Source organism: Cryptomeria japonica, chromosome 7, assembly GCF_030272615.1.
Source record: "Cryptomeria japonica chromosome 7, Sugi_1.0, whole genome shotgun sequence".
Taxonomy (NCBI): Eukaryota; Viridiplantae; Streptophyta; class Pinopsida; order Cupressales; family Cupressaceae; genus Cryptomeria; species Cryptomeria japonica.
This window is the reverse complement of record NC_081411.1, coordinates 565,083,410-565,155,498: the sequence shown is the minus strand read 5'-3', so window position 1 is coordinate 565,155,498 and position 72,089 is coordinate 565,083,410. Positions and strand designations below refer to the sequence as shown.

Here is a 72,089-nt window from a genome sequence, read left to right as displayed (position 1 = left end):
TTTGTAGAATGCATGTGGAGACAATGAATTTTGACATGACCTATGTTAATTTCAATATGCATGATGAAGTTACATTTCCTATTCGAACAAGGATGATTGCATTTGTTTAGCTTTTTGTAGTACACCAATTGAGTTGGAGGTACAAAACATTTCATAGATAAGTGGTCAATCCATCCTTAAGGTCCCTTGGAACATCCAAATTAACACACTTAGTGACTAGTATTTGCAAATGGAGATGCGGAAAACTTCCCGATTGGTTCTTAAAACTTTGATCATCTTTTGCCCATGTGTGTGCAAATGAGCTAATTCTCACTCTTGTGTTCACTAAAGATCATTAGCATCCTATATGACTAGCTACGTGGATTATTCTAACTTCAAAAGCATCCTGAATAGAGCCTCACTGCCAACAAGCTTTTAGAGCTCCAACAAGGTTATAGATTGTAATCTCTCAAATATTGCTCCATTGCCAATAGGCATTCATAGCCCTGATGGAGTTACTTGCATGTTCCCATAGTAAAGTTTTTTCACATCAGGTTCACCAAAATGTGTATGCTAAAATTCATCATTAAATTCAACTAGAATCAAAGGGAAATCATGAATCCCTAGCTAACCAAAGAATTCTAAACAAAACCAATGAAATGATACAATCAAGAAAATAGGAATGTAAAATAAATCAATTAATTCTCCCTATTCCATGACTACATGTAGCTTCCATTGTTCTTCTCTTCATTGTGGTATGGTGGCTCTTAGATATTGCGTTGGCAACCTACAATTGACACAAAGATTCAAAGTTCGTGATTGTTGAAAATGGAGATGGAATGCTCAATTTATAGATTTTTGGAGAGGATTGATTGAAAGGTGGAACATAGTGATTAAGAGGTGGAACTTAGGTGAGCTCATATGCTGATTGATAGTTGAACTACTGATTTGGAGGTGGAACTCAATAGCTTGAATATATTAAATGAGTTAACTGATTGAGAAAAAAGTTGATTGAAAGATGAAAAAAGAGTGATTGGAGGATAATTCATTGATGACAAAGAAAGCTAACCAAAAGATAGAAAAATAATGATTGGAGAGAATTAAAGAAATGATGTAATTAACTTATTGAAAGCTGATTGGAAAAAAAACAAAGTGGAAGATGGAAATAGAGATTGAAAAGATAATGATTTAATTAATTAATTAATTTAGCATGTGCTTGCACTTTGACTTTGATTTTCAATTTAATCTTTGCATGAGGTTTAATTCAAATATTGAATTTATTTTAAATTCAATTTGTTATTTGAATATATTTAGAACTTGACTTCGGAATTCAATTTGATTGTTTAAATCATGCACATGTATTTGAAATTAGAAGAATTTGAAAGAATATGAAATTATAATTTCGGGAATTAATGTAATTAAAAGAATATGAATTTAGAATTTGGGGATTTGGAATTTAAAATTAGAAGAATAAATTAGTTAATTAAATAATTTAAAGAAATTATTTAATTATTTAGAAATTGAATTTAATTAAATAATAAATATTATTCAATTAAAGAATTAAAATCATAATTAATTAAATAATAAATATTTAATTAATATTTAGAAGAAGGTTAATGATTAATTGATTGGAAATGGAGATAGAGAATGAATTTATTTAAATATTAAAGATTATTTAAATTGAAGGATTAATCATAATTAATTAAATAATAAATATTTAATTAACGTTAGAAAATAGTTTGAATGATTAAATGATGACATAATTAAAATAGAATAATTAGTAAGATGATGAGAAAATTTGAATTTAGAAGAATAAGATTAATTAACTTAATTAAATAATTAAAAAAATATTTAACTAATTGGAGGAATAATTAGTACATGATCAATGCGACATTTTTAGGTGTCTACAATAGTAGTTGAGTATGCATTTTTGCATTAAACAATTAGCAAATAGAAGAGATTAATAATTTTGTAACAGTAGCTTTAATTTAATCCTAGCCCTAGAATTAAGTTGTAATCTTATTTGAACCATAAATATAATACTAATTGAATGTTATTTATAAATTTAGTTGGATTCTAATTTTAACACATAATAATCCCTAACCTAAATTGAACACTAATCTTAACCTTTACCCTAACCCTATTTTAACTCTAGTAAAAGTCATATCTCTAATTCCAATTATAATGCTAATCTTAATTGAATTGTATTCCTAACCTCTTTGAATCCTATCCATAATTTAACCCTAACCCTAAATCAAAACTTTTACCTATAAGCCTAATTGATCCTTAACCCTAACTCAAACTTAACTAATATATACAAATGTTTACATAAGTGAGGACAAATTTTATTTATATTACATTGTATTAATATTCATTATATTATATTTTCACTATATTCAGTGTATTATTTTTTTAAACATTTTATTTCGTATTATCTTACATTAATATTTATTCAATGAAATGATCTTCAATATTAAAAATTTAATCTTATATTTTATTTGTATTATAAAATTATTAATTTTATATGATTAATGTTAAAATTATTAGATTAATATTTAATATTATTCTAATTACTAATATATTATATTGTTGACTAATTTAATTATTATTAATATTAATACTTTAATTATTAGAATATTTTTTATTTTAAACATTATATTATTATTTTATATTTTTTATGATTATATTAATAATTTTTTATATTATATTATGTTATATTCTACTATTGTTTTAATCTTGTTATGTTGGCCTATTGCTTTATGTAATGTTGTCTACAAGATAATCACTAAATTGATTGTTGAACGACTCAAACCTCTCCTCTGCACTTTGGTTTCTAAGGAGCAAGGTGGTTTCATTGATGGAAGACATATCCTTGATGGAGATGTGATAGCAATGGAGGCTATTCATTTGATGGCTTCCTTTAAGGAGAAGGCTATGTTTATTAGACTTGACATGGCCAAAGCTTATGATAGGGTGAGTTAGAAATTCTTATAGAAGATCCTTTTGGCTTTTGGTTTTGGAGAAGAGTGGGTGAATTGGGTTCTTAGTTGTGTGACTTCTACCTCTTTCTTAGTTTTTATTAATGGGGAACCCTCAGAATTGTTTAGCGCTTCATGGGGGCTTCGGCAAGGGGACCCTTTATCTCCATATTTATTTATTCTCATGGCTGAAGGTCTTGGTAGATTTCTCACTTCCAAGGTAAGACATGGTCTTATTCAGGGCTGGAGTTGGATTAATGTTCTACCTCCCTAATCTCATCTTCAGTTTGTGAATGACACGGGTTTGATGGGCAGGGCCAAAATCAATGAGGTAGTGAATTTCAGGAGAGCTTTGGATATCTATTGCAAAGCCTCAGGTCAGAAAATTAATGAAGATCAATCATTCATATATTTATTTAATACCCCTCGGCTTATTCAGAATAGGATTGCCAGGATCCTCATATTTCAGACGGGGGCCCTTCCTTTTTTGTACCTTGGGATTCCTTTAGATTTGGGGGTTCAGCGCGAAGATTTTTGGCAAGGAATTTTGGATAAATTTCGTTGTAAGGTTAATCATTGGACTTACAGGTGGTTATCGTTTGTTGGAAGAGTGATTCTTTTGAAGACTGTGGTGTAAGCGTTTCCCATTTATAAGTGTTTTGTGCAGGCTCCCCCCTCCAGCTTTGTGAGAGAGTTCAATGCTCTTTCTCGTCAATTTCTTTGGTCTGGTAGTTTTCTTTCTTCTAAGTGGAGTTTAGTTAAATGGGAATTTATTTGTAGACCGAGACATGCTGGGGGTCTTGGCCTCAGATCTATTTCTTTGGTTAGCAAGGCCTTGGCGGCTAATCTGTATTGGAGGTGGTGTAACAGTTAGGATCAGGACTGGGCCAAGATTTTAACCCACAAGTATCTCCCTGGTGCTAATGATCATGAGGTGCCTCATCTTAGTTTAGTAGGCAGGGGCTCTTGTATCTGGGATACTCTTAAAAAAGGTTCCCAACTTATTAAAGATGGCCTTTTTTGGATTTATAATAGAGGCTCTGAAGCTCTTTTTTGGAAGGACTCTTGGGATGGTCACCCTCCTATTCTGTCTAGTTATCCATAGCTTCAACCTCTTTGAAACATTTTCACTGATGTTGGATGGGTTAAGGTTGAGAATTTTAAAACAGTTAGGTGCATTGGACAGGTTAAGGTGACTTGTTGGAAGGATCCTCTTGAATGGCCCTTGGGTGGTTCGGATGAGGGTCTTGTGGTGTTGGTTAATATTTGGAGGGTAGGTTATGTAGTTCCCTCAAGGAGAGAGATATTTTGGCTTGGGGTCCTAATCCAAAAGGCAAGTTTTCTATTGCTAAAGGTTATGCTCAGCTTGATAGGCAATTGCATGGCCTAACGGATGTTCCCTGGTGGAAGAAGGTTTGGAATATCTTCTCTTGGCCAAAATTTAATTTCTTCTTATCGTTGGTTTCTCAGAGGAAATGCCTCACATGGGAGAATCTTTGTAACAGAGGATTCCAGGGACCATCTATCTATTATCTTTGTATGCATAATGAGGAAGACTGCTCCCACTTGTTTTTTCTATGTCCTTTCTCTAGGGATATTTGGCACAAGTGGTGGGAGGCTTGGCAACACGATTATTGTCATGCTACCTCCTTAATTGAATTTTGGGATAGCTTGGGTAGAGCCCCAACAAAGACCTCTTTTCTTCAAGTGACTTGGGCTATTGGGCCAGCCCTTATTATCTGAAATTTGTGGTTGGAAAGGAATCAGAGGGTCTTTTGTGATTCACATATAGGGAGTCCTCAGCTATGGCAATAGATAGTTAATAGAGTTCAGGAGACAATCTTGGCTAAGTGCAATTTGTCTCAAAATGTTGATCTGGGTGACTATGCTATTGTAAGGAATCTGCAATTAGAAAACACTAAAATGGATTGTGCTGCTGGAAATAGATCTCGACATGCAAAGCAGCGGATGAGTAGAGATGGAAGGTGGATTACCCCTCCTGTGGGAATCTTAAAAATTAATACAGATGGCTCATCCCATGGGAATTTTGGACATGCAGGTATTGGAGGTATAGGTAGAGGTGATGATGGTTGTGCAATTTTTTTCTTCTCTATTTATATTGGGCAACACTCTAACAATCTTATGGAGACCCTATCTATTAAGATTGTTGTTGAGCGAGGTTGTTATTTAGGATAGACGAAGATTATTTGTGAGTCATATTATCAGATTGTTGTGGACATGTTGAACAAACAAAATTTGAATGATGTGAGTTGACAATTAGCTTCAGTGGTCAGACAAATTTTACAACTGTGTAATACATTGGAATTTGTCTCCTTTTGTCATATTCCCAGGGAGTGGAATAGAGTGGTTGATTGTTTGGCCAATTGGGTTTCAAAGCATGTTGATGGTTGTGATTTTAGTGGAAGGGATGGTCTACCTCCTGATTATCTTGAAACTTTAGACAGGTTAATGTTAGAAGACAGGATGATGCAAGAGCACCTAGTGGTGTAGGATCAATTTCCCTTTTATATTTGTTTCTTTTTCATTGTCATTTTTGAGGCCCTTCGAGGCTTTGGATGAGCCTAGTTTTTGGTGTAATTACAAAGTTGTTGGCCTTCGACCCTACTTTGTTCAATGTCATCTTTTTGAGGGCTTTCCGAAAAGGTATTATCATTGGAAATCTGACAGTCGAATCTATTGCTATGGTCCCTAGACTTTGTAGTGGTGGTGCTAGTGGTTCTTTTAGGTTCCTTTTAGTTTTTGTTGTTGTCTTGGTGGGCCTAAGGCCCGTTCTTTGTAATTCTGTGATTTCTGAATAAATCTTTACCCCTTTTTCAAAAAAATAAAAAATAAAAAAATCTTGTTATGTTATCAAAGTTTAATAGTATTAAATTAGGTGATCATAATGCTAATCTCACCAACCAAGAGCTATTTTTAAATTACTTAAAGAGTAAAATATTTTTTGCCTTGTAATGGTAACTACCAAGATTTTTATAATTAGTTAATAATCAATTAATTAGCATCAAAATATTTTCACTTAGTCTCAATAATAATGAAAAAAAATATTTTTCATAGTTACCTTGTAACATATATCAAATAAAAAAAAATTATATTTATTATCAAATTGCATGAGGATAATTTAGATACAGATTATAAATAATTAAAAAATTAAAATATACTAAATATTATTTTAATGTACCTAAAAACATGTCTAAAAAAATTCATGTAAAAAGTGGATCCGGAAAATCCGGTAATAAGATGCAAATTATTTGAGCCAATTAGATTGAAGAAAAACAATTTCTCTAAATTGAAAACTTAAAAATGATGCATCTTAACTATTTAAAAAATGAACAAAAACATCAAAATAAATAATTCATAGATATAATTGGTGGAAAAACAATTGAATAATAACGAGTTAATGAAAATTGGTGTTGGCATTGTATTGTCATTGATGTCAATCGGTATAGGCAACTGGTATGCAGATAGGTAAGCAAGGTGTATTACCCGTAAACATGAGAAGGGGCATCTATTGGTAAGGAAGCAAAGGACAACAGAGAAGAACATGACCACTGATATGGTATGCAAAGAGTGACTGGTATGTATGTCAGACAGTTGAAGAACCATACATTGTTATCATGCTCATTACCGGTTTGTAGTCAGGTGCAGTGTCAACTAGTAGGTATGTTATTGGTATGCAAGAAGATGCAAAAGTGAAGAGCTCTCATCCGATGGAGATGTGCATAATGACTCACTCTAGTCATATGCCTTGGATTGATGATCGATCAATATGATCCATCGAAAAAATAGTAAAGTGCAGGTATGAAGGTTAACTAGGTAATGCATAACTGGTAGTGTAAGGGATATACCGGTTGTATGTTTTGTCGGTGACTGAGTCTAAATCAACAAAGTGGACTACGATGAGGTGGATGTCAACAAAGAAGACACATGGACTCCAGGTGGCAAACATACAAATAGTCAGTGAGGTGTATTTTGGCGAGGTTGGTGAAGATTAGGTCGACATTAAATGTTGACTGCTGAAATCATGGGAGGAGTACAGAGGAATGCAGCTTGATGCAGACCAAAAGGAAGAGATTTGATCCTTTGTCTTCATGATCGATGCAAGATATTTGATCGACTAGGTGATCTGCAGAAGGAAAATATTGTTTTCATTTATTATGGATAGAAAGTTGAGCCGTGTTTTGTCAAATTTAGAAAACGTGTATTTGAAGGAAGGATTTGGTAGTGCAGTGAGTTATTATTGTAGCTGATCATCTTGGAGAGGATATCCAATGTGATCTGATACAATTCAAGGTAGGTAGAAGAAACCCTAACCACAAATAGTTTGAACCTCATTCTGAAAGGAAAGTTCATGTATAAATATGCAGATTGAAGATCAAAGATGATGATGCTGAAGAAGAGAGAGTGATCAGAGAAAATATAAAAAAGTATCTAAGTGTTGGATTAGAACTGACAGGAAAGGTTGAACCCGTAAGAGGGTTCAACATAGGTTTAACCGGTATGGCTAAAGCAACCGGTAAGCTACAAAGAGTATAATAGTTGTGTGAATCAAAAAAGGAAGATCGATCAAGACAACAATAGAGAGTGAATGAGAGTTGAGTGAGAACAGAGGAATCCAGACAAGGTAAAGACAGGGAAACTGGTGAACTTTTATAGAGTTAACAGTCAAGGGTACCGGCAATGATTGAACCAGTAGGAAGGCATCACAGGGTGAAAGAGTGCAGGTTGAGAATTTGGGGAAGATAAGAAAGGCAAAAGGTAACATGTAAGGGATCAGAGAGAGTGAATTGATAACCAATAGTGAAAGAACTGGTGAAACAAAGAAGAGTTGTAACTGACAGAGAGAAGTTGAATAGGTGTTACAAAACTCATTTGTAATAAGGTGCTATTATTGTAATAAGTTATTATTTAATTATACATCACTGAGTTGGAGCTCATTGTAGGGGTTGGTGCCCATAAACAAGGAGGGATTGGTGCTCCTTGGATTGGTGCCCTAAATCAATAGGGCTTGGTGCTCCTTGGGTTGGTTCCCCAAATCTTTGTAATAGAGTTGGTTTCATTGTGAGGCTGGATTGGAGCAATAGACTCCAACAACTTTTATCACCGAGGTTTTTACCATATTGGATTTTCCTTGTATAACCAATGTTATGTGTGATGCATTCTTGTGTGTTATTGATGATTAGCTCACCCCCCCTTTCAGTGATATATTGTATTCTACAATTGGGTGCAACCGATTGCAATAGTACTAACCTAATGAAAAGTACTAATAAGCAAGTATAGGAATCCAATGTAGGAATAAGTAAGTTATTTTAAACAAGATTAGTTAATTTGATCTAAAATGGGTAAAATTCTACAACAAATATTTTTCAACCAACAAAGGTAATAAGCTGCAACAGAGTAATATTTTTCAAGAGTGAAATACATTCATGGGAATGAGGCAGAATGGAAATAAGAATTATTCCAAATGCAAACAAAAAGAAGATTAGAAGGGAGTGTTGGGGCTATATTTGATTGTCGGATGTCAAAGGTAGAATAAGACATAAACATATTTCAGTTGCAAGTGAATTTGAAGATGCAGATCAAAGGGCAGAGATGCAAAGAGAAGAAAGAGAAGAAGATTTAGTTTTCAACTGCAGATGAAGTGAAGATGAAAAATTTCAGGTGTTAAATTTCCAAATTTTAGTTCTAGTGTTTCTTCTTTTTCTATTAATTCTCTTTCTTATTCATTGTAAAGGTTCTATTCCCCATTTTCAGAGGTGTAATTGCTTGTATAGGGTAGCTATTTAGGGTCTGATTTCTTGTAAATTCAATTATAGAGAATTGTAATTAGACTTTTGATAATAGTAAATAAACAAATTTGTAGTCTAGGAATCACAACATGATTTAATGTCTCTTAAATGTATATGGTTCTCTTTTGAAATAGAATAATCAAGGGTTACTATGATTCTTTTGGCTAAAGGCTCATGTTCAAGGAATATGTTAAATTTTGCTTTCAATCATTTTTTGGAGATTATTGTGTTGCATTTCAAAATTAAAAAAAATGTTATCAACATGTTCAAGAGAGGTCTTATTATTGTAAGACAATAATGGTCTAAAGACCACTTGTTATGTTTTAGTACTATTATCAGAACTAGTTATTTCATTTTGACTCTACCTAATAGACAAGGCACAAATCTGGTAGGTTTTCTTGTGCATGTCCTGGAAGGATCCAAAATTTAACAAAATCCTTTTAAATTCTATTGTAGGATGGATTTAGAGTATATTTTTTGTTCCCAATTGTTGAATTAATATTGAGTATCCAAGATTATAGCCAAATTTAAGGTTAATTACACTTTCTTTGATATATATTCAATGGGATTTATTTGCTATAAAACACAATGTTTGTGCATAATTTGAAGTAGGTCTTTATGCATTGTAAAGGGAGACCAACCTTGGTCCTGTAGATCCAAAGTAATAGGAGACATCAATCTTTGATTGATTCTCGTTCATTGGCTAAACACAATTCTAAACCTAAGTATAAGAAAGTGGCTAATCTTTAGGGTTTGGTGGATCTCCTTGGCTCTCTTCCATGTGAGCTATCCCTTCTACCTTCCATAATTATTTGATGTTCCCTCATAATGGGCATATTATCACAATCAATCATAGTCTTTTCCAACCAACTACAAGATGGGGAAGTTTCATCCTTGATTACTTTTGGCCTTAGCAACCCGAACCTTTGAAACTTCATAATGATACAATTTTCCTATTTTATCAAAAATGAAAAAATGAGATGATATTTTCCTTGAGTAAACCTAAAGATCCTTCACCTATATGGATATTCCCCTCATCCTGGACCTAAACTTATTCATACTCTTTCTATTCCTCCTTTATATGTTGTATTCCTACCCCCCACATTATATAAAGGCTTGTATCTCTCAACCTAGTGGGGATTCTTATTTTCTTTCTCTTACAAGAGAAGAAAAGAAGCCTATGTTGATTGATCCTTAGCCTTCACAAGTTTCAAGTTGAACTAAGAGAAATCGTAGTGTAAGAGAACACTAATGAAGATGTCATGCCAAGGGTTGTGAACTTTCTTCCCAAACTAATTCCTCCCTGAAGATGCCAAATGTGGACTTGGTCCGATTTGTACAACATTTGTCTAACCCTAGGGAGGAAGTTCAACTCAATCCACTATGTCAAAAGTTAAAAATGTCTATGCAAAATGAGGGTTCATTTCCTTTACATGTCAAAGATCCTATTGTGATTAACTTAGATGTTGATGTTGATGTTGATGTTGATGTTAATGCTATAACAATGATTATTCTAATGATTTTGATGATATGTATGAGGTTATTGAGATTAATCATGACATTTCTTCACAATTTTCAAAAGAATTAACTCTAGCTCCTAGTGACAAAAAAAACATCTCATCATTAGAGCATGGTCCTTATCTGGAACTTGCAGTAGATCCATCTACCATGCTCATTATTTCTCCTCTTGCATCTTTTCCATCATCCCTAAGTGATGTTAAGCAGTATTGGGGGGCATACAATTTGCTTGACTAGCTTCACTTGTGCAATGCACTCTTATATGTGTTTGCTTGTATGCAATGCGCTTCCCTCATGATGTGCAACTTGATATATATTTGTGTTATGTTAGGCTATCTTTGAATGACCCTTGTTGTTTCATTGGCATAAGATAATAAAGAAGTGTAATCTATCATGACATTCTTATATTTGTATCTCAATTATCCTATATATCGTATCACTGTCATGTCGTACATGTTCTATTGTTTGCAAATGTGTGCTTGTGTTGTCTACTTGGGGAAGATGCAAAAAATTGAGATCTCTCTTTTTGGTCTCTACCATGTTGAGCCAAAAAGACTCATTTTTGTTCAACTTATGTACTCTTCTTCTATTGTACTTGTAGTTCCACTACCTTTGGGGATGAGATCAATTCAATGCAATCATACTTGATATACATGATTTATCAAAAGAACATACTCACCCTAGTTAGTGGATCCTTTATATGATTTCTCAATATGTTTTGAGACCATTGCCCTTGATTTATCCTTCCTTGGGGGCATATTATTGTGGAAATGTTCTTGCCTTTTATATGCATGTATGCTACCTTAAAACTATTGCTCTCGACAAGGCATACATAATCGATTTATTGTGGGGGGATGCACTCTACTCATTGTTATAATTTATGAACACACCACAAGACTTGGTTTGTACACTTTATATCACACAACATCACATCTTTGGGTAAGTACACCAAGATGGTGAACAAAAAAGTGGCCACATGCGAAAAAAAACCAAATTTTTCATAACCCGTGTGGGTTCTGAAAATTCAAAAACGTGCACCAAGCCTAGCCAAAAATGAGTTAAAAAATAAAAAGTTCCTCAAAACCCGTGGAACAACAGCAAAAGGAAGCCAAATAACCACAGAACCCGCACGGGTTTGTAATCATTTTGGATTTTTCCAGCATTAAGAGCGATTTTCAACAATGGCACCCCGTCGAACAGGTAAGATTTGATTGGTTTGATTATTTTTGTTTGCATTTTAATTGAAGTAGGGTTTTTTAATTGATTTAATTTTTGTTTTTATTAATTTGATGTCAGATTCTTCAAGCAATCCCCCAAGACAAAATAGACAACAAAGACCTCCTCCTGCACAAGCAACACAAGCGAACCCTATAAACATTGCACATGAGCAACAAGAAAACCCTCAAGATGTTTCTCCACAACCACAAAATCATCAAAATGCTGCTCCTCAACAACCATTGCCACCCCAAAACCCTCCACGTCATCCATTAGATCATGTAGATTCCACACAAGAGGATCTCATCAATCGCCTTACATAAAATAGTGCCCAAATTTCTATATTGGTGAATAGGTTGAGGTCCTCTAGGTTTGAGCACCACTCAACCCTCGCCAGAATGCTAGAAAAAATGGTTAATAGTGCAAATGAGGTATCGAGGGAGGATACAAATTAGGGTTCATGGAGGGATAGATGTCAAACATTTTATGTGGATGGGTTGTCATATAATCAAGTGAAGAAAAAGGGCATACTTAAAGATGACATGTGTGCTCTTTTCACCGATCTTGTTACTAGTAACAACCTAGAAGTAAATACGACTCAGTTTCCTATACATTGGTGTGTTCATGCTAGGCTAAAAAAATATTTTTGGGATAGGTGGTATATGGTCTTTGACCAACCACCTTGTAATAATTGGGAGGTGCCTCTATATTTTTTGAGAAATTTGTATTATGAGTTAATCCTTGGCGAGAAGCCGAATTATTTTGACATTTGACAATTTTAGGGTAGAGGGAGACACTCTGCACAGGATAGACCTGGGGCCCATAGGGTGGTATAACCACAACATAGTAGGCATACAGATCCTAAACCCATGGTTCATGTCACTCTCTCTATATCCTTGAAGGAGTCTATGGAATTACAAACTCTTCAGGCAACTGCATTATTGACTGATGTCATTGTTTATCATGGCACACAGTTGGTCAGAGCAGAGGATGTACTAGCACCTGCAGCACCTCCTTCATCAATGAAACCTCCTTCATTAGTGACACCTCCTTCATCAGCAACACCTCCTTCATCAGTGTCACCTCATGCGTCATTTGGCATGGGCCAGCCCATTCAACATATGTGCGCCACCTACCAGGGTGTACATGTTCTGGTATAGATACTAATGCGGATGAGGATGGTTCAACATCTCATTTGTGTACATGTTGCGGGACTAGATGCATGCTTCCACTGTAGAGGATGTGGCCCTCACTGATGACCTGATCAGTATGTTGTTCCCTCGCTATCAGACACATAATCGTTTAATTTTGTTTATGACATCTTATCAATTAAGTGACTAAATCTTATAAAAAGAAATGAATTTTTATTTTTAGAACAATTTAAAGTGACATATAAATAAAAAGCATTGCAGGGTACAGTAGGTGGTGGGAGTACACCACATACTTTTCAGTCGACTCCACGGTCACGAGTAGTTTCGCCACCAGAGGTAAAGATTTGTAAATTTGTTAAAAATATAATAATACATTGGTTTCAAAATATCTTTTGTTAATTATATGTATCATTAATTGGCGTATTATAGGGCTTATCAAGGGCTGAGTTGTCCCAACTTGATGATATCACGCTTTCGGCCATTGACTTTGGCCAAGATAGCTATGCAGTACCATTTAGATTTATATATTTTTGACTTAAGTGATATATTAAATACATGCTCTTTTCCCTTATGTTATTTTTTTTTGTTAGTTTACCCCACTTGCCTCGAGAACATCTCGTGTGAGAAAGCCATCCTCTAGCACTCCGAGGCAGAAAAAGATATCCTCTCGGACACCCAAATGACAAAAGGTAATTCAGTATAATTTAAATTCATTTGTTGAAATGTATTATGATTAAACATGTATATGCAGATATTCATAAATGCACTTAATTTATTTGTTCTATATACAGAAACACATGGGGTTTACGTAATTAATGAATGCACCTGATGTCAATGAGGTTCGATAGAGGGAAGAGGTGATATCTTCATATTCACTTTGGATTGCATTCTTGCTTGTTTGAAATAACTAAATCCTTTTATGTCTATATCATCATTTTTCATACAGGAAATGGTAATAGCTACATCAGATTCGACTAGGCCTCCTAAGGTTACAGGAGAACTATACGAGGCTTCAGTGTGCATTTGTTCTATCTAGTTTGTCAACAACTCTGGGTTAGTAACTTGTATAAATGTCTTTAACCTATTACAACCCCCTTCCAAACTTCCTACTGATGTTCTACCATTCTATTTCATTAGAAGTCCTACACGTATAATATGGGATCCAACACGACAAAGGGAAAATCTATGTCTATCTTAGATCAACTCAATTTTCACTAAGTGCACAATGAATTTGAAACCCTCTTGTTAACTCCTTTTGGATCACTTACCATGGATATAGGAAATGATCATAACTGATTCATCTGTGACTTTGCCTCCTACGACCACATCACATCCATCTGAGGCTCCGATATGCTTTAGTTTTTTAGTCTATTCATTTTTAGTTATTATGTGTTATTTGAAATATATGTTATTAACTTGTATTAATATTGTTTTACCAGTTACAACCCCCTTCGAGACATTCCACGGATCCTCAGCCTCACCCAATTGAAGAAGACAAAGATGAGGTAATCAACATTTCAACTTAAAACAATTTAGAGTTCAGTATTTAGTTATTTTGATGTTATATTGAGAAAATATATCCGATTCGACATTTGAATTGTCCTTGTGCAGCCACTTGCAAATCCACGTACTGCTTCAAAGAGGCTTGATTTTGATGATCCGCCCACAATCATAGATACTGATAGAGACATATAGTTGAAGTTTTGGTCATTGAAGGACCAATTTTTTTATATATTCAACATTTGTATATGTATACATCGACTTTGATAGACATGGCACATGCCACATTTTTGTAACTATTATTGATTTGGCATCTATGCCATTTTTTGATATGTACACGATTATTGTTCATTTTGATATTTATGAAACTTGATATTCGATCCAATTTGTTCATTGATATATATAAAACTTGATGTTCTTGAAACTTAGTTATTTTCTATTTAAATATGATCAAACTTGCTCATTGCGTATATGTCTTGAAATGTGATCCAATTTGTTTATTACATGTAACTCATATGGCGTATACTTTTAAACTATATATTGCTCATATTGTGTATACCCACGTACCCAAGTACCGACACCAGTAATGATGATATTGTGTATTTTAATTGAGTGAATTTTCTTTGAGTCCTTTTGAGGATTGATGAAAGTAAGTTGCATGAGTTTGAACATTTGAATGTGTAATGAAGTAATCTTTAGCTCTTTCATAATTTGCCTCACCTCTAAGTATGTCTTGGATTTCAAAGTTTTACTTCATGACTTCACCTTTGGAGAAAACTTCAAGTGTGAGAGTTATGAGTGAACTTTATCTTCAAGCAACTAGGAGCGAAATGCATATTTCAAGTATCAAAAGAGTTGAGCAAAGTTTCTTGCTTCATGAATCAGTGTTTATGAGTGAAGTTGATAAATTTAAGAGCTGCAAGCTTCACATGCAATTATTTACTTCATGTTTGACCTAAGAGGAGTGAAATCATTCACTTCAAGGGTTGCTAAGGAGGAATGAAATTGTTACTTCATGTGTTTGAGATAAGGAGCGAACTTCGTCCATGAAGAGATTGGAGTGAAGTTATTATTTCATAAACTCATGCTTCAGAGCGAAGTTTTCATGTATTGAACAAGGAGAGCAAAGTTTTATTACTTCATGAGTTGAGAGAAAACAAGATAACTTCAGGAGTTGATATTATGGAGCGAAGTTCATCATTTCAAGAATCAATTAAGACAAGATTTGAGCACCCAAAGCAGATTTGAAATTTATCTAAGGATGAGTCAGCTTAGATAAGGTTTTCATTTAAATTTAATTCCATAACAAGTTGCCCTTAGGGTAAGAGACACACATATTCATCCAAATTGCCTATAAAAGAAGAGTTGAAGCAATCATTTTAACATCAAATCAAACCAATTATCTATTCTTTCGTAAAAAACCATCAAAGACTATCAGTGAGAGGTGGCAAAATAGTGCATCTTTCATTCTACTCATCGTGGGAATGAATCATCAGTGCAAGGACATCCAGGTGGCCGGTTTTACACTAGGTGTGCCCTTGTATCACTCCCCAAGTCATCCGATTGTTCCGAGCCACCTCATAGCAATTCTTTCCCTTGAGCGCTCAGAGTGGAAAAATGGTCAAAATTTGATGTCGCGTAACTCAGAGACTATGGCACTTATGGATTGTCTATTTGAACCTATGGGGTTGTGTTGTCGCTTCCTAAAAAAGCCTCTCTCAGTTTTGGATAACTCGATTCCATTTTCTTGTGGTGATATTTTTTCTGTTGCATCAAAAATCATAAAAACCCGTAAGTGAGAGGTGGCAAAATAGTGCATCTTTCATTCTGCTTGTCATGGGAATGAACCGTCAGAACAAGCGCATCTGGGTGTTTGGGTTTACATTAGGTGTGCCCTTATCTTGCTCCCTTAGACGTCTGATCATTTCAAGCCACCTCGTAGTGACACTTTCCCTTGAGTGCTCAAAGTGGAAATAATGGTGAAACTTTTATGTCCCATAACTTGGAGACCGTGGCACTTAGAGACAAGACGTTCAAATCTATAGGGTCATGTTGTCGCTGCCTAAAAAACTATCACATCAAAAACTGTCAGTTAGAGGTGGCAAAATAGTTCATCTTTTGTTCTGCTCATCGTGGGAATGAACCATCAGCGCGAGCGCATCTGGGTGGTTGAGTTTACACTATGTGTTTTCTTTTCTCTTTCCCCAAGACATCTTATCATTCAGAGCCACCTCGTACCGACGCTTTCTCTAGAGCTCTCAAAGTGGAAAAAATGGTCAAACTTTGATGTCACGTAACTCAAAGAGCATGGCACTTATGGACAATCCATTAGAACCTATGGGGTTCTATTGTTGCTGCCTAAAAAAGCCTCTCTCAGTTTTGGACAACTTGATTTCATTTTCTTGTGGTGAGATTTTTTCTGTCGCATCAAAAACCGTCAGTGAGAGGTGGCAAAATAGTGCAGCTTTCATTCTGCTCATCATGGGAATGAACCATCAATGTGAGCACATTTGGGTGGCCAGGTCTATGCTATTTGTGCCCTTTTATCTCTCCCCAAGATGTCTAATCATTCTGAGCCACCTCGTAGCGACGCTTTCCCTTGAGCACTCAAAGTGGAAAAAATAGTCAAACTTTGACGTCACATAACTTGGAGACCGTGGCACTTATTGATGTGTTGTTTGAATCAATAGGGTCATGTTGTCACTTTCTAAAAAAGCCTCTCTCGATTTAGGAAAAATTGATTCCATTTTCTTGTGGTGAGATTTTTTCGGTTGCATCAAAAACCATAAAAAATCGTTAGTGAAAGGTGGAAAAATAGTGGATCTTTTGTTCTGCTCATCATGGGAACAAACCGTCTATGCAAGTGCATTCATATGGTTGGGTTTACACCAGGTGTTCCCTTGTCTTGCTTCATAAGATGTCTGATCATTCCAAGCCACCTCGTAGCGACGCTTTCCCTTGAGCACTCAAAGTGGAAAAAACAGTCAAACTTTGACATCGCATAATTCAGAGACCGTGGCACTTTTTGATATAGACCCTTGTGCCTTCTTATAATCACACTCAATTGACTTGAAGAGAATGAAACTCCAATCATCCAATACTAGGTTTCTCACCCTTTCAGACCTTGTCTCAATGCACTCTCAAGGCATCACCCAACCACTCAAATGGGGTTTCTAAATTCAATGGCTTAACCAAACATAACTCAGGGGTTTAACACACCTATGACACCCTGACACAAGTTTTCACATGCCCAAGTTGACTGGTTCACTTCCCAATACACAAAACTGCACTTAGGAGGCTTATTCCTACTAGCCCTTCAAATCGGATAATTCAACAATAACTCAAAACTTTCCCAAAAAACTTGGAATTTTTTTTGCATATTTAGATACCCATTTGCAAGTTATTTAACATATGTCATAATTAGACACAATTATTTATAATCAAATAGTACAAATTTATAATCAAATGGTACAAATTTGGGCTCTCAAAATTTGCAAATCAGCCGCATGGGCACTTTTATATATAAAATTTGGAATCTAATATAAATGGTCAATCTCATTACTATTTATATTTACAAAATTTTGCATCTAAATATGCAAATTACAACTCTTCATTTTTTTTTTATACAAAATTTAGCATCTAGATATGCACATTACAACTCATTGTTATTTTTTTATACAAAATTTAGCATCTAGATATGCACATTACAACTCATTGATCTTTTTATATACAAAATTTGGCATCTACACATGCACATTACAACTCATGCATATTACGGCTCACATGCATGTAGAGCACATCCAAAAAAGAGAAGTTACAACATTTTGCGAAAGATATATACAAAATTGTCAAAATTATTCTACCATATTGTAGAATGATTCATCTAGATGGCCCAAAATCAATCAAGTGAACCTTCTGGATCAACTCTAATCGTTAGTGTCTCAAGTATTGACTCATGGTCAGATTCACAAACTTTCCACAAATCCTTGTTAAGAGGTCTACCACGATATTTAATCAAATGAATATTTGTTGCAACAAGAAGGTTTGAGTAATGAAGAATATGTCTATGTGTCTCAAAGTCCTCAAACAACTAGGCATTAGAATTTTTGATAGGGTACCTGCATTTTATAGAAGGATAACTTAATGCCAAAATCAATACAATGACTAATAAATAAATGAGTTTAAGAGGTCTCAATACAATTCAACACAACAACGATACCTTCTAAGCCATGTCCCTATCACAACAACGGATCCTATTGGGTACTCAATACCCTCTCCATCAACCACTATAGAAGTCAATTTCTTTTTGGCCTCAATACAACGACACAAAATAATATGTTCCTTCTTCATTGTTCTCATCCACAATAACTACATATACATGACCTACATTTAATAGAAGGATATAAGTTAATACCAAAATCAACATAAGTTAATACTAATAAATTGAGCATAAAATTGATTTTACCCAAGTAAAAAATTGCAACCCTTTACCTGGTTCAACTATGTCTAATACATGGGCAAAATCCACTGATTCTTCAATCTAGTTCATTTGTAGTGATCTAGGAAGTTGATATGTATCTAGGGTTTGAAAATCTCTACAAGACCATTGGTCAACCCACTCTTTTGATTCACGTTCATCCCACACAAAATGCATACACGAAGAGAAAAAACATGCAATGTGTCTAGTATAAATAACTAGTGATGTTGCATTTGAACTTCTAAATGAATGCATGTCACTTGATCCTATAAGTGTACAACAATCTAGATAGTTTTCAATGTTAGATTCATGTATTAACCAAAAACATCTAGAAACCATAGACTTACCTTCATTACCTGGTCCCATCGTAGAGTTACACCATTGCACCACCTTCGTACTTTAATTCCTCTCTGGTAAGAGCTCTTTTTACACATGCTCCAGTACCATCATGTTCTCCCTTTCCATGCCTTGCCTCAATGAAATTCCAAAAATGTTGCACACCACTTGTCACATCTATCCTAGTCAACCAGTAGAACATCCTTGCATTCTTGAATTGTGTGGTGCAATTGTCCGACCATATTAAGTGTTGGTTGTATCTTATATCTCTTTCCCTTAAACTATCATAGAAGATTGTAAAACATCCTTGCACAAACTCTGAGGAATGAGTATGATCATCATTGATATAGAAGTGATATTCTCTTATAAACTTTTTGTCCTCCTTGGTGCTATCATGTGCATGCATGAATGTTATGTGTACAAAAATTCTAACTTGTGTAGAGTGGTAATACATAGATTGTACTTCATTTTGCGGCTTTAGTGTATAATTCTCAGCAAAATCAACAACATAGACAATAGTGACGAGGGGGAAAGTGTCCTTACACAACTTGAATTGCTCATCTAACCACCTAGCTCTATGTGTGTGAGCTATGTACTCATACACTAGTTTCTCTTGAAACATCTTCATAAAATCAGCTACACATATATCCCTTTTCACTAACTCACACCTCTTTAATTATTTTCCATCTTTAACACCATATCATGTGGCTGACTTGTATTTTCCAATAGAAACTAGCTCCTTACCAATTTCATGTGTGCTATCTAGATGTAGGCTTCTATGCAATTGTTGCAAACCGCCACATGTAGGACAAAAACCTCTCAAACACATCATCTTATAGTAAATGCACCCATCATCTCGTCTACATAGTACACTTGAAATAAATTCTCTCGGTGACTTAGGAGGTGCTTGTAGACCACATTCCTGCAAAACATCGTTAGTGTGCAAAGTACAACATATATAGAGATAAATATCATAATGCATGGAAAATTCAACATGAACCCTACAACAACATGTAGTACGTGCATGATTAATCTTAACATAAAATGGTTTTGTCATCTCAAAAAATATTTGACTAATTTTAATCTGAGGAAATATTTGAAGAAACCTTTCATAAAATTGTGTTTGAGTTGTATCTAAATAGTGTTTTGTATGTAGCTCACGATTACTAATTCCAATTCGCCTTCTAACAACATCTCTTTGGTTGGGTGAAACCCTTGTGTTGTCATGCCAATATTTCTCAATTAACATTTTTAGTGCATCAACAACAACCTTGTCCTTGCGTGGGAGTCTACCCGAGAATTCCCAAAGAGAATTATTGTTAGGATCCTCAATTTTCTCTCACCTCTCTAAGGCATAGTGTAATGTGGTTCTACTTATCCTTAATGACTTGCATGTTTTGCTTATTAAATGAGTTTTTTTCATTTCCTTTAGCATTATGGTTGATGTGAGGACACAACGAGTAACATTAGCATCTTTAGTGTGTGATTTCGAACCAATGGCTTGGTATGCATCAAAAAGATTTCTCAGAATGGTTCTTTCACTATTTTTTTCAGATGTTCTTAACCCCAAAATTTTCATTGTCTCTCTAAATTTCAGATTTTTAATCATTTCAACAACTAATTGGCTTCACAATATTTTCATCAATATCTATTAGGAACTTTGGTTTTCTACGAACTATTCTAATAGGTGTTAAGATTGGTGCATGCTCTTTGTTTTCATTAGGTGCATAATGTGCATTGATCACATCAAATTCAAATGGTATATCTTCTTCAATTTCATTAACATGTGCATTCACTGAATCATTTTTAAATGGTGTATGTTCATTGCATTCATTAGGTGCATTTGAATTGGTGTATGTTTATCATTTTGATTTCGTACATTCATCATATCAATTTCAATTGTTGAATGTTCATCACTTTCATTAGGTGCATTAGATGACGTACCTTCACGTAATCTCCTCATACGCTCCCTTTGTCTTTCCTTTTCTGCCTCTCTTTGTTCATTCGTTCCTCTCTTGTTCTTTCCCATTGTCCTACACATAACACCATGATGACAATCCACAATCAAATAGCAAAAAAATAACAAATGATCATCATTTTGTTATAATCTAAAGTAACAATAATAAAATAACTTCAAAAAAACCAAAATACAAGACAAATCAATCATGATCAAAGCAAAAAACAACAAATGATCATGATTTTTTTATAATCTAAAGTAACAATGATAACTTCAAAAAAAAATCCAATATACGAGACAAATCAATCATTTCAAAGAAAAAGTGACAAAAAAATATGAAAACCAGACTATTACTGTCCTAGAAAATCATGTGCAAAAGTAGTGGGGCCTTCAAACAACTTGCAATGCTGGTTTTTAGGCCGTTGGAACTAAAATATATTAAGATTGGAAACCTAATGTGAACGTTCACAATTTCTCATAACTCGTACGGGTTATGTAGAACTAGAATTTTTGGCCTTAGTTCTACATAACTCGTATGGGTTATGTAGAACTAGGAACTAAATAGGAAGTGGGGAGAGAGAGAGAGAGAGGGAAAGAAATAGAAGGGAGAGAGGTGGAGAGAGAGAGAAAGAGAGAGAGAGAAAGAGAGAGAGAGAGAGAGAGAGAGAGAGAGAGAGAGAGAGAGAGAGAGAGAGAGAGAGAGAGAGAGAGAGAGAGTAGGAGAAGGAGGAGAGGGTGAGAGACATGGGGAAGAGAGAGAATGAGAAGGAGAAAAGGGTGAGAGAATCGATAGAGAGAGAAGTGTGAGGGGGAGAGAGATGAGATAATTAGGGCTCAAAATAGACAGAGACGATGATGGGGGAAGGAAGATGAGAGAGAGGGGAAAAGAAGAGAGACATGCATGTATACAAACATATATACATATATCTATATAAATATATGTATATATAACTATAGATATGCATATATATATATAAATAAACACATATTATATATATGTCTATACATATGTGTAGTAAATGCTAAGTTTACAAGCATACATTATTGTGTCTTCCTAACTCGTATGGGTTTTGTGAAACACAAAATAATGGTTTTAGTTCTACATAACCTGTACGGGTTATGTAGAACTGTGAATAGTACTTTTTGTTTTTCAAAACCCATGTGCGTTTTGGCTTGGTAAGAGGGTTGGAAAACGACCCTAAGGCTTGCAAGCCCATTTCCCCCCCATTTTTGTCCACTTACACATTTTTTCATCGCCCAACATGATTTCTCAACTTCTGCATCATCAGGCTTACAAATGATCAAGTGGGTATCTCTAAAATTACCACCATAATCTCACACATCTTCTCAATTTTCTGACCATATAATTTTTTCTATTTTTGGACAACATTAGCATAGTAAACTTTAATTTTCTTTATTAGTGCCTTGACAGTCCTCACAAACATATGTCTACCATTTTTTTAATAACTTTTGATATACTTCACCAAATTCAAAATAAATTACATATTATTATTCTACACTAGATTCTATACACTTTTTTTAAAAAAAAGTTTGCATTTTTTATTATTTTGATGCAAATTATGCCGAGCGCATGAATAGGTAGTAAATTTTTCAGGATGCAGTCACTTCAAAAGATCATTAAAAAAAAATACTCCACGGAAAATTACAAAAAAACACAACTTCTAGATCTCACTCTTACCTAGGATCCTACCAAAGGGTTTAGTAAAATACTAAATCTAACTATATATTTTGTGCAGTGCACGAAAATAACTATGTTATATTTTTCTGAAAAAATCAGGAATAGTTTTTCGTGCGTGAGAGGTTTGACCCTCTTAATCGTATCGAATTTTTTTAAAACTTAGTAGTTTAGAAACTAGATTTAGAGTACTTCAATTCTTATTCTTTTCTCAAGTCCTAGTTTTGAGTGCATGGCCTTCAAATATCTCTTTGAAGTTCAGGTTTACCTGTTTTTAGAAAATAATAATAATAAAATAAAAAAAAGTGGCCACTTATACCCCTCTTTTTGTTCACCATCTTGGTGCACTTACCCCTTTGGTATATGTTGCAGTACCCATTTTTTTGTTCATTCAAATCACTTATTCAAATTGATTTACAATATTAGCCATTTGCTTTGTGATCTCTTGCACAAATTTTTAAATTCTAATTTTTCAAATCAACATGAGTCATAGTAAGCATAAGACTTACTAGGCCAACATAGTCATGCTCTCAGTTCTATTCATGTGTTGTTCCTTTTACCTTGATATTAGATTGATAAGATCCTAATTCCTTGGGGGCTTGGTGTGTCTTGCCTCTTTAATATATTGATGAAAGTTTTTCAATGCTACTCTATACTTTATCGAGAGTTTGAATTTTGTATCATACTCCCATTAAAGTGGAGGCTAGATGTAGCATCATAAATTGTATCCCTATACACATTTTGTCCTCACCTAGGGCTCACTTCTGCATTTCATCCTTTCATTTCTTGACTTTGTTATTACTCACACAAACCTAAAATCAACATCTTTATGAGGTCCTATCCAAATCTTAGTGCTTATTGGTAGGACTAGGATGTCCTGGGTTCCCTCATGCTTCCAAAAAGGGCCCAAATTTGGAGCTCGCAATGGTCATATTTTATAGGCAAGAAAACTTTCTTCGTGTCAGTTTGCCTCAAAATTTCAAATAGTTTGGTGTAGTTCGGTAAAAAAACAAGCCTAACCTCCTCATTTGACGATCTCTCTACATATTTCCAATTGCACTTTTGTAAATTAAAGTGTGAAAGCATTCAAGCATCATCAAGGCAGTGAAGGGGAGGTCAAGTTAAGATTTCAAGCATTCATGATGGCATCCATGATCAAGACATTATGAAGGCATTCTACATAATATCATTTAAGTTTGCATGAAGACCTGAAGGCAAGATTCATCAAGGTATCAAGTTCCAATTCAAGCATTTCAATTCAAATATAGTCTAACCCTCAAAAGGTAAGCTTTCTAGTTTTGTCAGGTTCCATTACAAGTTTAAATTTAATTTCAATTCAAGGGTTAATCACAAACCCAAGGTTTGACATAGGAAAACCCCCATCAACAACATCATTTCCCTTCTTTTTATGTGTAGGAAACAAATCCATAAGCTATGAATGAAGAATCCAATAGAGAATATGATGACGATTAGATCTGACTTTTGCAAGAGAAAAAGGTGGAGGATTGGGTAACCCCAAGCATCTTGGTCCCATGAATTTTTGACAAACCTCTAGGAGAAGATTCTAAGCGGCATTCTAATTCCAAATTTTTTTGATGTGCTTGCATTTGATAGCTAGAAGACCGGGTCACCCAAGAATCCTAGTCTTGTACTTTCAAGCTAATTTTTTTGACATAGGTGTCTCTCTATTCCTTCTCCTTATATCTGGCATTGCATCTACATACTACATCTATAGTTCACTTTTCATGTTATATATGCCAATTTTACATCATTTACCCTAGATCTAGCATTTAATTTCAATAATACACACTCAACCTTAATTTTTGAGAAGGGGTGGTGAATTATGATCTGCATTCAATCAATTTCATACTTGAAGAGGAGATTGGATCAATCAAATTCATTTCATCCCTCAACGTAGTGTTAAATGTGAAAATAAGCGGATTTCCTAATTTACATAGCTTTACTTGTTAAACTCTCCCGTTTTCCACCATTACAATAAATATTCCCAAGGAATTAGAATAAAAGTCTCAAGATAAACTAGATGAAGATTTTATCCAACATAATTCTAAAGATTCTTGTAGAATTCACACCAAAAGTTGTCATAGCCAAGGGCTTTATCGTTTTCCATGACAAAGATTGCTTCTTAGAGATAAATAATGGAGAGAAATTAAGCACACAAATATAATTATGAAGACAAAATATGATAAGGAACAAACTTGATGGATTCTTGCAAGACATGGACACATTTATGAGAATATATTTATGCTTTGAAAATATACTCATAATTCTTACCACATACTTGAATGATATCAAGAATCTCTTTGAGAAAATAATAGCCATATTTAATTTATTTAATGACTTGAGAGGTGTGATGAACATGGAGAGATTGAAATAACTCTTTGGAAGCTCCATCTCCCACCTTTAGAAAATGCAACTAAGCTTTAATTTGAACATTTTTACAAGTACGATTATCAATTTATTCTTTATTTGTGTAGTTTAGCCACTTGCAAATATATATCGAAATTGAAGGAGTTAGCTTCAAGTGCCATTAGATTTGACAAAAGATTTGAGGTGGTGGACTCATATGCATGATACAAAAATCAAGATAGCTAGTAGTCATAGATATGAAGAAAGTGGGAGGTGTACTTGGGGTAAGTGCACAAAGATGGTGGTAAAAAAGGGGGGTATAAGTGGACACTTTTTTTTCTGAAATTAGGTGAACCTGAACTTGGAGGAAAAATTTGAAAGTCATCCACTCAAGATATGAAGATAATAAAAGAATAAATATTGTATTACTTTGAATCTAGTTTCCAAAATACTAAACTTTTTCAAAATTGGATAAGATTAAGGGGGTCAAATCCTTTGCACATGAAAAATAGACCCTAATTTTTTTTGAAAAACATAACATAGTGTTTGACGTGCGCATCAAAAAAGTCATAGTTAGATTTAGTATGTTGACAAATCCTTTGGCAAAAAGATAGTTAAGAGTGAGCACTAGAAGATGTGTATTTTTTTGTAATTTTTTGTTGATTATTTTTTTTTTATGATTTTTCCAATCGAGCACATCCTCAAAAAATTAGGTACCTGTTTGTGTACGAAGCATAAGTTGCACTAAATAAATCAAAAATAATGTTTTAAATTTTTTTTGTAAAGAATCAAGTGCACTACAATAATATATAAAGTTTTTTAAATTTGGATAAGTATATCAAAAGTTATTACAAAAATGGTGCACCTGTGTCTGTGAGAACTATGGAGACACTGGTAAAAGAAATTCAATAATAATATGCTATTGTTGTTCAAATTTTTAAAAAATTATATGGTTAGAAAACTCAGAAGATGGGTGAAAATATGGTGACAATTTTAGAAATACCCACTTGATGAAGTGTAAACCTGATGATGACAAAGTTGATAAATCAAGTTGATAAAATAAAACATGTCAAAAATGAGAGAAATGGAGGGAAATCAAACTTCCAAACCGTAGCTTTGTCATCCAGGCCTATTTCCAAGCCTAAATAGTCAAAAGCACATACGGGGTACTTATGGTATAAAAGAGCGTATGGGGTACTTATGGTGTAAGAAGCACGTACGCACTCTTTTTACTATAAATAGTGTGTACACGCTATTGTATAATATGATATTGTATATATAATATGTGTATATACACATAATATATGTAATATATAATATGTGTATATACACATAATATATGTAATATATAATATGTGTATATACATAAAATATATAATATTTATATATATATAATATATTCAGTATATATATACACATATAAGTGTATTGTCTCCCCCTCTCAAACGCATACAAGGTGCCTCTCTCTCTCTCTCTCTCTCTCTCTCTCTCTCTCTCTCTCTCTCTCTCCCCTTCTCCCTTCCTCCATACCCCATCCCTCTCTCTCTCTCTCTCTCTCTCTCTCTCTCTCTCTCTCTCTCTCTCTCTCTCTCTCTCCCTCCCTCTCTTCCCTTCTCCCTTCCTCCATACCCCATCCCTCCCTCTCTCCCCTTCTCCCTTCCTCCATACCCCATCCCTCTCTCTCTCTCTCTCTCTCTCTCTCTCTCTCCCCCCTTCTCCCTTCCTCCCTTCCTCCATACCCCATCCCTCTTTCTCTTCTTATCTCCCTCCCTCCCTCCATACCCCACTGCAACTGTGTCTGCACTTCTATAGAAGTAAGTGAATTTATTTCTTGTCTGTAACTTCCTCTTTGATTTTTATCATGTACGCTCTCCTAATAAAATTGACTGATGGATTTGTGTGTGTATATTGAATAGGAGCAATAGGGTTTGAAATTGAACCACGGGTGCATTACTGTGACAAACAAGGAAACCTGTAGCAATATTCTTCTTGAATGTGTTTTTAATGAGCTTAGAGCAAATGTGGAAAATAGTGTCAACAAAGCAACATGATGAGTCAGAGTACCCACAATATATTTTTTAGAAGGAAACAACCGGTAGGAAGAGAAAGAGGGAGAGTAACATAGATGATGTCCTGGAGAATTATAGTGGTGGGTATGCGAGAGTTCCCATGTTGTTACACAATGCTTGTCACCTAAATAAATTAAAGTTTGTTGTATGCATGGCAATGGTAGTATATGATGTTCATCACTTGTCAAACGGCTTGGAACATTACATACCCATGAAAGAAATCAAGTGTGTAATTCCTATAGTCACAATTGAGATCAGTCCTATAATCTTGCAAATTTAATAGCATCATATGTTTTAGAACTTAGGCAGCTCTTAGGGTTAGGTCAATCTCTTACACTTGCTTTTTAGCGAAGCCTCATTGTTTGTTCACTTGGAGTCTCTCTTATGCTGACAATGGTCTAACTTAGCTATATCAAAACTAAACTATTGATGTTCTATTCATAAATTTAAATTTAATATATCATTTTATTAGCCCACCATATGACCCCTTAGGTGTCATTAGAGGTCGTATTGTTTCCTAAGAGGTCATATGGTGTCCCATGACCCCTTAGGACAACATATGACCCCTTAAGACACCATACAACCCATAACAACACCATATGGTGTCCTAAGGGGTCATAGGATGCCATATGACCTCTTGGGACACCAATGACCCATAACAACACCATATGGTGTTCTAAAGGGTCATATGGTGTTCTATGACCCCTTAGGTCACTATTTGGTGTTGTTATAGGTCATATGGTGTGCTAAGGGATAACATAGTGTCATATGACCCCTTAGGACACCCTATGACCCCTTAGATGTTGTTAGGGGTCATATTGTGTTCTAAGGATCATATTGTGTCCTAGATTTGATATCTCTTCCTCTCCCTCCCCCCTCCTTCTTCTCTCCCTCTCTCCCTCTCCCTCTCTCCCTCTCTCCCTCTCCCTCTCTCTCTCTCCCTCTCTCCCTCTCCCTCTCTCCCTTCCTCCATACCCCATCCCTCTCTCTCTTGCTCTCTCCCCTTCTCCCTTCCTCCATACCCCATCCCTCTTTCTCTTCTTCTCTCCCTCCCTCTTTCTCTTCTTCTATAAGTCCTATAGTCACAATCAAGATCAGTCCTATAACCTTGCAAAATTAATAGCATCATATGTTGTAGAACTTAGGTAGTACTCTTAGGGTTAGGTCAAGCTCTTACACTTGCTTTTTAGAAAAGCCTCGTTGTTTGTTCGATTGGAGTCTCTCTTATGCTGACAATGGTCTAACTTAGCTATATCAAAACTAAACTATTGATGTTCTATTGTATGATGTTCTATTTATAACTTTAAATTTGATATATCATTTTATTAGCCCACCATATGACCCCTTAGGTGTCATTAGAGGTCATATTGTTTCCTAAGAGGTCATATGGTGTCCTGTGACCCCTTAGGATACCATATGACCCCTTAAGACACCATATGACCCATAACAACACCATATGGTGTCCTAAGGGGTCATAGGATGCCATATGACCCCTCAGGACACCAATGACCCATAACAACACCATATGGTGTTCTAAAGGGTCATATGGTGTTCTATGACCCCTTAGGACACTATTTGGTGTCGTTATAGGTCCTATGGTGTGCTAAGGGATAATATAGTGTCATGTGCCCCTTAGGACACCCTATGACCCCTTAGATGTTTTTAGGGGTCATATTGTGTCCTCAATTCAATCTCTTCCTCTCCCTCCCCCTCCTTCTCTCCCTCTCTCCCTCTCCCTCTCTCTCTCTCTCTCTCTCTCTCTCTCTCTCTCCTCCCCCCTCTCTCTCTCCCTCTCCCTCCTTCCCTCCTTCTTTCTCACTCCCCCCTACTCTCCCCCCCCTCTCTCTCTCTCTCTCTCTCTCTCTCTCTCCATACCCCTTCTTCTCTCCCTCTCTCCCTCCTTCCCTTCTTCCCCCCCTCCTCTCTCCCTCTCCCCTATTCTCCCCCCTCTCCCTCTCTCTCTTTGTCTCTGTCCTTCCCTCCCTTTTCATTCATATTTTTTCTACTACCAATAGCACATACGAGGTACTGAACCTATTAGTTTACTACCCTGCCATAACTTTTTAAAGGTGCAGGAGTGCGTACGCGGTACTTATTACTTGTAAGCTTGTATGGGGTACTGAGCCCATTATTCGCTACCCTATGATAACATTTTTTAGGCTTAGGAGAGCGTACGTGCTACTTATTAGTATAGAATGGGAAAAAAAAATCATTGGGCTTGCCAACATTTTATGGACTAACAACGCGTACGTGGTTATTAATGTAGCACGTACACAGTACGTAGACATAGTTTTAGTTGCCCAAGAGCCTCAACGGTCTCAAAAGAATTTTTTGAGTTAGTTGAAGGCCCCACTGGAACTGTGTCTACACTTCTATCACTATTTTATACATAGAAGTAAGTGAATTTTTTGTTTTTGCATGATTTCAAATAATTGAATTGTTGCTCTTATTAGTTTTGTCAATAGTATTGTGATTGTTTAATAGTTTGATTCCAAAAAATAGTGAAAGATGCATATTTATGGTTTTTTGTTTGTGTATGAACTTTTGTTTACATATATATGTAATATGATTCTATTTAGGACAATCGATATCAACCATGGGAAAGAACAAGCGAGGAACGATGGAACAATGAGAGATTGAAAAGGAAAGACAAAGGCAAAGTATGAAGAAATTACATGACATAAGAACAATGGGAGAAGAAGGTATGTCATCCTCAAAATCTCAATTCGATTTACTAAACGAACATAATGCACCTAATGCAATTGAAGAAGAGACATTTGATTTACCGTATGAACCTAATGCAATTGAAGAAGATACTGTATTGAATAATCAATTAAATGATGAACATACACCTTCTCTATTTGATGAATTGAATGTACATAATGCACCGATGTTAACACCTACTAGAATCATTCATAGGAAACCAAAGTATCTAATTGACATTGATGAGAATATATTGAAGCCAATGCCCAATAAAATGAATGAACAAACTTGTAGGAGAATGGTAAAAAGGAAATGGCAAAACTATTTTGAAAACTTAAATCAAACCATAAGATGTCAATTAATTGTTCAAATGATTAAAAATTTGAATTTTAGAGAGACAATGAAAATTCTAGGCCTAAGATCATTTGAAAGTAACAGTGAAAGAACTATTGTGAGAAATCTATTTGATGCATATCAAGCTATTGGTTCAAAATCACGTCCTAAAGATTCTAATGCTACTCGACGTGTCATTGCATCAATCATAATGAGCAAGAAAATAAAAAAAGATCATTTGATAAGCAAAACAAGTAAGTCATTAAACGTTAGTAGAACAACATTAAGTAAATCATTAGAGAGGCGGGAAAAAATAGAGGAACCTAATAATAATTCTCTTTGGGCATTCTCGGGTAGACTACCACGCAAAGACAAGGTTGTTGTTGATGCACTAAGAACATTAATTGAAATTTTTTGACATGACAACACAAGAGTTTCACCCAACCAAAGAGATGTTGTTAGAAGGCGAATTGGGTCTACAAATCACAAGCCACATGCAAAACACTATTTGGATATTACTCAAACTAAATTTTATGAAATATTACTTCAAAAGTTTCCTCAAATAAGAATTTCTCAAAGATTTTTTGAAATGGAAAAACCTTTTTATATTAAGATTAATCATGTTCGCACCACGTGTTGTTGTAGGATGCATATTGAATTTTTCATGCACTATGATATTTTTCATCATATTTGTTCTACTTTGCACACTAATGATGTTTTGTAGGAATGCAATATACAAGCACCTCCTAAGTTGGTAAGAGAATTTATTTCAAGTGTGCTATGTAATAGACATGATGGTTGCATTTATTATAAGATGCCTTGTTTGGAAGGTTCTTGTGCTATATGTGGTGGTTTGCAACATTTACCAAGATGCGTACATTTGGAGTGCACACATGAAATTGGTACGAAACTAGTTTCTTTCAAAAAATACAAGACAGTCACATATGGAGTTAAAGATGGAAAATATTTGAAGAGATGTGAACTAGTGAAAAATGATATATGTGTAGCTGAATTTATGAAAATGTTTCAAGAGAAACTAGTTTATGAGTACATAATGCATACACATAGAGCTCGATGGTTAGATGAGAAATTCAAGTTATGTAAGGACACATTTCCTCTTGGCACCATTGTCTCTACTATTGATTTCGCTGAAAATTATACACTACAACCTCAAAATGAAGTGCAATCTATGTATTATCAATCTACACAAGTTTCTATTTTTGTACACATAGCATTCATGCATGCAGATGATAGCACAGAGGAGGATAGAAAGGTTGTAAGAGAGTATCACTTCTACATAAGTGATGATCGTACTCATTCATTGGAGATTGTACAAGGATGCTTTAAAGTTTTCTATGATAGTTTAAGGGAAAGGAACATACGATACAACCGAAACTTAATATGGTCAGATAATTGCACCACACAATTCAAGAATGCAAGGATGTTTTATTGGTTGATAAGGATGCATATGACAAGCGGTGTACAACATTTTTAGAATTTTACTGAGGCTGGACATGGTAAGGGAGAGCACAATGGTGTAGGAGCATGTGTGAAACGAGCCCTAGCTAGAGAAGAATTGAAGTATGAAGGTGGTGCTGAGTTGATAGATGCAAAAACAATTGTGCGATGGTGTAAGTCTACGATGGGTCCAAGTAATCGAGGTACATCAATGGTTCGTAGATATTTTTGGTTGATCAGTGAATCTAACATTGAAAACTATCTAGATTGTTGTACAGGTTGTAGGATTGAGTGACATGCACTGATTTATGAGTTCAAATTCAAGTTCACTGGTAATTTATACGAGACAAATGGTATGTTTTTTCTCTTCATGCATGTATTGTTTGTGGGAAGAATGTGAATCACAAGAGTGGGTTGACAAATGGTCTTGTAGACCGTTGGTTCCCATTGATTCATATCAAATTCCCAAAGCACTACAATTGAGCCAGATGGAGACATTAGTGGATTTTGACCATGTATCCGACCTAGTGGATTCAGGTGATTTTTTGAGTTAATTTTTTTGCAAGTATTCTTTTTGGTTCATTTTGTTGTATATCATACTTTATTTTTGGTATTAATTAACACATTATAAAATGCAGGTCATGTGTATGCAGTTGTTGCAGAAGAGAACAATGAAGAAGGAACAAATTACTATTTGTGTCATTTTGTTGAGCCAAAAAGAAAATTGACAACCACAATCATTGACAGAGAGGGTATTGAGTACCCAATAGGGTCTGTTGTCCTGACAGGAACATGGCTTCCGAGATACCCTATCAATAATTCTGACGCTTGGTTGTTCGAGGAATTTGAAACACATAGACATATTCTTCATTTCTGTAACCTTGTTGTTGCAACAAATATTCATTTGACGAAGTATCGTGGTAGACCTCATAACAAGATTTTATGGAAAGTTCGTGAATCTGACCACGAGGCAATACTTGACACAATACAGGTTAGAGTCGATCCTGAAGGCTCACTTGATTGATTCTACAGTTCAAAGTAGAATGATTTTGAGAATTTTGTATATATCGTTGACGAATTATTTTATATTCATTTTTTGTATATATAAATGCCCATGAGGTGATTTTTACATGTTTAGGGGCATAATTTTGTATATTTAAATGACAATGAGCTGATTTGTACATATGTACATGCCAAATTTTGTATATTAAAATGGCAATGAGCTGAATCACACATATTGTAATGCCAAATTTTGTATAAAAGCCCATGAGATGATTTGTAAGACATTTTTTTGTATAATCAAATAGCCAAGAGCTGATTTGACCATATTTAGAGGCAAATTTTTGAATAATATGTGACAATGTTTTGTGACTATTTTGTGTGTCAATGTTTTGTGACTATGTTTTGAGTATATGTGATGTGTCCTTGGTCAATCATGAGAATTCTTGATTCTTGTATAATCATGGAGAATTATTTGAGTCATTATCGGTTCATAGGGGTCATAGATTGAGACTAGATACAATTTGAGCAAAAATTGTCATTGTTGTCAAAAAAATTGTCAAAAAAGTTGTCAAGCAACTTCTACATTGCATCGATAGGGTATGACTCTCAACGTTCTGGCACTTTGGGATGCACGTTAGGGGCATGCCTAGCATAAAACTGCCCAATCAGACGTGCTCGTGACGTCGGTTTGTGCACACGACCAACCAAATCAATTCTAGCCAATCTTACAACTTTGCATTGCATGTAATTGATAGTTTTTGCAGCAGGAGAAAAAATTCTACCAATTGAAAATGGCTTTGATTCGTCAAAAAATGAGATAGGGCATTGTAGAGGAGCCTCACATGACCCCACAGGTTCAAACGGATAGACCATATGTGTCCTAGATTGGAAGAACAGTCCGTCAAATTTTGACAATTTTTTGGACTTAGGGCACTTGAGAGATCGCCCCGGTACGGTATGACTCTTGATGTTCTGACGCTTTGGGATGCATGAAAAGGTCATGCCTAGCATAAAAATGCCCACCCGGATGTGCTCGTGACGTTAGTTTGTGTACACAACGAACCGAATCAATTCTAGCCAATCCTGCAACTTTGCATTGCATGCAATTGACGACTTTTGCAGCAGGCAAAAAAATGCTACCAATTGAAAATGGCTCCGAGTCGTCAAAAGCTGAGATAGGCCATTTTAGAGGAGCCTCACGCAACCCCACGGGTTCAAACGGATCAACCATATGTGTCTTGGATTGGAAGAAATTGTTCGTCAAATTTTGACAATTTTTTGGACTCAGGGCACTTGAGAGATCGCACAGGTATGATATGACTCTTGATGTTCTGACACTTTGGGATGCACAAGAGTAGCATGCCTAGCATAAACCTGCCCAGCCAAATGTGCTCATGATGTTAGTTTGTGCACACGAAAAACTAAATCAATTCTAGCCAATCTTGCAACTTTGCATTGCATGCAACTGACAGTTTTTGCAATAGGCGAAAAAATGCTACCAATTAAAAATGGCTTCGAATCGTCAAAAACTAAGATAGGATATTGTAGAGGAGCCTCACGCGACCCCATAGGTTCAAATGGATCGACCATATGTGTCTTGCATTGGAAGAAATAGTTCGTCAAATTTTGATATTTTTTTAGACTCATGGCACTTGAGAGATCGCCTCGGTATGGTATGACTGTCAACAGTCTGACACTTTGGGATGTACGATAGGGGCATTCCTAGCATAAAACTTCCCACCTGAATGCGCTCATGATGTCTATTTGTGCACATGACAAACGAAAACAATTCTAGCCAATCTTGCAACTTTGCATTGCATGCAATTGATGGTTTTTGCAGCAGGCAAAAAAATGCTAACCATTGAAAATGGCTTTGAGTCGTCAAAAAAAGAGATAGGACATTGTAGAGGAGCCTCACATGACCACATGGGTTCAAACGGATCGACCATATGTGTCCTGGATTGGAAGAAACAGTCCATAAAATTTTAACAATATTTTGGACTCAGGGCACTTAAGAGATTGCATGGGTATGATATAACTCTCGATGTTTCGGTGCTTTGGGATGCACAACAAGGGCATGCCTAGAGTAAAACTAACCACCTGGACACGCTCGCGATGTGGGTTTGTGCACACGACGAGCTAGACCAATTATAGCCAATCCTGCAACATTGCATTGCATGCAACTGACAGTTTTTGCAGTAGGCGAAAAAATGCTACCAATTAAAAATGGCTCCGAGTCATCAAAAATTGAGATAGGCCATTGTAGAGGAGCCTCATGCGACCCCATGGGTTCAAACAGATCAACCATATGTGTCCTGGATTTGAAGAAATAGTCTGTCAAATTTTGACAATTTTTTGGACTCAGGGCACTTGAGAGATCGCATCGATATGGTATGACTCTTGACGTTCTGGTGCTTTGGGATGTACGACAAGGGCATGCCTAGCATAAAATTTCCCACCTGGACGCACTCACAACGTCGGTTTATGCACACGACGAACAAAATTTGACCATTGCGAGCGTGAGAGTGCTCTCGTACCAAAGACATTGTTTTTTATATTCATATTGTCGATTTTTGTTGTTTATATTCATATTGTTGATTACATATGCAAATATTCATTTAAATTTATAAAAGGGCAGCCACCAAATACAGTGAATACACAATAAGGAACTGAATACAAGGAGTTTTGTAGGGTTAATTCAACATTTTAGAAATTTTATCGAATCATATTCCACGATTGCAATGTTTTATATCATATATTTTTGTTGTTTATATTTATATTGTTGATTACATAGGCAAATGATCAATTAAATTTGTAAAAGGACAACCACAAAATACAATGAATACAAAATAATGAACTCAGTACACATTTATTGGATCGAATATCGATATTTATATATATATATATATATATATATATATAAAAGGCATGTCTGCCAAGTCAATACAAGTATTACAAAAATGTGGCATATGCCATGTCCAAATCGATATACAATAAAAATGTACAATATATCTACATGTATTGGTCATTCTATGACCAAAAATAACACTATATGATCCTAAACTTGTGGTAGATCATCAAAATCAAGCCTCTTCGATGCAGTATGCGGCTCTGTAGATGGCTGCAAAACCACAATTCAAAATCCAAGTTAGAATTCTTTTGTAGAAAATAGTTCACAATTAACAACATAACTATGTATTTAACTATAATTCCTTTGCAATTGAAATGTAGATTACCTCATCAGTTGATCTAGGAGCTAATGTCTTCACTCCCCTCTCCTTGTCACTCTTAGGAGTTTTCTTGAAGACATACTTAAATGGATCCATGTTATGGTTGTACCGCGAAGGGGTCTATTGTAGATTAAATGTATGATTAATGCAATATACTAACATAAATATATCAAAAACACTTAAAAGCTATAATATAGAGAACAATGACATACCTATGCCTGAGATGCTTCTCCAATGGAGTGAGGATGGCTCACCATCGATGGAGAAACTGTTGCTATTACCTATACAAAAAATGTTCAAAGATTAAATACAATTAATATAATGATAAGTATTGTAGGTTAAAAAAATTAATTTGACATATCAAACAAAAGTGTATCGGATCTTGAGATGCTTCTCCAGTGCATGGAGGAGGGTTCTCCATTGATGAAATAGGTAAGGATATTTCATGTATGAAACAATTATAAGATTATAATATATCACAAGTTCACATGTAAATGTGCAAATAATTATGAAATCAAGAAAATAAAGTAGAGATACATACCTCTGCCCTCTCTTGATCCACGGGCGAATCAGGTGCATTCAACAAATCCACATAGCTCAATGGCCGCTATACATGTAAAATAGACAAAAAACACTAATCAATCTACAAACCCCAACTAATACATGATTTCAACATTTTCAAACAATTGTACAACTAAAAATGTGTTCAATTACCTTCTTCCCATGTTTTGGTGTCTTCTAGGAATTCTTTTTCTTAGGACGAACCCTAGACGCGAAGGGGGTACCCTAAAAAAACAAAATTAACATGAGATATTAGTACAGATAATAAATTAAACATAATTTTAAAAATCTAAAATGAAATGACTTGCATATTCCATCAAAATAATACATAAAAAGGGTTGTACAAAATATGATACCATATAGCCTTGTAGGCCAAAATCGATCGCTGAGAGCATGATGTCATCAATCTGGGACATTTGGTCCCCTGTCAACACCTACAAACCAAAAAATGGACCAAGCATTAAAGATAGTTAGTATATCTTGTATTTTTTTGAATTCAAAGTGTACTATTCTACTTTAACATGTTACAAAATTTATACCTCAAGCATTGAAGTTACAGCTGTAGTAACTGGGGGAGGAGTATGGGATATAGCTACTACATCCTGAAATGCATATTATTTCCCTCAATTTAAATCGATGTATAAATGAAAATTCATTTATGTAATTATAAATTTAAAGTGACTGATAAATATAATGCTATGAATTCACATCAACACACCTATGTCTATCGCTCATGGGAAAACACCATGTCCATCAACTCATCTGTCAACACAAAATCCTCAGTCATGCGGGCCTAACATCTACTCCCGCAAATCATGCACAGATGAGATGAGGATCCATCTACACCGGCTGCATCATCTATCCTCGAGCAACTGACACACATGTGCTCGATGGGCTCTCTATCGCCACCTGGAGCAACTAATGGCTCATCATCTAATACAATAGGGTGTGCTAACGATGTCCATGATGGATAATGGCACATATCAACGCTGTGGCCGCCTGAAGAGTCTATAGCTCCATCAATTCTTTCAGGTCTACTAGGACAACCTGATACACCTTGGGTTTGGGTGCTAGGGGGCGGCGACTCTCCGCAGGTAATTGCCTACGACATCTAGGTCTATCTTGGGCAGAGCCACCACCTCTACCATGGAACTCTCTCATGTCAAAATAGTTTGGGCACACATTGAGCACAAACTCACAATATACTTTTCTCAAAAAATATAACGGCACCTCATAATTATTACAAGGTGGATCATCAAAGACCATCCACCACCTCTGCCAAAAAAGATTCTTCATCTACATATTGGTACACCAATGTATGGGAAACCTCTTTGCATTAAGAGGTAATGACTAACCAGTTTTGGGATCAACGAAAAGGGCACATATTTGTTGTTTACTAATATTTTTGTTTTTTACTCCCTCGTATGATAGCCCATCGACATAGAATTGACGACACCTATCCCTAAAGCTTCCCCATTTGGTAATTTGTGTGGGAACAACTATGGCACCACTAGCTAATGTTTCTAGGCTAGTGGCGAGGGATTGATGATGATCAAGTTTGGATGTTTTCAATTTAACAATCAGTCTATTTATTTTAGATGTATTTTGTCCTAACTGGTTAATTAATTGCTCCTGTGTTTCAGGTGTGCGGTCAAAAGGAGCTTGTGGGTTTTCAGGAGGTGCATTTGGTTGTTCTTGTTGTGCATTAGAAGAATCTGGTTTTGAAACAAAAAATGAAAAAACCTAATCAAAATTAATGAAATTAAATTCAAAATGTAAAACAAATTGAACAAACGGGGAAGAAAGACAAAAATAAACAAAAACTAACCTTGATCCATAGCATCTAGAGGAGAAATCTAGCACCCTGTTCGCGGTTTAGGAGAGAAAATGAAGAAAAAATAAAGTAAAAACGCACTATTCACGGAAAAATAAGACTTAGTTTTTAAAAAAATAAAATTGACAGGCACCGCGTATGCGGTTATCTTGGGATTATTAGCATGTACGTGCTCATTTTCCTATAAGTAGCGCGTATGCGCTCATTTTCCTAGAGGTAGCATGTACATGCTACTTTCCCTAAAAGCAGCACGTACACGCTACCTTCTCTAGGCTCAGGACCAACAAACCTAAGCGTGTACGCAGTCATTTCAAATTTTAGAGCCGCGTACGCGTTGCTTGTTTTTCCATTTTTTTTTGGGTGGTGTCCACTTTTTTGACCACCATCTTTGTGCACATACCCCTTGATGATCCCATTCCACTAGTCAATCTAACCTATTTTCTAAGAAAGTCTAAAATCAAGGCTCAACATCCAATAGATGTGAACCAACATAGGCTAATGAGTTAGTAAAGTGAGAAACTAAAGTAAAGTTGTGTGTTGCCAATCTTTCAGGAAGAGAAGCTTTCTACTTAGTATTAAATTAGATAAGGAAATGATTAGAAAGAGTAAAGTCTAGAAAATGCTCCACTAGAAATAGAGAAGTGCCTAGAAAAGGAAAAAAGGATTGAAAAAAAATTATAGCATGATCAATTCATTTGTACACTCTATCAGTTCTAGGCTAGAAATTTTTCATGTAAGCCAAAGTGAATGATTTTGGTAACATCCCATGTTGGAATAGAAAAGGGCTAATTTATTATGCATGAAATAGCAAGATTATTTTTTGTTAGCTATCCAACACATGGGAAGAGAGCCAACTTCATCATATATCATCTAAACCATATTAATATCTTTAAAACATAAACAAGTGAAAAAATTCATTGAATCAATGATCCATTATCACAATAGAGATCTCTTAACAATATCATCAAAAGATAAACATTGATAATGAAAAAATAAATGATTTTCAAGGGTGAAGAGTATTCAAATCACCCAATTGGTGCTGTACTAACCATGAACATACAATTATGAGTGTCACTTAAGAGATAGAAAAATGGTAACTCATTCATGGCAAACATCATTATTTCTACAAAAGAGTGAGTTGGTTGATCAAATAACAAATTAACCTCTTGCGAGTAGAAGAAATATAGAACTGTAATTTTTATGAGCATCTTTCATAATGTTCTTCTTGGGGAGGTCTATAAGACCTCAAAACCCTTAGGAGACAATTTTTTTTAACAAGAATCAACAAACATATCATCACTAGCTAAGTCATGAAAAATGCAATAATGATTTTACAAAAACTACCAAATTGGATGTTGAGAATTTACATCCTTATTTGTTTTATAATAAATTATCATTCTTTCAAACATCCTAGAAAAGTGTAAGACTGATGCAGGACCACAAGAGATGAAGGAAAATGACTAGTATTCTTTGATTGAGATGATAACATGGAAGTCAATTGTAGCATTCTAGAGAATTTAGGTTGATTGGAAGGCTCTCCAATAGAGGCTTGAGCCACCACTTTCCCTTTTCTCGAGGGCTTGAAGAACAACTAGCTTGTAGCTTAATAGCTACCTGATACTATCAATTATTGAAGGTTTAGCTTGAGCTTCTCCATTATTGCTAGGGTTTCAATTATTTTTATATTTTTTACTATAGTCTACCCTCAATCATTTTAGATGGGAGCTTTAGCAAGCTAAAAAAAAGCCTTACTACAAGGTGAAAATTATACACCATCCATAATCTCATTATGAAAGGATTGATATTAAAGAAAATGTTTGGGAAGTTGAGGTAAAGGAAACACTAGATATGATGCAAATGGCTAATTTGAATATGCACAACACTATCTTTCAATTCTTTAGAGTGGTCAACCTCAATATAAACATGAATTTTTGTATGAGAAAAAAAAAGGTATTTTAGACTAAAAACAAATGAATTTTCCAAGTGAGCCAACAATTGTGGTAAAGAAATACCAATAGGGTAAGGGTAAACCTAGGAACTCTATCCAAATCATCACATGAAGGTAAAGATTGAGAAAATGGTTGAAAAACCTAAAGAGACTCGCAAGCATACCAAGGGGCATGCTTAAGAATGATCTTTGCATGGCTAGTTCAAGCAAAACATAAATGGATAAACCCTTGTGAGGTTTTGGATGGTATTAAGATGGATCTCATGCAAGGCATAGTGCCTATTGTTCCACTCTCTAAGCATGCATTTAGGAGTTCTCCCAATAAATAGCCCATTAAAGTAAATATTCAAGACATTTACATGCACTATCAAACTTTGGGATTGGTATATTCGAAGGAGGATTCAAATTTATACCTTGTGAAAAACCCTGGGAACATTTTTTCAAAGTTTTTTGTTTGGAGGCACCATCATCCAAAACCATCAAATCATCAACAGAAGTAGAAACAATTGAGTTGATAAAATTTGAAACCATAAGAAAGACAAACAAAAAAAAAATACAATAAATATAAAGTATTTCTACATTAAAAAATGTATTATGCCATCCAAACACTGACATACTCAAACAAAGACAAAAACCCTAACAAAACTCAAAAGTCACTCAATTTTTTTTGAATAAATGCTTTCATAATCAACTTCTTGTAAAAGTAATATAAAAACTTTGTAGGGCCTTTATAGTGGTGTTTACGCCATAAATGGATAATCCAGAGTAATATTAAACTACAAAAGCAGTGATAATGGAGTCTTGATAAACAACAACTGCGACAATTAAACAAGCTTATGGCTTTCTTGCAAAATATGCTTAACTGCCACGTTAGTGAAGATGTTAAAACGAAAAATTCAATGAAAAACATTGATGGCATCTTGCAGGATGGAGGATAGACCCACCAATGAGAAGAAGCAGCAATGTGATGGTAACCATTAACCCTCAACGTGGTGGACGACGGGCAGCTTGGAATACTAGGCTACCCGCACGAGGACATGCAAGTCATTCTCCCTTATCACTTGTTTCCATTCATATTATTATCTTACCGACCAATAATGGCCGACCATAGATTAAACAATCCTTGCCGCCCACTACATGGTAGGCTTTATAACCATGCATTTGCATTCTAACTTTCAAACCCATTTAATTAATGGTATTTCCTGATAAGATCTGCCAATCACAAAAGCCTTTCTTATAGTCTAAGAGGAAAGATTCCGGATAAGTTAAAACATGGAACCGGAAACATTGATCGGTATATTATATATAAGCTGGTCTCAACAACCCAATCGATCAAACGCTCTATTTCTTCATCCGTTTTTCATTAATCTTCAGCCAGAAAGAGAAAAGGAAAAATGCCTAGCAAGATTCATCCGAAAGGGCCACAGCAGTTGGAAAATGTTGTGATTGAAGATCGGTTCTGTAATAAGTCTGTCACAGCATTGACTGTATGGAAGACGTCATTGGTGTTCAACTGCAATGGTTTCAATGTGTTTGATTCAACCGGGAACCTTGCCTTCAGAGTTGACAATTATGATTCTGGATATAAGAACGAGGTGGTCCTCATGGATACCGAAGGAAATTCTCTCCTCACACTGAGAAGAAAGGTATATTACTGTTCTAATAACTAGTATAGATAGATGCCAGTATTTATATCAGCAGTAGTAGATGTTGATCACTTAGTTTTTGGATTAGATTTAGATTGTGTGAAGTTTTTCGTATCAACATTTCAGATTACGTTTCATGATCTATCATTCAAAATGTTGTTGCATAATGGAGTGTAATCAGAAAGTGGATGCAAAAAAACACTCTGAATGATGGATTATAGAATGTGATCCAAATGTTGATGAAAAACTCTAAAAGAATCAAATCTAGAACTATGATCCATCATCCAAAACATTGTTACATCATAAAATATAATTTAAAACTTTGATAGAAAAAATACTTTAGATAATAAATCATAGAATGTGATCCAAAAATTTTATGGAATGATTATTTTAGTTATTTCAAGATTGATATCATTTTAATCTTTTTAGGAGATTTATTTGAGACGTGTATCTTAGTTCATTCGATTTTTTATATAATTTTACATAAAATTGAAGGATTTTTATCCCTATCGTTATCAAAATTCGTCCAGGAATTGGTCGTAACAAAGCATCTAACATCATTTATTTTTTCATAACAGAGACTTAGCATGTACAGTGAATGGCATGCTTTCTTAAAAGACAAATCAGACGGTCAAAAGCCATTGTTTATAGTCAGGAGGAGTTTTCTGCTTCCTACCAAGAGGTTTGGCACAGATATACGTGGGTTCAGTATCAGAGAAAAAGCATCCAGATTACCAGATTGAAGGGTCTTTTGCCAATAGATCCTGCACTGTTTACAACAGCTCCCGTAACATTGTTGCTGAGGTTTGTCCTCGCTCTCATACTCTTCTCAATCTTTGTACTGTTTATTTGGTGTTTGATGCAGAGTTCTAAGAAATCTGTTTCTGTTTATTGACAGATGAAAAGAAAGCAAGTGAGCTCAGAGATAACACTGGGAGGAGATGTGTTCACTGTGATTGTACAGCCTGGCTATGATCAAACTTTTGTAATGGGTTTGGTCGTTATTCTTGATCAGATCAGCTGGAATGAACGCCATATAAACACAAAGCTTCACTCCCGTAGGCTTAGTCTTGATTTGCCAAGGCATTTGCCGTGGAGAAGTCTTTCCTTAGGAACATGATTGGTTTAGAGGGTTATGATAGGCCCTATCCTCCTTCTCTGTCTTTTTTTATTACAGGCAATTTGGGAGATTATGAACCCTGATTATTGTAGAGGATATGTATTATCATTGTAGATTTTAGTACCCATTGTGCCAAAAGCAGTGCTCGGATAAACATATAGATCTATTCTGCCAAACAGACTACTACCTAATAGAAACCCCCATCTGTATGATAGCCTTCCCATTGAGAAAACAAACGAAACCGTGCCATTACACAAGCCAATATATCAGGTATAACACGTTCACTAGAAATACTACATCAATAAGGATTTGGTTGTCTATACTCAACCCAACAATTGATTAACATATTTGTATCTTATTAGTATTCAAATTTGGTTGATCAGTATGGGTTTGCTTGTCCATACACAAGCCAACAGTTGGGAACTCGTTTGTATTTATCCCTATTGACAAGTTCTCGGATGCATATTATAAATCAAGTGTTTTCTTACTGTCATGGTGAAAAGGTACACTAAATGTTGCATTTTTGAGAATTCATCTCGTGGATTAACATCTTTGAGAATTAATGTCATGGAGTAACCACCATTCTAGATATCTGTGAACATGTTGATTTGAAAGTTTATTGATACATATAGTTTTTGGTATGATAACAAATCTGCATATGGTATGAGAGGTTCTAACTTAGGTTAAGATTATCCTCCCATTCCGTAGTACTCAAATCTTTCTATTCCTCCTTTTTCATCATTTTTTTCTTTTTTCTTTGTTTTTCTTCTTGCTTTCATTTTGAGAAAGTGGTGGTACCAGCGATAATTTTTTTTTCATTTTGTTAGTCACTTATAAAAAGTTCATGGATTTATCAACTTTTACCAATATGTTGTACAATTTCATGGTTTTATACACATTTTCTCATATTTTATTGCCAATACCACACATTATTTCTTTGTCATGATTCTATTGAAGACAATTCATTCTAACTTTGAGATCTTGCAAGGTGGCATATATATCTTCAACATTTTCATAATTGGTAGGCTCCATGTCATCCCCTTCATATTTGTTATCAAAAGCCTCAAACCCCATCTTTGTTTCTTCTTTCTCCTCTTCCTCATGTTGATAAGGGTAGATAAAAACTTTAGTTTCCCTAGAATCACTTTCTTGACCCTTTTTCTTAGACTCTTGATTATGAGAGTCTGAGGTTATATCTTGCATTATATTCTTACTAAGCATACCTTCAACCCTACTATCATAACCTCTAGCCTCTTTGGCATATACAACTTAGCCTTAGCAAGCCTAGTGAATCTTATTCCACCACTAGTAGATTTACCACAAATTTCTTTTAAGATTTCAATCCCATCTAGGTTTAAGGGTTCAAATCCCATGTCCTTGTCAAAGCTAACTTCCCTATTTTTATTTTTCTCTATTTTTTGGAGGGTTTTATCCTTAAACCCCAAGTTGTCCCCATCTATTTTAAGAGAAAGTAAAATTTTCTCTAAGGAAGAGACACTTTTATTTTTGTCCTTAAAGACTTTCTTAAAAGAGACAAGGGTGGAAGGAATATGGTCCTCATTCTGTAGCTTCTTGTTGGCAAAGGTGAGCTTGTTTTAGCTTTCTCCCTAATAGCCACTTGATTTGAACATTAAGGGGTTTCATAAGAGTTTGCATATTATGAGTATCCTTAGCATTGAGCCCTATTTTCTTTTTTCTCTTTCCACTCTTATTTAGGGTTTTAGTAGATGGGAATCCCACAGGGAGAGAAGGGATAAGATAATTTATACTAGTATAGTGAGTAGATCAAACCTTGGTAGAGTGGGGCAAATTTCCTTTATATATTTTTCCATTGAGGACAAAAAAAGAAATGAAAACTATCACTTGTCATACTATAGGTGGTCAAAAAGAGGCAAATGATACCCATACATGGTCAAGAATCTACCCACATGAGTAAAATACTTGATAAGGTGAAACATTACCTAGTCTTAGGGAGAGGGTAGTGTCATATTGATATTAACCATTTTGGTGACACATGAAAATTTTTCCTTCCTCCAAAAATGACTCAATAAATTGCTTCTCTTTTGACTTTTTAAATATTGAGACCTTTCTTATGTACTTGCTAAGACTAGTGGCTTTCCCAATCATTTCCTCAATGATAATGAAGCTCACCCCTCCAACAACAAAAAATTTGTTACACTAAGAGTTAACAAATTAATCTAATATATTTTCATCATACCCCTTCATGACTTGGAACTAGGAGGTTTACCATCTTTGGTAAAAAAATCTCCATATCTCCTCATTGTTCTCTACATTAACATGTCACTGGCTCGATCCTCAACCTTTATCCTCCCATTCTCTCCTAATGCTTGTGAATTCTAAAATGAACAATGTTAACAATAAAAGGCATAAAAATTGGGCTTTAGACTTTAAAATTACTAGGAATATATTATCAATAAAGATGAAAATGTTGAATATAATTTTGATGCAATACTTCCAACTTACAATATCTAAAGAAGTTCTTTTGTAGCCACCAATGTTCATCCAATGATTTCTCTTCTTCAATTTGCAATGTTTTCTTTTGATTTATTTCACATCACAACCTTCACTTTGTATTGTATAGGCCTCTTTATTAAATTCCTTCCTCTTAAAATTATTACATCTATCACTTTTCTTCATTATTAATCATTTCACCTATTAGAGTGGGAAGATATTTAAAGTCGTGCTAATACTTTCAATATTCATTCACTATCCCTAGGTTTGCCAATTGATCAAAAAATGTATCTCCCTCTTAATATATGTGGTGAAAACTATAATGTTTAAAGAGCTTTAGGGAGTTCCTATATATCCTCACTATAATCAAGTAACTTCTTAGGGGGACTTTGAGCACCTTTTACCAAGTCAAGGATGACTTTAGAGTCTCCTTCAATTTCAATATTTTGAATATCAAACTATATAACTTTCTTTACTCCCCACAATAGAGAAATAATCTAGCGTGGTCTTGTGGGGTCCTAGCGGGGCCACACATGTGTTAGAACACCATATGACCCCTCAGGACACCATACGACTCCTTAGGACATCATATGGTCCTAAGGGGTCATGTGGTGTGCTAAGGGGTTATATGGTAGCGTTAGGGGTTATGTGGAGTCCTAATGGTGCCACACGTGTTACAACATCATATGACCCCTTAGGACATCATATGGTCCTGAGGGGTCATGTGGTGTGCTAAGGGGTCACATGATGTTGTTAGGGGTCATGTGGGGTCCTAATTGGGCCACACATGTATTACAACACCATATGACCCCTTAGGACATGATATGTTCTTAAGGGGTCATATGGTGTGCTAAGGAGTCATATGATGTCGTTAGGGGTCATGTAAGGTCCTAAGGGGCCACACATGTATTATAACACCATATGACCCTTTAGGACACCATATGAACCCTTAGGATATCATACATAGTCCTAAGGGATCATATGGTGTCATTGGGGGCCATGTGGGGTCCTAATGGGGCCACACTTATGTTAGAACATCATATGACCCCTTAGGACATCATATGGTCTTAAAGGGTCATATGGTGTGATAAGGGACCTTATATAATGTCATTAGGGGTCATGTGGGGTCCTAAGGTGGAGAGAGAGGGGGAGAGAGAGATTTAGAGAGGGTGGGAATATAATGTGCTAAGATATTGAGAGACAATATATACGCATATATTTTACATACATATATGTATACATACACATACACATACACATATTATATACATACACATACAAATATACATGCATATATTATATACATATAGACATAGAAATGTTATATACATATGTATACATATATTATGTGCATACATATCTATTTCGATATATTGGAATGTTTGTATGTTGACATAACCCGTACGGGTTTTTTGCTCTCTAAAATGCATACGGGTTTTTGTTTTAATAATCCCGTACGTGCTTTTGTTTTGATAAACTTGTTTGCACTTTTAATTAAAAAAAATTATTCATGTTTAGGCTTGTGAATAGGCTTGTATGACAAGGTTGAGGATTGGGAGTTTGATTTCCCTCCATTTCCCTCCTTTTTAACATTTTTTTGTTTTATCAAATTGGTTTCTCAACTTTGTCATCATCAAGTTTACACCTCATCAACTAGGTATTAATTTCTAAAATTGCCACCATAATTTCACCCATCTTTCGAGCTTTATAACCATATAATTTTTGAAAAATTTGAACAACATTAACATATTAATCTTGAATTTCTTTTACCAGTGTCTCCATACTTCTTAGAGACATATGTGTACCATTTTTTTAATAACTTTTTACATACTTATCCAAATTTAAAAAAATTTATATATTATTTTAGTTCACTTTATTCTTTACACTTTAATTTTTTTTGCAGTTTTTGATTATTTTGGTGCAAGTTATGCTTTGCGCACGAACAGGTACCTGATTTTTTAGGATGTGTTCATTTCAAAAAATCATTAAAAAAAGTACTCAACAAAAAATTAAAAAAAAATACACAACTTCTAGTGCTCACTCTTAACTATCTTTCTACCAAAGGATTTGTCAAAATACAAAATCTAACTATGAAATTTTTTATGCGCATGCCAAATAGTATGTTATGTTTTTCAGAAAAAATCAGGAACTGTTTTTCATGCACAAAGGATTTGAAGTTCTTAATGTTATCCAATTTTGTAAAAAAATAGTAGTTTCTAAACTAGATCTAGAGTAATACAATATTTGTTCTTTGAGTATCTTCATATTTTGAGCGAACAAGTCTCAAATTTCTCCTCCAAGTTTAGGTTTAGCTGATTTCAGAAAAAAGGTGTCCACTTAGACCCCCCTTTTTGCACACCATCTTGATGCACCTACCCATATGTTGTGAAGTTGACTCTCAAGGGAACATAGGTTTCCCTTTGTAGAGTTAGTTTTACTCCATTACATATAGAACTTGTTAGATATCTCTAAACACTTATTCAATGACTTCATCTCATTTCATTTTGGTGCAAATATCTAACTACTTTTATAGGTGAGAAACATAGTATAGGAGTTATCATCTTGACATCTTGGAAATTGAACTTGTAGTATACCCAATCATCTAAAACCTAAATACATTATTGTTTAGAAATCAATTAGCATGTCCTCAAAACTGCTTGATTAAATTTTCTATTATGATGAAATGTAGAATATCCCAACATGCCCTGTGAGGTATTTTACTTTGCCTTAGTACTATCTGATACACAGTTAGCCATAATTTTTTATGCAGAGAAGGACTTGATATGTAACTTTAGATATGTCATGTTTCCATCTCTACAATGTTATCATTTGAACTACATGATCATATCTTGTTTTGTCAAAGAGTGTGGCCCCAAGCACTATATCTCTATCTTAGAATATGCTTAGCTTATGCCTTAGACAATTTTTCAAATCATACCACTAAATGTGGTACACAAAATTGATAATATCATTGTGGACAACTTGAAATCATACCCAAACATGTGTACCCATCTCTCTATCACACTTTGACACCTAAATGATTATCTTTGATATAGATCTCATCAAAACTCTGACATTTTTAATGATGCACAACTTAGAGATGTGAAGTTTAAAATATATGGTACAACTGTGTGCAGCAGATACTCACTCCTCGTCTTTCAGATTATTGCAATATTGAATCTTTATCTTCCATACTACCGCAAGGCTGATCTGCACCATATTGATGATATGTAGATGTCATGAGTGCATTGGTCTTTACTCTAGTTAGGCCATAGGTTATTTGCACCATACTACCTTTGTCCTCAAGCAGTCTAGCTCATCAATGGAAACAATCAACAGTGGGTTGACATCAATGACAACATACTTTTCTTTATCTGCAACACCCTCCTCTGAAGCATTCCCTCCTACCTCCCCGACTGCCAGTATTCTCCTTGTTAGCTCTAGTGGTTACCCTCCTTGGGGGGAGATGTCTCTTAATTTGGGAACCTCTAACTAGTTGATTGTCCACCCCCTATTTCCAAGATCTGAAAGGAACTATGTGTTAAAGTGAATGAATTATGCGAATCTTACAATCTCTGGAATGAGATCCGAAAGTAATAGTTGGCTTAGCTACATATCCATAATACTAAGATCACTTAATTATAAACTTTAGCCTTGGATAAGATTGTTGATTGGCCTATTGAGCTAGTTGATGAGGAGGTGTGCTCTTATGTGAAGGGGATAGCCGAAAAATTTGATAGATGGGCTATTATGGAGTAGGAGGTTGAGAGTATCAAGACTATTGTTAGGTTGTTGGGGGACATGAAGAAGATTGAAGAGATTATTGGTAGTCTCCTAGACAATCAAAATAAAATTATCAAAAATATATAGGACATTGTAGTGTACTACAAAGAGACAATGAAAAGAAAAATTATTTCATTGCAGGTCTTTCAACAGGAGCTAGAGAAGAAGAAAGACAAGCATAAAAGAGTGGATATGTAGGTTGGTTTTGTTGGTTCGCCTCTTAGGTCCAATAAGAAAGGGAAAAACATAGAAAATCCAAATAGTAAATTCTTACTCAGGAGATTTTTTTTATCAAAGTACTATCCTTTGTGGACAAGTTGGAAATCCTTAACAAGGAATGACAGGTTATGAAAGGCCTTAGTCTCTTGGGTAATCACTAGTTGGTCTTTCTATATCAGCTATTCTCTTCCTGGTCCTTTTTCATTTCTTTAGTTTCTCTTTAGTTTTTTGGTAGTCTAACCCCTTGTGAGACCCCTCACTTTTACCTTAATTGTTGTTTTGTAAAAGGCTTTAGGCCATCTCTCATTTTACCTAACCAGAACAATGCAAATTAGATTGGAAGTGTTCTTTTGTTTAGGATTTTCCCTAAAATATAGCACTCTTGCATAAATTACCAAAGTTTGTACTCAAATCCACTCATAATGAGTAGCTGGAGGGAGTTGGCTTAGTCTCATTTTTTAAATTTGTATTTATATGTTAATGAGTCATTTACAAATTTATTAGATTGAATTAAGCCAATTATATACCCATGAATTTAATTCAAAATAAAAGAAAAATTGAAAACAATGATCAATTCCTTAAAATGTATAAAAATGAAATTCAACTAAATTCAAATTATTCATCAAAAAGCAACCCAATATAATCATGGTATACAAATCTTTAACTATATATAGAATGAACAAAATTACTTTTCTAGTACATAAGTCTTCATATTGGACATACAAGCCTTAAGAATGAGACCCACAAAGCAATTTTAAAAGGAAAATGTGTTTGAAGCGAATTGTCTAATTTGTTGATTAGGATAATGCCCTACACGCTTTCCATATGGTCAAAGAGCGTCACCCTCCACTTCTGCTATAAACAATTCACATTGCACTTAAATATATCATCATTCTCTCACAGTTTACATTATTTTTTTCAATGAATCTATTCAATAAGTATCAGCGTCTATGAACTATGACATCAATGAATTTACGTCGTCGGTATTAGGTGCCATATACAACAAAATCTGCAAATGATAAACCATTTAAAAATGAAAGTTATGTCTGAATAATATATATGTTTATACTTTCAGTTCTAATCTAATGAGCTGTAACAGATAATTAACACGAGGCCGGCTGGTTTACCGTACATATTTGCTGAGCACCTGGTTTAAAATTTCAGCTCTGCTACCCACACTTTTATACATCACCACGTGGAAAAACTACTCTATATATTAAAATTATCTCTGCACTGTTCCCTCCATTCCTTTACTCTCTGAAAGTTTACTCAGGTTTATGTGTTCTACACTTACGATGGCTCGAATTCGTCCTACAGTTGAGAATGATAATTTGAATATTGCTTCTTCAACTGAACCAACAACATTAACTGTGTGGCACAAATCCCTCCTCTTTAACTGTAAAGGATTTGCTGTATATAATTCCAATGGCGACCTGGTTTTCAGAGTTGATAATTACTGTTCCAATCGATCCAGAGAGATAGTTTTGATGGATGCTATTGGAAATGATATTCTCTTATTGCGACACAAGGTCTGTTGGTGTGTTTCTGTTTGTTTTTTTCCGATTCATTTTAATTTGAACAACACACTCTAAACTTTGATTTAAACTATACATTCTAAATATCCATATAACTGAATATTATACAACTGAATAATGAATAATGTGTATTAGCAGAGATTCAGCCTTGGGAAGCAGTGGCAAGGCTTTCAGCAAGATAAACTTATTTTTAGCATGAAAAAATCTGCATCTTGTTGGTGTTGGGGAAAACAGAAGAAGAAAATGTTAGCTGAAGTATACATGAATGGATCCAAATACCCAGACTTTTATGTGGAAGGTTCTTTCTCCAAAAGGTCGTGCACATTCTACAATAGTGAGGGCACCATTATCACAGAGGTAAACTTACCCACTCTATCTATTTTAATGAAATAAACCTTGTCGTCAATTTGTATTGATACGTTGAGATGTCATAATGTTGCAGGTAAGAAGAAAACAGGGTGCACCTAATGTGTTGTTGGGAGCAGATGTGTTTACTATGACGGTGCAACGTGGGTATAATCTATCATTGTCAATGGGTTATTTAATTGTTCTTGAGCGTCTCCACAGTACGCCAAGTCTGTTGAGTCAATGGTTTGGTGCTTGAGTTATGGCGACTGGTGCAATTCAAATACAATGCTTGTGGGCTGTAGCTAATCTGGTTTAAAGAACATCATGATTTTTGAATAACATGAGGGTAAGTCGAAAATTACAGATCTTCGTATGCATCTTTTATTTTTTGGCTGTGTATAACACGAAGGTTAGTCAGCCATTTTGGAGTCAGATTAGCTGAGTCCATGCTTGTGAGAGCACTGTCATTAATTGAATTGATTCTCATTGGATTTTTTTATTCTTTCCACATTAAACGTGGACTTTCTAAATAATTGAATTGAAAATTTTATTTTATATATATATATTAGTCCTACTCATTTAGATACAATGTACCAATTCTTTTAATAGAATTGAAATGAGATCATAAGAAATATTTAAATATTTAAAATAATAATAACCACTTTACTAGATTTTTTTAAAATTTATGTGGTTAAGATTAAAATAAATCAAAATTTTAAAAAATATAATTATTATTTGATATTGGTCAAATAATAAATAGATTATTTAAATACATTTAATTATATTCAATTTAGAATATGAAAGTTATATAAAAATCAAAAATTTATTTCCTTGCTATTTAATGTTAATTTGTATAGCATAAGTTAAAGAGATTAAAGTACATATATTAAATTGAACATACGTATTCATTTAATTTCTAATGTAATAATAACAATAAGTACAATAATTTAGTTAAAATTATTAGAATGGTAAAAAAATAATTTCTAAATGATACAAGTTAACAACTAATAACAAATTATTAAATACATCATTGCTAACACATAATGTGCAAGATAAAATAACTCAATAGTGGTGACATGGGTAACATATTTATATTCTTAGTGAATCTATATATGAGTAAAACTGATTATCAAAATGCACTTCATCCTTCAAATTACAATATACAAATGTAAGGTGGATCAAGAATAATTCTTAATGAATCTTTTAACTCATGAACACGGGTTTTAAAAAATGAAGATTTAGTTTAGAAGTTTGTGCAAAGGGGAGAGAATGTATCACTAAGTGCTTTACTACCAAGTCATTATAGCATTCCAAAATTCTCACATGTCTCATCTATTCAAGAGTGAGCCTACCATTTAAAAGAAAAATATATAATGATATACAATAAACTAAGAGAGAAATTTTTAGTTTTATCCCAAAAAGTATGTAGAATGCAAACAGGCACACAAAAATAGATCACACAATAGATTAAGGAAACCTAAATTCATACTTCATGTATTTGGTCAAGCATTTTGTACAACATGTTAGTCATATATATATATGCATGTATGAACCAAATTATTAGGTTCCATGAAACATTGGTACACCATAAGAATCCTATTTTCCTTCATTTTAAAAGAGTATAACTATCTTATATAATACTTAAGTTAAATACTATTTGTTGATGTGTTCTTTCTACACAACAATATGTGAAACAACTTGTTCCTTGAAAGAGAATATCTTCACCAAAGGTTTTTTACCACAAGTTTTTATTTTTCTTGGGTAGCCAAGAGATAGATGCTAGTTATTTTTATAGAATCCAATAAAATTACAGAAATTAAACACAAAGTATACTTGAGAAAATGCTCTATAATTTAGAAGGAGAAATCAATGGAGATATAAAACTTCACTTTAAGATCTTGTTCATTATTTCATGCACCAATAATTTCTCAAATCCAAAACTAAATAACTATTTTAGAGAAAGGCACAAATCATAATTCCTAAACTAAGTTTTGACCCTAAGTCTAATCTTAACATAAAATATTTTATAAAAATGTAAAATCTAGATGATAAGAACAAGCTTAAAATGATTTTATTTATTCTCTCTTTACATTTGATTCTAGAAGTAGACAAATTCAATTTTCTAAACACCTCTTATTTGATCAATTTTCAAAATGTGATAGAAGGTGCAAAATCCTATGGGCCAATCAACAATGATAGAAATAGTAGACAACCACCATATTCCATGTGCATATTGAAAGAACAAACTGTTGGCAAATTGGAGGAATTGATTATGTGTTGCATTGATGTTTTGTCATTGATGGCAACACCAGATGTTTTGGTTGTTTACTAGTTTCTGGTAGGTTCCAGTAGAGCGGTTGGATTATGATATTGATCTGGTATGCTCCAGTATGCTTTGGTTTGTGGAATTGGTTTGGATTTATCATTCATGCTATTCAGATGTGTATCACAATCAGTTGGTTCGGGATTTGATGACTCAGGAGCTATCATTTGTTCTAGTAAGCCTTTTGGTCACTAGTAAGGGTTTTACTAGCAGAGCTTTGTTGTAGATTTTTTGATGCACTTGATAAGTGGTGTTGGTGTGACTTGTAGATGGCTTTTGAGATGTTGTTTGTTATCATGTTCGTGTTCATGTTGATTGGTGGTGTTTCATTTAGCACCAGACCTAATGCTATCTTATATTGCTAGGTTATGGACTGGTTTATGTACCGTGTTGGTGGATGATCTCGATACGTTACCATTTGGATCTATTGATTGGATTATGTTGTTTCAGTCTTAGGCCGACTTGGTTGATCATTGAATTGCGGGTTTATGTTATAAATCTATTGTATTATCTTTTAGGTGGCGAATTGAATTGGGTTGGTGAAAGAGGTTTAAGACCTTCGATACTAAGCTTAACTAGAACTATACTCAGGCAAAGGAAATTCTATTCTTGTAGTTCACTCTTCTTTCTAGATTGTAGTCTGGATTTATTTTGTAGTCAATGAGGCTCCTTTTGTGATGAACAGTGCACTCTAGGCTATTGGCCTTCTTGCATGTGCAAGCCCCTCTTTTTGTAATCACACACTTACTGTAGATGTATTTTTGGCTATGGGTAGGCTTCCCACCATGGTTCTTCCCTTTACCGGGTTTTCCATGCACAAATCTGTGGTTTATATTTGTGCTTAACTATTATATTTATTATTCCGGTATTGGGTTTATGTATTCTAGTAATAAGGTTTTAATGGTTAAAGTTCTATAATTTGTTGACAATTGTTTCACCCCCACCTCTCAATTGTCTACCGTTAATCTGAGATGTCTAACAATTGGTATCAGAGCTTGGTCCTCTCTATAGAAGCTTAACCGCTTGAGGAAGATCTTATGGCATCTAATAGTTCAAGTTCATCAAGTTCATTTGCAGCTGTTTTCTGAAGAGAAATTCCTAGGCTTGATGGAACAAACTAAAGAGTATGGAAGATTCAGATGGAGACTCATCTAAGATGTCTTGGTAAAGAGATTTGAGAGATCACTGAGAAAGTATATACACCTCATAATCCGACATCTGGCAATCCTCCTTCGGTAGGCTTGGATAAGGACATTGAAAATGATTGTATAGATAGAGAAACCTTTTGTGTGCACTTTCGAATCAACAAGTTATGGGACTAACTGACAAATCAATTGCAAAGGCTATATGTGATAAATTGGAGACTCTGAATGAAGGCGACCCTACTGTTAAAATTGCTAAACTTCATGGTTACCAGGTGAGATATGAGAACCTGAAGATGGAAGAAGATGAAAGGATTATTTCTTTTATGGAGAGAGTTAATGAAATTGTTTTGTGAATTCAGTGTTGTGGTGGATCTTTGAGCAAAGATGAAATAGTTTCTAAAGTATTGAGAGCTTTTCCACCGGCTTACAAGATGAAGGCTACTGCAATTAATGAGTTGAGAACAATGGAAAATACCTCTGTTAATAGGGATACCTTGGTTGGGAATTTATCTGCTTTTGAGATTGAGGAATTTGGTCCTTTTGGAGTTGCAAAATTTGAACCTGCTTTTCATGCATCTACATCATCTACCCGCAAGAGTGATTGGAAAGCCTTATATGCTAAGGAACTGGAGGAAATGAAGAAAAAAGATGAAGAGTTTGAGCAACTTGAATCCCTATTTTCTAGAAGAGTACCTAAAGGTCCGACAGGAAGTAAGTATGAACGAAAATCACCTTTTAAATGTTTCACATGTAATAAGATAGGTCATCTTGCATCTAGATGTCCTGAAAGGAATTCAATATTTGAGGAAACATCTAGAAGATATTTTAGGCCTAACCATGATTATCAGAAAAAATCATATGTATAGGAGGAACAAAGACAAATCATGCTACTATGCAGATGATGAAGGTGTGACTGATTCTGATGATGAATTAACACAAGATTCAGCTAGTGGATCCGGCAATGAAAAGGAATGGGTATTCTTGGCTATCAAGGAAGATGATTTGGTACATAAATAAAAGGACCTTGCTGCTAAAGTTGAAGACAAGGATGAATGGGTGATAGACAATGGATGTTCACATCATATGACTAGAGATAAAAGGAAGTTTCTATCTTTGCAATAATTTGATGGTGGTTTGGTTATATTTGGAGATGACAAAGCATGTATGATCAAAGGAAGAGGAACTATATCATTGGATGGTAAGCATGATACTGATAATGTTTATTATGTTGAAGGTTTAAGGCATAATCTTTTGATTGTAGGACAGTTGGTGGATAAGGGATTTCAGTTACAGTTCAAGGATGGAAAATGCAAGAGTATCAATAGATCTAAATTGGAGATTGCAATCGGTACTCAAACTAAAGGTAACATCTTTCATTTGAACTCCAGTGAGAAGACATGTTTGATTGCACAAATTGATGAGAGTTGGCTATGACATAATAGGTTGTGTCATGTGAATTTTCATTGCATTGTAAAGATCAGTAATACTAAGGTAGTTAGAGATATACCTAAGATTGTGAGGCCCTATAATCCGGTGCGTAAGGAATGTCAAAAGGGAAAGCAAGTCGGAATTTCTTTAAAGAGTATACAAGACAAATCTAATAATGTTCTTGATCTTATTCATACTGATTTGTGTGGTCCTGCTAGAATCAAAAGTTTTTCAGGGTGATAGATATTTTATGCTAATCATTGATGACTATTCTAGAATGATGTGGGTTACTTTTCTAAGGGAGAAATCTGAAGCATTTGAAAAGTTTAAGATCTTTAAAGATAAATTTGAGCCAAAGAAAGGATTGAAGATTAAATGCTTAAGGTTAGATCAGGGTGGATAATTCACATCCGGTGAATTTAACAGTTATTGTGAAAATAATGGGATAAGAAGATAGATATCTGCACCCCTGACACCTCAATAGAATGGTATTGTGGAAAGGAAGAACAAAAATATCTTGGATGTGGCTAGAACTATGATGATGGAAGATAATCTGCCTAATATCTACTAGAGAGAAGCTATGAACACGACGATATACATATTTAATAGATTTCATATCAAAGGAGACACCGATAAGACACCTTATGAGTTATGGTTTGGTCATACACCTACAGTTAAGTATTTCAAAATCTTTCATAGTAAATGCTATATAAAAAAAGATGATTCCATTGGAAAGTTTGATCCTAGATGTGATGAAGGGATATTTCTTGGTTATTATAATGAAAGAAAAGCATATAGATGTTATAACAAAAGATTGTAGAGAATTGTGGAGAGCACTAATGTCAAAGTGGATGAGCTGAACATAAGTCAAGTTAGAACTTATGAGAGAGAACCAGTAGTGGAAATGATCATAACTAAATCGGTAGCACTTACACCGAAACAAAATGTTGAACTAGTTACTCTGGTAGTATCAGAAAATTTAACAATAATTAAAGATTAGAGAAGAGGAATAGAAAATCAAAAGACTCGTAAGTATGTTAGGTTAAATCATCTAGAAGATCAGATCATTGGAGACAAGAATAAAGGAATGATGAAAAGAAGAAGGTTCGCAGTTGATGAGGTATGTTTAATTTTTAAAGTTGAACTAACATCAGTAATTGAAGCATGTAAGATGAATGTTGGATGAAATATATGGAAGAGAAATTAGATCAGATAGAAAAGAATAATACATGGACTTTAGTTCCCCGACCTAAAAATAAGAATGTTATTGGGACTAAATGCTTTTTTAGGAATAAATTGAATGAAGATGGACAAGTTGTGAGGAATATTGCTAGATTGCTTTGTAAAGGATATTCTCAGAAGGAAGGAATTGATTATGTTGAGACTTTTGCTCCGGTAGCTAGGATTGAAGACGTGAGATTATTTTTTGCTTATGGTGCCCATAAGAACTACAAGATTTATCAGATGGATTTTAAGTGTGCATTTCTGAATGGAGATCTTGAAGAGGAAGTTTACATTGAGCAGCCTGATGGATTTTCACTTTCAGATGACAAAAACATGGTTTGCAGCTTAAGGAAAGCTTTATATGGATTGAAACAAGCCCCTAGAGATTGGTATGCAAGATTGGATAAATATCATTTGAAGCTTGGTTTCACTAAAGTTAATGCTGACAGTAATTTATATTATAAGATCACTGATGATGACATATTGATTATTGAAGTCTTTGTTGATGATATCATTTTTTAAGGTGAGGATAAGTTATGCATGGAATTCTCTGATAATATGAAGAATGAATTTGAGATGTCTATGATTAGGGAGATGAAATTTTTCTTAGGTTTGCAGATTACTCAGACTGATAAAGGTATTTTCATCTATCAAACTAAGTATGCTAGGCAGTTGTTGAAGAAATTTGGTATGAAAGCTTCTAAACCAGTTGGCACTCTTATAGTTACAATTGAGAAATTGACTAAGATAGATACATCATTACTGGTAAAATATACAAGGTACAAGTCTATAATTGGAGGTTTGTTATATTTGACTTAGACTAGACCAGATATAATGAATGCAGTTTGTATTGTATCAAGATATTAGAGTGATCCTAGAGAGAATCATGAGAGTGTCGTGAAAAGGATTTTCAGAGATTTGCAAGGAACAACTGAATATGGTTTGTGGTATCCTGAAGATGATGGTTTTACACTATGTGCATATACAGATGCAGATTAGGTTGGAGATGTTGATGACCAGAAGAGCACATCCAATGCAACTTTCTTTCTTGGAAAGAAACTTGTTTCATGGTTCAATAAGAAACAATCATGTACCTATTTATCTACTGCTAAAGCTGAGTATGTTGCTGCTACTACTAACCGTACACAAGTTCTATGGATGAAGCAAATATTGAAGGATATAAGGGTGGATTGCAATGAACTAGTAGTTATTCACTGTGATAACTTTGTTGCTATTGACATATCAAAGAATCCGATATTTCATTCTAAGACAAAGCACATATCTATCAAGTACAACTTTTTGAAGAAGAAGGTGGAAGCAAATTAAGTCAGACTAGTTTATGTGAACACTAAAGAGAAGATTGCAAATATCTTCACTAAACCCTTGCCTAAGGAATCATTTGAGTACTTCAGAGACAGATTGGGGGTTTTTGCCCCTCTGGTAGAGACCTGAGTGATGCTGATTGGAATTAGTCCAGTATGAATTTGCAAAGCTACTATTCATTCCAAATTGATGTGTTGGTGCTACTACTCAAGGGAAGTAGTTAGTTGCATGGTTTAGTGGATTTATGATTTTTTTTTATGTTTATGTCATATTTTTGGCATTGATGTCAAAGGGGGAGAGATATATGTGAAAAATAGAGCTTAACAAAATATCAGTCAAAGAGGAGAGATCATACCTTAACATGGATATCATTCACAGGGGGAGTTCATTAACTTCATTGTAATATCATCTTATGGGAGATTGTTGGTTGTCTTCCTTTGAGGGAGACTTGTTTGGCATTTCTTGGCACTTGGATGTTTCTCACATCTAGTGTTACCATCAATGCCAAAGGGGGAGATTGTTGGAAAAATTGAGGAATTGATTATGCATTTCATTGATGTTTTTTCATTGATGACAACACCGCATGTTTTGGTTGTTTAACAGTTTCTAGTAGCTTCCAGTAGAGTAGTTGGATTATGATATTGATCCAGTATGCTCTGGTTTGTGGAATGGGTTTGGATCTATCATTCATGCTATTCAGATGCATATCATGATCAGTTGGTTCAGGATTTGATGAATCAGGAGCTATCATTTGTTCTAGTAAGCCTTTTGGTCACCGGTAAGGGTTTTATCGGCACAGCTTTGTTGTAGATCTTTTGATGCACTTGATAAGTGGTGTTGGTGCGACTTCTAGATGGATTTCAGGATGTTGTTGGTTATCTTGTTCATGTTCATGTTGATCGGTGTTGTTGCATTTAGGACCAGACCTAATGCTATCTTATTCTGCTAGGTTTTGAACCAGTTTATGTAATGTGTTGGTGGATGATCCCGATATGTTACTAGATGGATCTATTGATTGGATTATGTTGTTTTTGTCTTAGGCCAGCTTGGTTGATCATTGGATTGTGGGTTTATGTTATGAATTTATTGTATTATCTTTTAGGTGGCCAACCTAATTGTTTAGGTCCCGAGTTGGTATAAATATGATGTAAGATCTATTTGTAGATCATGGTAATGGTTATGGGTCTATGGTTTTAGGGGTTATGCAATTATCCGTGTGCGAATAAGGTTGTAATCATATGCAAATATTTTGGTTGATCCATAGGTGATCAAATTGGTTTGGTGAAAGAGGTTTAAGACCTCTGGTACTGAGGTTAATCGGAACTATACTCGGGCATAGGAGATGTTATTCTTGCAGTTCACTCTTCTTTCCGGATTGTAGTTTGGATTTATTTGTAGTAAGTGAGGCTCCTTTTGTGATGAGCAATGCGTTCTAGGCTGTTGGCCTTCCTGTATGTGCAGGCTCCTCTTTTTGTAATCACATACTTACTCCAAAAGTATTATCAGACTGTGGGTAGGCTTCCCACCATGGTTTTCCCCTTTACTAGGTTTTCCACATACATATCTTGGTATTATTGTTTGTGGATGGCTGGTAAATATTCTATGGTTTATATTTATGCTTAACTTTTATGTCCGCTATTCCGGTATTTGGTTTATGTATTTTGGTAATAAGTTTTTAATGCTTAAAGTTCTATAATCTGTTGACAACTGATTCACCCCCCCCCTCTCAGTTGTCCACCAATTATCTGATTTGTCTAACACAAACCACCATAGCCTTAACATAAAACAAATATATCATAAATACTAAATTAGAATATGTAGGTTGACCATAGATAATGTCTTGTAATCAACATGGCATTGATGATATGAAGCACTCTTTTGGATTGATAAAATAATTCATTGAATCAAAGATTAAAATTTAGAATAACATAGTTCATGACTATGAAATCAAAGGAGATAAGAGGAGAAAAAATAATTGAATTTAAATAATTAAAATTATAAAAATGGTTTCGAATAGGAAATAAGGTTACTTTTTTAGGAACTTATAAGTTTCCAAAGGAAGATAAGTTAATCTATTTTAGTCTAGTCAACCATACAATTAAAATTTGATTTGATTTTATAAGCTAAAAGGGATGAAGATTTAAGTGATTCATACTTACCAATGCTTCATATTTTTTTAACTTTTCTCATCATTTTGATAATATTTTCACTTGTTGTTTAGACCAATGCAATTCTAGTTATTTTATATCACTAAATGTCTGTCCATTGGTCATCAACTTTTCTCCATTATAAGATTTTCCTTGCCTAAATTTTTTTACCATGCTCTACAAATGCATCTCACATATTCTATATCCTTTTCTAGTATCTTTCTTATCCATATATTAGGCTCATTTAATCATTATTTCTTATTCTTTATTTTGTATTCTTTATTCTATCTCTCTTCTAATTCCATTTCAATCTTAGTAGAAATTTCTCTTGCCCAGAACTCTAAGGGAAGGCCTGACAGTTTAACCTAGAATGGAGCCTGGACAAAGAAGGATTCATTTAGGTCCATCTTAGGCGCCCATTTTTGTAAAGCTAGCATTGATTTACCGATCAGCCAAGGGCCATCATTGAGCACTCTTGACATGTCTTCCTTGCAATTGAAAGCCAAAGACAACGCCCCATTGGACATAGCAGTGATCTCTACTTGACCTTTAAGTGCCCATTTGCATTTAGCAAATGCCTTGACAATATCAATATTTGGCCTCGGGCCCAAAAATTTTCTGCCCAAAAATTTTCCAACCAATATCATTTCCATAAGGTTAATATTATGATCAATAAAAGGGTCTGAAATATCAATAAAAATCTTCCCTTTTCTGGGTTTGAGATATTACGAACTGGAGGGAGTGAGGACTTTCCACTTGGTTTGACACCGAATAGAGAAGTCCAAGACCGACCGTTGTCCCTTCAAATAATTTCATGCCTAGGAGTGTCTTGAGCACGTGATTCACCATTTTCTCCATCAAGATCGATAGGCTTGTCGCCTGCTTGTGGGTCCCTATCCGGTAGGTCCTTTCCACTTAGCTCAGAGGATTTCGGGCAGTCTTGAGAATCATCCTTTCCATTCTCCCCCCGGTTTTCCTATCCATTGCAAGGTTTCCCACCCTACCTTGAATTCAAATGCATCGCTTCTCCCTTCTCCCACTTCTCCCTCTCCATGCTTGTTTTTAAAATTTTTGCTTTTTTCCCTCCGCCACTTTTTTGACACATTTTTTTAAGTTACATAACATCAAAGTTAGAAGATATATTTTTGGTGATATTTTTGTCTCTAAATCTATGATCCAACTTGATCTTAAGGATATTTAGGCTAAAACCCAAGCTAATGGGTATATTGAGGTCTCCATCACTTCTGAGAATGAGATATTATCTACATATCATGATATCAATTAAAAATAAGAGAGATTTTGGAAGAAGCGTTCCTATTCTTTGTGGCTCAAGAAAGGTGATAAGAAGACAAGATTATTTCATATGACTGCCATGAAACATAAGGCGACCAATAGAATATCTAAAATGTCTATAGGGGGGGGACTTTGTCCTTTGAGGAAGATGAAATAAAAAAGGAAGCTAGATCCTACTTCTCTTCTCTATTGACGACGGATTGCAATCTCGACAAAAGTACCCAAGATTTATTCCTTGCTACTATTATGAAGATGATGGGGAGAGACAAAAATAATTTTCTCTCTGCCATCCCTTTTGAGGCTGAGATCAAGCATGTTGTCTTTTCCTTTGAAGGTAATAAAGCTCCTGGCTCGGATGGTTTCCTGATGTTCTTCTTTCAGTAGTTTTGGCATATCATTAGTCAGGACATTGTTAAGGGTGTTAAATAATTCTTTGGTTCTAAGATGTTTTTGAAATATTAATGCCACATTTTTTGTCCTTATCCCTAAGACCCCGGGAGCTGATTCTATGGAGCTTTTCAGACCGATTATTTTGTGCAATTCTTTCTACAAGATCATATCTAAGCTTCTCACCCTTAGATTTCTCTCCATTCTTCTGGATATTATTTCTCCTCAACAGACTAGATTTATTCTTGGTAGGAAGATTTTGGATTCTATCATATCGGTCCATGAGGTTATTCACTCCCTAGAAGTATCCAAAAACCAAGGTTTCCTGATGAAACTTGACATGTCGAAGGCTTGTGATCGGGTGGATTGGTGCTTTCTTCTCAATATCCTCAAAGCTTTTGAATTTGGTGAGAGAGTGATTCAGATGATCTCCTAGCTGATCTCTACTCCCTCACTGTCGGTTATTGTCAATGGTTCTCCTACCCCCTTCTTCAAGTCTTCTAGGGGATCCTATATCTTCTATTTTATTTGATATCTTGGCTGAAAGTCTGGGCAGATATATTAGTAAACTTGTTTCTGAAGGTCAACTGAAAGGTTCCAGACCATTATTAGCTGGTACGATCTGTTCCCATCAATAATTTATTGATGACAAGGTGTTGATGGGTGCATCTACTATCAACGAAGCCAAAACCCTAAAATTGGCTTTGGTTAACTATTGCAAAGCCACGAGTCAGTTGATTAACTAGATGAAAAGCTCCCTCTTTTTCCTCAACACACTTGAAGACAGGCAAGGAAGAATTGCTAGAATTTTGGATTGTCAGACTAGCTTGCTCCTCTCTACCTATTTGGATCTCCCTCTATGAAGAAAGCCCCCTAAGATGTTTTGGAGTAGCTTGGTGGATAGATTTCACAAAAAATTAGCTGGCTGGAAAGGGGCCATTCTGAGCCAAGCTCGGAAAATCCAATTATTAAAATCTTCCCTCTAGAGTCTTCCTATGTATGCTTTAAGTATGTTTAGAATTCTAACCAAATTCACTGATGCTATTGAAAAAATTCAAAAGTCCTTCCTCTGGTGAGGGTTTGAGGAGAGGAAAAGGATATCTCTGATAGCTTGGGACAAAGTTTGTAGACCTAAAAAGCAGGGTGGCCTTGGTTTGAGAAACATTAAAACCATCAATAAAGCCCTTCTCGAGAAAAAAATGTGGAGATTGTTTGGAAAAATCAGTGAATGGAACTCAATCTGGCAAGCTAAATATATGCAACCTCATATATCTCTTTCTGATTTTTTTAATTCCTATGATGCCCCTACTAGTTCTACTATTTGGAACAATGTTGTCCAAGCTAAAATGATCGCTGGATTAGGTAAAAGATGGACTTTTGGTAATGGTAGAAAATTTAATTTTTTGGAGGATTCTTGGTTGTTGGAATCCCCCCTCTCCAATAAGGTTTGTTTCTCTCCCTTTATCTATGAATGTAAGGCCAGATTTGGTATCAAGGTGGCAAATTACTAGAGGGATAACCACTGGGTGAACCTGAGTTTCATAGACCCAGCCCTCAACCCTGTTATGGTTCTGCTTAATTCTGTCTTGATTGACCCTCTGCTTGAAAATAAAATCATTAGGGCGGGAACCTCCTCTGGTAGTTATTCGGTGGCCTCTATTGTTCTGTTGCTATCCCAATCCCTTGATCCTCCCCCTTGTTGGTCTAAAGCGTGGAGTAGTGGTCTCACTCCCAAAATCAATATATTATTTTGGATCCTTCTACATAATAAAATCCTCACAACTAATAATCTTTGCAAAAGAGGCTTCCATCCGCCTAATAGGTGCTACCTCTGCCAAAATAAGGAAGAGAATGTTAACCATTTAACTATCCATTATCACTTCTCCTTTGCTATTTGGTCACAAATTTTGCAGCTTTGGAACTTGAATTGGGTCTTTCCTGCCTCTATTCAAGAGTGTTTCACTAGTTGGAGATGTCGTTCCTTGAACAAATCTATCAAATTTCTATGGGACCTCACCCTGCCTCATGTGGTTTGGGGAATCTGGAAAGAAAGGAACAATAGGATTTTCAGAGACTCCTACTCCTCTCCTAAGTGGTGTCTATCAAAATCAAGTGGGCCATTGTGGAAAATTTAAAAGCTAATGGTAAACCTCTTCAAAGACTAGAATTATTTTGCCTCCAAAGATAGAGATGACAAGAAAAATAAGAGAGAAAGTAGTAGGTGGTCCTTTCCTCCTTCTGGTTGGATCAAAGCTAATTTTGATGGGGCGGCCAAGGGAGACCCGGGGCTGGCTGGGTGTGGGGGAGTGATAAGAAATGAGGCTGGCTATTGTATTGTGGTGGTGGCACTCCCCATGGGATCATAGACTAACCACTTAGTCAAGGCCATGGCTGCTTACCAAACTCTTGCCCTAGTTAAGTTGATGGGATTTACTAAAGTCTAGCTTGAGGGAGATTCTAATAATATTTTTCAATGCCTAAAGGGCCTATCCTCCCCTTCCTAGACCATAAATAATATCATATCTCAAGCTAAGGAGATAATCAACTCTTTCAAGCTATGTGTTGTGTCTCACAATTATAGAGAAACCAACACTATTGTTGATTGGGCTGCCAACATGGTCGTCCGTGCTGATCACACAATGAACTGGAGAGGTGAGCTAAATCTTCCTCATGAGGCGTGTGCCCTCCTCATTTATGATAGAGTGCATGGTTATGAGGGAGTGATAATTATTTATGACAATGCACTTATCAATGAAAAAGGTCATAATGAATCGGAAAGAGCGGCGCTCGAAGATTGAGCTGGCGTTTAATGCGGACAAGACTCCGCACACTTTGTGGGTGCCCATTTCTATTTTGAAGACCTTCCTGCTCTGCACTTTGATCTCTATTTTTGCCCTATTTTGCATTGTGAAGGATAGTAATTATCTATTTGTGGATGTCATGGGAGGTAATAGGAAAAGAATTGAGCCGCTCTTCTGTGATGAATGGAAAGACAAGCTGAAGGCCTGGGCTATTCTAGAAACAACTAAGATGTCAGGGTATATGGAGAGAATTGTAGGGAAAAACCCTACCATGACTAGAATATTTAAAAAGAATTGGAAAGATGGAAAAACTACCATAGGAAGAAGAAAGGTTTAAATTGACGAAGGGATGATCACGGAAGTTATTGCCATGTTGATGGAAGGTAAAAAGTTTTACAGAGATAGGAAGATCACAAAAGCTTCTATCAAGGAATTCTTGAAGGAGGAGTCTGAGAGAACCAAGTTGGTGAAATCCGACAAAACCTACTACTCGCCGAAAGTGATAAAGAAGGTATGGAGATGGATTTTGTTTGTTGTCATGCAATATGTTACTCTTGATGGTAGATATTCTCGTGTCTATGGTTATCACTTTGTGCTTTTGAATCATTTTTATCATAAAGATATGGTATCTATTCCCTTCTATTTCTTTAGTTCCCTTAACACTAGCATTAAGGATTTTAGGGCTAACCCAGACAGTAACCCTCCCATGCATGAAGGGTTAATGTTGCTTTTATAAAACCATGTCAAGGCTTCCTCTATGCAACATTCTATCACCAACCTTTCACATTCGTATGATGATTCTAAGAACTCAGATGACAATGAAGACGATCAGTCTGATACTAAGTGGGAAGATTATGTTGATAGGATTACCCCTGCTAAGGGTTCTAGCAAGGAGAAGGACAAAGATTTGTCTTTTCTGGGTCCGGAAATAAGAAAGCTAGAAAAGGGGTTAAAGGAAAAAGAAGTAAGGTCTAGGAAGAGGACAACTGGCTTGAAGATGATGAAGAGGATGATGAGGGGATGGAGACTGATGGTGATTATGTTACCCCTCCACCAAAGAAGAAAAACAAGTGGAGCCCTGTCATCAACGAAATCAACCTAGATAAAGGGAATGATTCTCTTAATGTCCAACCCAATCCTCAAGACCCCAATAAATCAACAAATGATATTGAAGAAGATGGGAAGACGGTGAAGAAAGGTGATACTCTGTCTCCCAATGCTACTGATGTTAATATGGAGACCCTGGATAATTTTTCCCCTGAGATCAACATTGATTGTAGAAACTCTCCTTTAACCATGCTGAAAACCATGAAGAGTGGGATTATGGAGTTCTGCAAGGTTATTGATTGGATCTATTCAAAGATGAACAGTTTGAAGAATAAGATGGAGGATTCATATAGGAAAGTGAATACCTTAGAAGTTGTTGGAACAGGTAAGCTCAGTACCCTACCTAACTACCTGGATGAATTGAATAAAGCCATCAGCGATGCGGAGGCTATTGCTAGAGCGTATGGCTCTCAATTTAAGGATGTGGAGGATAGATTCAATGATCTAGAGAAGCGGGTTCTCAATCATGAGAACACTCTGAAGAAAATTGGAGAAAAAAGCAAAAAAAAAATGAAAGCTTTTGTCCATAGCTTCAGTATGATGATCAACAACCTAGAACAGGTCCATCAGGAAAAGAACACTATTGATACTACGGAGGATAAGGCACTGACTCTTGAAGGGGGGACTACTAGTCATGGTAAAAGAACTCGTGCTAGTACTAGGAAGATGATCTAGCATGCCAAGGAGCTGGAGGAACTGAAGAGCATTGTTGCCTCTATGGTCATGCTGGAGAAAGAAGCGACGAAGCTTATCATAAACCTTTCTTAGGGTCTGTTGCTCATGGTTGTCCCTTAGTTTTCTTTGTGATGTCCCTCTTTCTCTTTTGTCTTCTTGTTGGCATTTTGTCTTTGCCAGTTGTTTCTTTTTTGTGTTTGTATCTTTCTAGTTGGTCTTTAATGTCCTATCTTTTGATTATCTTTCTGTAATAAGGTTTTGGGGTCCCTTCAAAACTTGCTTTTTACTTAATTGAAAACTATAAAATTAAGACTAATAACTCACACAATTGTGGCTGAAATTAAATTACATAAGACAAACCACTCATATTAAAAGAGGGGGATGAAAAAGGTTAGAAACTTAAATCTAAAGAGCTATAGAGAGCCTTAAACTCAATGGGAAACCCATTTTTTGAATCATTTAGCAAAAATATTCCTAATCAATCACCCTTTTTAAACTACAAATTTTAAATAAGAAGACATCATGAAACTTCGAGAAATCCTTCTATCTTGTGGACTAAAATCATCCATTTTTATATTCCTTATTTTGTGAAGGTGAGTTGGAAGGAGGAACAAACATCCATATAGGGCTGATATTATTTTCTTTCTAGGCATGACCCTCCAATTCCCCTCTAATAACTTCTCTCTCCCTATAAATCTCCTTTGGACCATAGCTTGGAGTCTTAGAGTCAAGAGCATAACTAATATTGCTATTTAAAGTAAATTATAAACCGTAAAGGGGAAACCACAATACTTATATTTTGTACTCATAGCCTAACCACATTATCATATCACTAGGAAAATAGTAGTCGAGAGGCCAAAATTGACACTTTTGGAAAACAACTAAGGAATCTTTATACCCAATATGTGTTACATATAGACTTCAAAGTTTTAAGACAAGGTGATAAAATTTGGATACTATATTTACATCACCATTTACACATAATGTAGCATACAATAGGTATTTCATATATTTGATTACACATCAAAATGTTTGATGTATATTAAGAAATTATTAATACTAACCATAAATTCGTCCTCCCAATAATCCAACAATTATCCCAAAAACCTCGTCTATATTTGGACCTTTTTAAAACACTCACTCTCAATTTTTTATTTCTCTTATAAATAGATCAAATTTCCCAAGAAATCAAGGTCAATCTAAGAATGTTTGGACACACTCCTCAAGATTAAAAAATGAGATAAAAGAGAAATTATGACTCCAATTCCAACTCTGAACTTGGTCACATGGTTTCATTTCCTTAAAGATCATATTTGATCACATCGATGTTTGGTCTAAAACCCTGAAAATTCACAATCAGTGAGTTTTGTAGTGCAACATATATATGATCTTTAAATAACTAAATTAGGAACCGTATAATGGATAACCTTGTCATCCACTACTAGTTCAAAAGAGAAAAAAAATAACAAGATTGGAGCAAGTCCTACCTTTTAAGAAAACAAATTCCAATAATTTTGACCCTCTTCGATTTAAAGTAGCACACTATTGGTTTTATTCATAATATCATTGGCAAATGGTGGACTTGAGATCCTACCATTGATAGAAACCTAAAACGTTGCACATGAAGCCCCATGGCTACAATCTCTATCTAGACCACATTGAGAAGGTAAAAAGGTGCATTCATGGGCCTCGCCAGGAACTATAAACACACTGCATATTATAGTAACACACAAGGTAGAAAGAGAAGCCTACATCATAGGCCCCTCCTAGAATATTTCTTAGCTCAAGCATTCCATCGCTCAATGGAATTTGACCTTACAAAACTTACAAAATGATGTTGGATACATTTGGAGAACTAGCATATAATAGGTAGCTAACCACATGTAAATATTGTGAGCTCCCACCATCTCCACCAATAGCCCCTCTATCAGAAACAAACTTCCCCTGTGTAACTTAATGTCACACCAACCTAAATCTTTCAAAAAATTCGACAATCTACACCCTTTTTAATGGGATTGGATTTCCAACAATAGATCTACGGGTTTTTCCTCCTCTTCTTCATCTAAAGATCTTCTCCATTCGTCTTCTTACTTTTCATCCATCTTCCTAAGTCCCCTAAAGAAAAAAGCTAGGCAAAGTCACTTTTCCACTCAGGCATTTTCTAAGTAGATATTATGAATAATCCATGTAGAGTTTGTACCAAAGTACAATATGATATTTTTTAATATTTTAATCAACACATTTTATTGCTTACTAAAGTAGTAATCTAATGCGAAATAAATACATCATTGCCCTTGGCAAAAATATATTAATAAAAGGTAATATATATATTTTTTAGAACAATTTACATAGGACCACTATAAAACATTTATAAAAAACATTATGAATAACTCATCAAAAATACTTATTATCAGTCTATATATTAACTAGTATACTTTTTTTTTTTTAAATATGTAAAATATGCCGAGAGATATCTTATAATAGAAGAGAATTATCTGTAAAATAAATGTTCTTCTAAAATACTAAAACACCAAGAATACAAATCCATTAAAGTCTTGCATGCAAAAACCTGTGAATCTAGTTGGAGACAAGTGGCGAGGGTTCTATTTGATTTGGAGTAATAAAATAAAAGGCTGAAACATGGCATATTTCATGCATTTACCCGTCATTTGCATGTCAAATTGTTTCAAAAATAGATTTTTGTTTACGACATTTTGATGTCATTGTAGAGCCTCTCGACATAATTACATTAAGACTTATTAGAAACTAATAAAATTACTCTTTCAAACATATTCTAGTTAAACAACTTAAATCTTCCAATATTATACAATAACAAATAACAAATAACAAATAACAAATAACAACTAACAACTATTAGTAACACATATACAATTTGTAATCAAATTTATATTTTACAAACTAATCATCAAATTAAATAACTTTTTAATAAAACATTTGTTAAAGATGAAACACCAGAACCGTCCATTAATTAGTACAGTTACAAACTGTCAACTGAAAAAACTACCCTTTCCTTTCTCTTATAGTTGTTACAGATTCAGGCATTCTCCTTTCAACCCTTCAAAACTCTCAATGATCATCCCAGTGCGCTGCTTCACCTGTGGGAAGGTAACTTATTATTTTCTTTCTTTCTTATAATTAACTTATTCAAATTTAATTATTTAATTACAATTATGGTGTTCAGGTAGTTGGAGACAAATGGGATACATACCTGCAGCTATTAAGTATGGATTATAGCGAAGCGTAAGTTCATCAATGTTTATTAATAATATTCTTTATTAACCTTTTTAATATAATCAAAATATAATGTCAATGTTTACCACTGAAAAATAAATTTGTGATTTAATTTTTTATTTTTTTTGTTTTGATAGGGATGCTCTGGACAATTTAGGACTGGTGCGATATTGTTGCAGACGTATGCTGATGACTCATGTGGACATTATTGAGAAGCTTCTCCTTTATCCAAGTACCTTTTTTTTTTTTTAATTCTCCTGTATTAGTAATTGTAAATTTATTCTCTAATTATTGTTGGATGTGCTGAATTTAAATTCTTCAATAATATTAGATTTTATCTACCAGTTTTGATCACTATATTATTCACAAAAAAAAATTGTTATGTTGAACAGACACAGCTGGTTAAAAAAAGAGGAAGAGCGGATAAATTTACAAGTGCAGAAGAAGGAAGGCTGGTATTATGAGGTTTTAAGTTTACGAGCAATGGAAAACCAGTTGTAGAAACTTATCTTATGTTTTTATTTTATTTAAGGAAGGCTGGTATTATGAGGTTTTAAGTTTACGAGCAATGGAAAACCAGTTGTAGAAACTTATCTTATGTTTTTATTTTATTTTGAAAAATGCAGCTATCATAAAACAGTATAAAAATCACATCCTAGCAGTCAAAGCTACACTAAATTCATTGTTATAAATGTATGAGTTTAAATAATTTGACGAGGGCTACATTAAATATTTTGAAATTTTTGAATCAAAATCTAACTGTTGCTTGTTTTTTTAGTCTTTATTTTCACTTATCATTGTGTAAATTTTGATCTTCAAAAGTGTTTTTTTTCAACATTGCTTCTTAAAATATATTATTTTTAATTATATTTATACAAAAAAATATTTATAGATGAGTATGGATTAGAAATAAAGGTGAAATTAATAAAATATGATATTATAAATTAAAATATAAAATATGAATTTAATCTTACAATTTTTGATGGGTTGGAAGAGTTTTTCTTTTCTTGGGAAGGAATACACCCTTCAATCCTAATTAGATTAGTCTAAATAATTAACTAAATATAATAAATGAAAATAAGCATGCCACATGTACTTAATATTATTCCATTTCATTAGGAATTCAAAAATGACTTAGTTTCACAATGATTTCACTCTTTATTCTATGTTAGGTTCCAAAATAAACTTCCCTTCTTCATCTAACTCCAATAGTTTTGACTAGTTGAAAGCTTGTGGCCCTTACTTTCTTCACACAATAGACATGAAATATAAATTGAATTTTAGAAGGAGATGAAAGTTGCAACTTATAAGATACATTGTCAATCCAATGGAGAGCCTTATAATAGAGACAACAAAACTTAGCTACAAGCTTGATTTTTATATGTTGTTTAAGTTACATTTATTTGAGGGGCTATAATTAAAGAATTACCCAATATTTCTCCTCACATCTCTCACTAGAGTGTTGATCAAGTTTCTTTATATTCTTAACTACAAACAAATAGTATGGGTTATCCTAAAGAATCTCAATTAGAGTCATCTTTGTTGATATGTAAAATGATGGGTTATATGAGCACTCTTCTAATGATATCCATTTGAACCATTTTCTTGTTTGTTAGAGGCAAATCAATGCATATATAAATCAAAACATTTATTCATAGTTTTGTTTGGTCATCTATTTACAAATGTTAAGAAAAATAATATGCTAGTTTTGTACCCCATACTACAAATACATTTGTCCAAAA

General features: G+C 34.8%; 1 protein-coding gene across 1 annotated transcript; it reads left to right on the top strand.

Moving 5' to 3' along the window:
- The first annotated feature begins 50,654 nt into the window (after positions 1-50,654).
- Positions 50,655-51,498, top strand: LOC131036320 (protein LURP-one-related 8-like). Its single transcript, XM_059208789.1, has 3 exons — positions 50,655-50,888; positions 51,033-51,251; positions 51,337-51,498. The coding sequence occupies exons 1-3, from the start codon at positions 50,655-50,657 to the stop codon at positions 51,496-51,498; spliced, it is 615 nt and encodes a 204-aa protein (XP_059064772.1).
- Positions 51,499-72,089: the final 20,591 nt, after the last annotated feature.

Excerpts from the sequence above, each read along its gene's own strand:
- LOC131036320 (XM_059208789.1), top strand. The coding sequence starts at position 50,655 with ATGGCTCGAATTCGTCCTACAGTTGAGAATGATAATTTGAATATTGCT. Across the intron at positions 50,889-51,032 it reads TTCTCTTATTGCGACACAAG|AGATTCAGCCTTGGGAAGCA; the intron begins GTCTGTTGGTGT and ends GTGTATTAGCAG. Across the intron at positions 51,252-51,336 it reads AGGGCACCATTATCACAGAG|GTAAGAAGAAAACAGGGTGC; the intron begins GTAAACTTACCC and ends ATAATGTTGCAG.